Genomic DNA, 72,089 nt, shown 5'->3' on the forward strand with positions numbered 1-72,089 from the left:
TCGACAGCAAACTTATCAAAAACTTTTGTGCAAAATTCAAGATCAAGAATTATTTCTCAACACCAAGTTTTCCTCAAAGCAATGGGCAAGCAGAGGCATCCAACAAAGTAATCCTGGATGGAATAAAGAAGAGACTGCAGGCAGCAAAAGGAAAGTGGGTGGACGAACTGCCCAACGTACTTTGGGCATATCGGACTACGCCGAGAAGATCAACAGGAGAATCCCCCTTTGCCATGGCCTATGGCACAGAAGCAGTCATCCCATTGGAGATCGGCATCCCAGGGATCAGAACATAGGGAGTAGAGAATGGCACCAATGACATACTCTTAGCCCGAGACCTGGATTTATTGGAAGAACGAAGAGAGAAAGCTGCAATTCAGCTTGCAGTATACCAGCAACAGCTTGCCAGAGCTTACAACAAGAAGGTTAATCCAAGAGATTTTCAAGTTGGCGACCTAGTCCTAAGAAAAGTCGTCGGGAACAAGAAGGATCCCAGGGAGGGCAAGCTTGGCCCAAACTGGGAAGGACCCTACATAATTACTTCAGTATTAGGCAATGGAGCTTATCGGCTTGAGGACAATGAGGGCAAAGCATTGCCCAGACCTTGGAATACTTGTAATTTGAAATTTTTCTATCATTAGAGATACATCATTGTTTGGCCGATATCATCAATAAAGTCTTTTCAGAATCCTTTCAACATGTATGAATGATAAAGTTATGCATTGATGAGTATTGAAGACATAATTAATGTGAACCCAAGTCAAGCTCAGGCAAAGATAAACCGAGATTATTCCTTAATTCACTTGTTGAAATTTGTAGCAATTTACAAGTTGGAATTAAGCTGATTCCTTATCTTCACTTGTTGAAATTTGTAACAATTTACAAGTTGAAGTTAAGCCGAGATTATTCCTTAATTCACTTGTTGAAATTTGTAGCAATTTACAAGTTGGAATTAAGCTGATTCCTTATCTTCACTTGTTGAAATTTGTAGCAATTTACAAGTTGAAGTTAAGCCGAGATTATTCCTTAATTCGCTTGTTGAAATTTGTAGCAATTTACAAGTTAGAATTAAGCTGATTCCTTATCTTCACTTGTTGAAATTTGTAGCAATTTACAAGTTGAAGTTAAGCCGAGATTATTCCTTAATTCACTTGTTGAAATTTGTAGCAATTTACAAGTTGGAATTAAGCTGATTCCTTATCTTCACTTGTTGAAATTTGTAGCAATTTACAAGTTGAAGTTAAGCCGAGATTATTCCTTAATTCGCTTGTTGAAATTTGTAGCAATTTACAAGTTAGAATTAAGCTGATTCCTTATCTTCACTTGTTGAAATTTGTAGCAATTTACAAGTTGAAGTTAAGCCGAGATTATTCCTTAATTCACTTGTTGAAATTTGTAGCAATTTACAAGTTGGAATTAAGCTGATTCCTTATCTTCACTTGTTGAAATTTGTAGCAATTTACAAGTTGAAGATAAGCCGAGGTTATTGCTTAAGTTCTCATAGCAATATGTGGGTTGCTTAAACCCTAGGGCAGATGCTTAACACTTGTTGAAATTCGTAGCAATTTACAAGTTTATGTTAAGCCGACATATGATCAACCGCTGAGGTAAACAGAAAATTACAGGTTAAAGTAAAAGCTAAGTATATTGTTTTATACTTGTTAAAATTCATGAAAAGTTTGCAGGTCGGTATCTTGCCGAAGTTTAAGTTTTATAGTTATACCCAAGGTATGTAACCCCAAGAAGATTGCACAAAGGAAGCGACATGAAGAAGCATGCAAAGAACTTCTAAATACAAGACTATGCAGAAACCAGTCAACAGAACATCACAAGATTAAAACATCCGTAGAAAAGAACAGTTGCAATTACATATTGAAAAAACCACGTCGGCCATAAGAAGAAGTTTTGCATTGTCCAAAAATTAAGCGAGTACAAAAGTGCAAGGTACAGAAAAAGAAGGAAAAAGTACAAAAGATAATTCTCTCAAGATTCTTCACTGTTAGCCACTGCAGGGACTGGGACCTCGGACGATTCTGGTGGAACCTCGTCGGCCACTTTATCCGCTTGTATCTTGGCATCAATCTCTGCTAGTGATTCCTCAACACTTCTTTCTATCAAGAGAAGATTGGACGATAGATGCCCAGTGGTAGTTTCCTTGGTTGCCTCCTTGGCCTCATCACCCTCCTCATCCAAAGTTAAGTCCATAACCTGCTCAGTAGGAGGAGGGGGCTTGGCTACGACGGCATCCTTGGGTTTTCTCACCAAGGCTTCTTCATTGGTTTCCTTATCTTCATCCTCGGCGTCAGCATCAGATTCTGATTCACCTTCAGGTGGAGGTGGAGGAAATGGCAAAGGGATGGCATCAGCATTTCGAAGGGGCGAGTCAACAGGGAGATCAAGCTTCTTTATCAGGGACATCCAACCTAGGGAAAATCCCCTGTTGCATGCCTGCCTGACTTGAAGCTTATAATCTTCTGCGACGTCGGCCATACCTTGGGCGTAGGCTTTTTCATCGGCCTCTTTGACTTCGGCCTCTTTCGTGGCCAGAGCTTGCTGGAGTTCTTTCTCCGCTTGGGCCTTCTGAGCCTCGGCCTCTCTTTTCTCAGCCTCAGCAACTTTTCTAACGGCCTCAGCAGCTTCGGCCTTCTCAAGAGCTAAAGTTTGAACTTTAGTTGCAGCCTCGGCTTGATCCTCCAGTTTTTTCATTTTTGCTTCAAGGGACTTTATCTCTCTCTTCATGGAAGATGCTTCCCTTTTCATATCAACCAACCTTTGACGATTTTCAAAAGATTGCATTGAAAATGAATGAGCATGCTGAATGGCCTGCAGAAAAAACAGAAGTGTTAGGCAGCGCTCTCAGTAAAGAACGGAAGAAAAAATCACAAGTACAAACAGAAATACTTACTTGGACGGAGTGTTGGAGCATGAGAGCGTAATTCTCATACTCACTAAGCTTAGCATTTCGCTCCAAGTCATTCGGAAGGAGAAGAGCAGTGCTGAGGGCGACACCAACGTTAATGTCGTCAGCACTTTCACTAGCCATAATGGGCCTATCCTCCAGGGATATATCAGGGGCCCAGGGGACGTCGGGCTTCTTTGAAGCCGAGGTCGTCGCGGACGATGACCTTGGCCTCTTTGATTGTGTAGACCCTGAGGGTTGACCCTCAGCTAACCTCTTGGTGGAAACAGAGGTTGATTTTCTGCTTTCTGCCAGCTTTGAGATAGGCACAGCATCCTCAGCTTCGGCATCTGTAGCCTTGGCCTTAGGCTGAGCCTTTTTAACTCTCTTTGGTTTGGGTGGGAGCATTGATTGCGTTGGTGCGGCTTCGGCGTCAGTTGGAAGATCGACGAGAAGGTCTTGAACGACAGGCCTTGGACGAACCATCTCGGCAGTCTTTACAAGCCTTCGTCGACGTTTACGTTCAGGAATTGGTATTAAGTAGGGGGCCGAAGTTGATGGAAAATCGGCTGGGTCAGATGTGGACTCTTGATCTGTTCGAGATGTGGAAGCAGTTAAGGTTGTGGCTGTGGGTGGAGAAAGACTCTTCTTCCTTTTTCTTGGGACGTCGGGTAAAGTGGATTTGTATGTAGGGATGAAGTTTAGTAACAGTGGGGCTTTTCGTTTATGGATTGGAAGGTTAAGGAGTGTTTTTAGATCTGTTCCTGGGAAGAAGGATTGACGAAAATTTTTCGGTGGCTGACGAAGATCTGCAGGACAAAGAAACAGACGTCAGAAACAAAAAAAAAATATTAAAGACTTAAATAAAAACAACTAAGTGTTGACTCAGGGCTCTTACTCTTGCCCTCTGTAATTGTTCGAGGAAGAGGGTAGAGGTGGACATCTTCATCTGGGCCAAATTCCCAATTTCCAGAAGCAATGAGAAAATCATCTCCAGCCCCCTTGTTGGAGTCTGGGAGGTCGGCTACAATTTTGTACTGAGTAGATCTCGGCTTAAGGTAATAAACGAAACCCCTATCCTTCAGGTCAAGAGGGCACATGGTATAGCAGTATTGAAGGTCGGCCAGGGTAATTCTAAGGTTCTCTTGCCTAGCTAAGGCTATAATACCATTAATCACCCTATAAGAGTTGATAGTAAGTTGCATGGGGTTTAGCTTGTAGAAATAAAGAACTTCACGAAAGAGGGGATGAAGTGGAAGCCGAAGTCCACATTCGGTAAAAGCTACTATAGGGAAAGGCATCGTATGGTTTGTGGGCATGATGGTATCACTGTCCCCAACTAGTTTAAGATGAACATCGGCTGGGATAGAGAATTCCTGCCTAAAGTATTCAAGTTTTGTTGGGGTATTTACCCTATGCCTCCACATACCCATTATGTCAATTTAAAATATGTTTCAGAAGATGGGCGTTTTTAGGAAGGGTTACAAGAACCTCGGTAAAAATCTAAGAAATGGCTGATAAGGCTTATTTCAGTTTTCCCTAAATTTGAAGGTTCTACGCACAAATCCCAAACCTAAGAACTCTAAAGACCAAGATTGAAGGCACAGATCTGGGGCAGATACAAAAAAAGAGAAAAAAAAAAAGACGAAGTTTCAGATTCAAGAACAGAGGTATAGCTCTCAGAAACAATAGAGGTACAAAAGTAAAAAAAAAAAAAAAAAAAAAAATCAAGAACAGTGGCAAAGAGAATGGTGAAAAAGTATAGAAGTTCAAGGAATAGCCACAAATTCAAGATACAAATAAACCCAAGGCTTCGAACAAGATCAGTAATGGCAACAGGCAGACAAAAGCGCAGAAAGAGAAATTAACATTGAAGGGAATGAATCTTACCGGAACAAGTGAAGCCGGGGCAATGTTCGCCGAGCTCAGAAATTGGTTGCAACAGCAAAGAAGGCTTCGCAAGAATGAGGGATTAAGAGCAGTTCAAGAAGAGAGATCGAAGCAATGGCGGATTCGAAGAAGAAAGAGCTTTCAGAGAGAAAAAGAACAAGAAGACAGAATGAAAAAGTGAGGGAAAAATAGAGGCAAAGGAAAAGTTTTGTCAAAAACGTGAAACGGCAGCAAAAATAGGGCAATTATTGCGCCTAGAGCAACGCACGCGTCAGACGGCGCAGACGAACGAACAGACAGCTTTCAGGCGCGTCACAGACACGCTCCAATGAAAACAAAACACGTGAAAAGGAACAGTTAGAAATGCATGACAGCTCATGCGCGTGGAAAAATACGATCGAAACCTTGTTCTCCGAAGAGAACATGTCAGCTAGAAGAGGATTATCTCGGCTAAACAGTTTTTGAACCATTACTCAGAAAAGAAATATCGGAATAGGTTCCATCACCTCAGAATGCCGAGGTAATAGAACCTAGGGGGCAGTTGTGGGGATGTATTTTCTGAATACCAACACGTGGCATGGTGACGCCGACGTATCAGCCGAGGTGCCACGTGTCTTGGTAGTTAAGCCGAGATGATCTCGGAGTTGCCGAGGTTATCCCCGAAGATATCGGAATCCGAGATAAGCAGATAAGGGACAAGAGTCCTAAGGCAAAGAGGGGACTTAACCAAGATAAGGATAAAGCTCTTAGGGAGTTTTATCTTTATCTCTTATAGAGTCCAGAGTAAGCAGTAAATTGGAGTTCATAGAAGTCATACTTCTAGTGGGACTTGGATTGAGTATATTATAAAAGAGAGGCACCCCCGTGGGTCTAAGGTATGCAATTTATGTTTTAAGTATTCAGTTTAGCACTTGATTATCTTTGAGAGATATACTGACTTGATCGTCGGAGTGCTCCCGGGTGGAAGAAGCACCGCCGGAGCTTTTTCTTTCTGTTTCAGGTTGCTAAAGCCATCTATTCTGCCTGTGCTCTCCAGCTGATCACTAAACGGGCAGTGTGGTCAGATTTTCACCCACACAATTAAAAATAAAAATAGTCCCATCAAATTTACAAAACGCAAGTTACAAACTTGACGAGGGGCTTGGTTAAAACACAAATTTTCATTTTTATAACTTATTTTGAATTATATCATTTTTTTAATTTTTATACATTTTAAAAAAAATAAAAAATAAAAAAATCAATTTTTAACTAAGAAAAATGATTCGTAACTCGAAATGCGTCCAGTTCGAATGGTCCGAACTGCCCAAAACGACGGCGTTTTGGGCATTTTTTTTTTCTTTCCTTTTTATTCTTTCGAACACGAACACAGAGGGAAGAGAAGAGGAGAGAGAGAGAGAGAGAGAGAGAGAAGAGAAGAGCCGACAGAAAAGGAGAAAAGATGATCGACGGTGATGGTTGGTGATGGTGGCGGCGCCTGATCTCCTCTTTTAAACTTTGTTTTCTCTTCTTTTTTTTTTTTCTTTTTTTCTTTTTAAGTAGATTTGGATTTGGAAAAAAAAAATTATTGATGATGATGATGATGAAGATGTTGTTGATGAAGATGTTCCTCTGATCCTTTGAAACTCTGTTTTCTCTCTTTTTTTTTTTATTTTTTTTTTTTTCTAAGTAGATCTGGATCTGAAAAAATAAAAATAAAAATTGATGATGATGATGATGATGATGAAGATGTTGTTGATGAAGATGTTGATGAAGGTGTCTAGCTTCAGCTCTAGAAAAAACGAGAAGATGTTGTTGATGAAGATGCCAAAATGACCATGGCTGATCAGCACTCCAAGTGTTTCAGAAAAAATGTGAGAGAGAGAGAGAGAAAAAAAAAAATACACCAAAACCAAAACCAAAACGAAAACGCCACAATTTCGTACTCGGGCCATTCGAGCCACATATGTTTCGAGCTACAAAATGGGATTGTTTAACTAATTTCTCAAAACAATTCGAAATGTCTATTATTATACATTTTATTCAAGAAATATTGGTGCATATTAGAGACACAGAGACCATTTCTAATGATTCAACAAATAAATGATTAAATTTAAATTTGATAAAAAAATTTACATTTTATAACTCTAACCGTTTATCAAATAAATTATCAAATTTTTAATTTATTAAAATTTTCATCAAATTAAAGATATATGTATCTTTTAAGACAAAAATTAAGAAAAATTTGGCCGAACATCTAGATGATTTGATAATAAAAGAAATTTTTAATTCAAATTTAACGGAAAAAAAATGAACCGTTCAAGGTGCCTGAGAGATCTCCTTACAATTCCGTCACTCAAATATTTTTATGTTCCCCCAAACACTACCAAAACCCCAAACCAAAGCCCTACACCAGAGAGAGAGAGAGAGACAACACCAGAGAGATGCTGGCATCAAAACTCTCTCACCTCTCTTCCTCTCTCTCATCATTTCCAGAATTACCCAAATCCCTCCGCCACCCTCCTCCCCCTCCTTTCTCCGCCGCCACCTTCCCCACCAACACCACGAAGCGCCTCATCAAATCGTGTCTATCAACACAAGAAACAGTAGTAGTACATGACTCAATCCCAGCTCAGTTACGAGTCAACATCTACTCCGAATCCCTACCCTTCATCCAGAAGTTTCGCGGCAAGACCATCATCGTCAAATACGGCGGCGCCGCCATGAAATCCTCGTCCCTCCAATCCTCCGTCATCTCCGATCTCGTCCTCCTCTCCTGCGTCGGCATCCGCATCGTCTTCGTCCACGGCGGTGGCCCCGAGATCAACCAATGGCTGAGTCGACTCGGCATCCAACCCAACTTCCTCAACGGCCTCCGAGTCACTGACGCTTCCACCATGGAAATCGTCTCCATGGTCCTCGTCGGCAAAGTCAACAAACACCTCGTCTCTCTCATCAACCAAGCCGGTGCCACCGCCGTCGGCCTCTCCGGCATCGACGGCCGCCTCCTCACCGCGCGCCCTTCCCCCAAATCAGCCCAATTAGGGTTCGTCGGCGAAATCGCCACCATCGACTCCTCCGTCCTCCGCCCCCTCATCGAGAACAATCACATCCCGGTTATAGCTTCCGTGGCGGCGGACGAGACTGGGCAGCCTTATAACATCAACGCCGACACCGCCGCCGGTGAATTGGCGGCAGCGTTGGGGGCGGAGAAGCTGATTTTGTTGACGGACGTTGCGGGGATTTTGGAAAACAAGGACGATCCGAGGAGTTTGGTGAAGGAAATTGACCTCAGAGGGGTGAAGAAAATGATGGAAGATGGGAAGATTGCGGGCGGTATGATTCCCAAGGTGAATTGTTGCGTGAGGTCGATAGCGCAAGGGGTGAGAACCGCTAGCATCATCGATGGGAGGGTACCGCATTCACTTTTGCTCGAAATTCTCACTGATGAAGGAGCTGGTACAATGATTACTGGGTAATAAATAAAAAAAAAATGTTGTGCTTTGTTGTTGGTTTTTGAAACTGGCTTCGCTAATAATTGTATTGGATGCCAAACAAATTGATGCTCTGGTGCTCATGTTTTTATGTCATTACAACTCTGTGTCGGCTCTCTTTTTTGTAGTGAATAATAAATATGCAGTGTTTTATTGCACTTTTGTTGGTTGTCGGGATTTTGTTTTCATGTAAAAATCTCATCTTTTTTGCTACTCATGATAATATATTTCTGTCAAGTACTTTTTAAGGTGCATTATATTTTGAAAAAGAAGATTAGACAACAATTTGGTGGTTGTCATAGCATCAATGGCTGCATTCAAGTGAATATACAAATAGCAATAGATAGTTAACATTTTCTTACAAGTAGCCAAAAATAACATCTCATCTTTCCGATCATTTCACTGGTTTGCGGTAGTCTTATTGTTGTATGTATAATTCTCTCTATCCTTTTATTGTTTTTCTTGCTGAGTCATTCTTATGAAATAAACCCCACTATCATAAGCTCACCATAAAACCAATAAATAGAATGCAGACAAAATCCCTGCCAATGCAAAGAACCTCCTCCACATTCTACAATTTAATGTGCCCCTATGCCAGCATCTTAGACAAAAGAAAGATGCAACAGTGAATTTCAACATGAGTAGCACATAGTAAGTTAGGAGCCCATTTGTTTTTCTTAGGATTCAACTTCAACAGTTTTCCACAAACATCAAGATTGTAAACAGTCTATTTCCTCTTCTAGTAAACTGCATTTTTCTTCAGATAAGGTTTTCCTCTCCCTGATTGTGTCTCTTACAACTTTAGGATCGTTAACTCTTCTTCCTCCTCTTGCTTTTATATTTTCCACTCACTTTCTGATTGCTGTAATGAGCACTTGCCGGTTAATCTTCATTGCGGTTATGCGGTGAACAACCATTGTGAACTAGTGGGTATTTGTATGATTGCTATGATTACGTCATTAATGGTGGATTCTTTCTTTAAAACTTAGTCGAGAACCAGGGAGTGTGCTCTACTTGCAGCATTGTTATGTGCACTAAAGTGGTCTGAGAAGTATAATTGTATTCATGTTAATGTCTTTACTAACTCCAAATCTTTGTTTAGATAGCTGAAGGGAGATAGAGAGATTATGGGTAATGGAAAGTAGTAATCTTGTTAGTACAAGATCCTGTTTTATTTGTCTTTTTGTAAGTGGCGGTTTTGATTGTCTTCTTGTAGCAGTGCTGCATGGACTTGACAGTCTAATGAAGATGTTGGGAAAATAGCATAGACTGCCTGACCAGGTTAAAATTTTCTCCAGATAATATATTTTTGGCAGAACCAATAGTTGATTTTAATAAAGTTATATTTTTGTTGTTGAAACATAAATGTGCGAGTGATGGGTAACTCCATTCCATTATATGGAGCATGAGACGGGTATTTTGTCATTTCCTTATTTTATTTCAGAAGGTTTCAATTTAAGCAACAAGAATAGGGAAAATATATTATAACATAGAAACCATAAGCTTACCTTGCTTTAGTGCATGAGCACGCTTCATGTTACTTCTGTACTGGGGTGTGGAAATTTTTTTCTCTTGTACTACTAGAAAAGCATGATATGACTAAATTTCTTATAAATGTTGGACATTTTGAGACGACTATTAAACCTCTTTTTTTTTTTTTTTTATGTATAAGGCCTGACACAATCATATGAAAGAAGAAGAAAATTGTAGCTTGCACAAGTTATTCCACCTGAATTGGATTGAAAAATTATGTCTGTTTTCTTAATTCATGTATCTGTTTTCTGCTCTTTGCTGAATTTATTTCTGTAGAAATTAATGTGCCTGAAAACTCATTCTCTGTATGGGAAGATCTCTCTCTCTCTCTCTCAGTCTTCAGTTGAGAGGGGCGCTGAGTTGTTGCCTGGAAAAACTAGGCAAGTTGAATTCTGTGTCAAAGTGACCTCAACATACGTGATTTCTGTGATTGGTGATCCTCAGGAAGAGAACTAAGAAATGTCCATAGGGAGAATGGCACAGTTCTGATGTTTGAAGTGACAAAGCTGGAAAGTTGCATTGCCGTACATTTTTACTGTTTCGTAGATTGATTGATTGGCACATTTTTACAGTTTACTATTATTATTTTTTCTTTGGGGATGCCCGCTTGCAGGGAGGGGAAAGTGAAAATAATTAACTTGCAGTGTTATGCGCCACATCGGGGCTGAACCTTCTGTATCAGAGACATATTTATAAGGGCAAACTTCACTTTATCCCATCATGGTTTTACTCCTTGTGTAGTTACCCGTCATTTGGAAATATGAACATAATCCCCTATGGTTTGTTGACTAAAAAATGCATCGTCATACATTCTGTCCAAGTTAACAGCAAGTGTGAAACATGTGCCTAGACATGAAGTGGTTGCTCATATAATGGCAGGTGGTAAACTGCATGTGGAGTAAAGCATAAGCGCGTAAGGTGCATTTTGAGTCTTAAAAAAGTGATGAAAATGGTCATTTCCAGATGTCAAGGTAAACCGCACATGGAGTAAATCACGGGCAGATAAAATGAAGTTTTTCCTATTTCTAATTACTGAGGCAGCATTACAGACCTCAGAGAAGAAATGTTTGAACTGTGTTGTGGTCCTTGAAGTAAATAATATAACCTATACACATATCTACACATAATGTTATGTGTAGGTTACATATTTCTATATGGTATAGTGTGTGAAATTGCTTGCTCTCAGATCTTCTGTTCAATTTGTGGGCTGCTGCTGCTAAGTCAAGAGTGATTGCATAGCTATTGTATTACAATCTGGACAATAGCTTTTCCAGCTAAAAAGAAGCCCTTGTTTTCTCAAGGGAGATAAAAAGGTGTGATTTCTATATCATCAATGAAATTTTATATTTGCAAGAATTTTGTGTTGACTTTCTGCTATTGTTGAATTAATGTTTATGGCTTGGGTTTTGGTTCACTAACTTCTACTCTGATAACTCTTCCCTGCAGGTGGTTGTTATTCATATTTGTGCTATCCATTGGCTATCTGAAATCCGGAATCATTTTGTTTTGAGCAAGTTACTCCTCTTCAGATTCTTTTTAGCCAAAGATCTTGCCTCCTCTTCCTTCTGTCAAGGACTGGTCTATTTCCTCTTCTGTGAAGTGGCGGGTATTGATATGGTTACCATGACTAATTCATTAATGGTGGGTTCTTGCTTTAAAACTTGGTCGATAACAAGGGAGTGTGCTCTCCTTTCATCATTGTTTGTTTCGATAAAATGTGCTCTCCTTTCAGCATTGTTGTGTGCACTAAAGTGGGCTGAGAAGTATAATTATATGCATATTAATGTCTTTACTAATATGCATATTAGTAAAGAGATTTTGGACAATAGATAGTAGTAGTAATCTTATTGGTACAATTGGATATGCCAATATTAGATCCTGTTTTGTTTGTATTTTTGTTTAGCATCAGTTTTGATTGTCTTTTTGTAAGCTGTCTTGATATGTGGTGTTTTTGTTTTCTGTCACAATCTCTTTATGTACTGTTAAACCTTTCTAATTATCTATGAAATTATTTTTTTTTTGGCCAAAAAGAGTTTGTTTGCATTTTAATATGGGGGGCTTACACCCTCGGATCCAAAAATTTATGTTAGTTAATTAGTATGTCCTGTACATGGTGGGGCTTGGTGAAAGAGGTGTTGGTTCCCTAATCAAGAGTGATCTAACTTCTCATTCTTTTATTCGCTCTTACCAATTATGTCTATATAATATTTCATCTATGCATGTTAATCATGCAATCAAGTGTTCAATTGTGGTCGTAATTAGTCTTTTTTATTCAAAATTTGCTGGAGCTCAACTCGTTTGGCAAGTGACTCAAATTATTTATATTTTTAAGGTCTTTTAATAATTGAATCAAGCTTAAGTAAACTATGGCTCAGTTCAAGTAGATAGGGAAGGGAGTATAATGTCAAATTTGTGTACCCATGCTCACATACCTAATATTAGCGTCATATAGACTAATTTGAAAGATGTTGGTAAGTAGTAGTAGTAGTTAGACAATTCTAAATATCTGTTCACAACATGTTGATGATGCATCACAATTTTAGTACGTGAATTGGTCAGTCAAATTCAAAGAGCTGGAGATAAGTGAAGTGGAGCTCTTTTCGCAATAAATTACCTAACCAACCACCCTAATATGAACAAAGACAAGCCAAGTTCTTTCAGCATTACATTTGGCTCCGTTTATACAACAAATTACCTAATATCCCTAATATTATAAGAACAAGTCCAGCTCTTGTAGCATTACATTACATTACATGTGACTCCTTTCCAACAAACAAATTACCTAATATCCCTATACCTAATCCTGCAAGATTTAATAAAATTGGATTGATTGATGCATCTAAAACTAATTTTTTAAGTTTTAAATTTTTATTTTTATTATATCACTATCAGTGGAAACCAATTAACAAGAGACAAACTGAACTCTTTTAGCATTATTATATTTGACTCCTTTCCAACGATAAATCACCTAATAAAAACGGAAACAAGCCGAGCTCTTTTTTTTAACATTACATTTGGCTTCTTTCCAACAACAAATTACCTAATATCCCTAATAAGAATCGAAACAAGTTGATCTCTTTTAACATTACCTAATATCCCTAATAAGAATCGAAACAAGTTGAGCTCTTATAACATTACATGGGCACCCTCCCAAAAACAAATTTCATAATAACCCTAATCCTGCAGACATGACATCCAATCAAATAATAATCATGCATTAGAAACAGTCAGCTTTTTTTTAATTAAAAAAAAAAAAAAAAAAATCACCAGGAATCAAAATTTCCATTTAAATTATGGATTGAGGCAAAAAAAGACCAGCCCTAACAATGTATAACTTTACTCTAATGAGCTGTTTGGTACAAAGATCTGATGAAGTTTCCTCAACTTAAAAGAATCCTCTCCCTCTCTCTCTTCTCCCTAATAAAAACCCATAAACAGTAATTACATCATCCAAATTACTATAAATACACCCTTTTTTTTTCCTTCCCTCAAATGATTATTTTATATACCTTTTAAAAGCCAAAACCTCCAAAATTCTCTTCATCCCCACTACTCAGAGATTCCACCACCTGACTGTCATCATCATCTTCATCACCCTCTCCCACAATCTCCAATATTCCACCTCCTCCGTCAAAGTCGATACCATCCATGACAAAATCGCCATCTTCCTCATCATCATCATCATCTTCAAACTCGCTCACACTATCATCGTCATCGTTGCTCATATCATCAGCATCATCGCTGTCACCGTCCCCATCAATATCCAGTCCCAGTAATGGGTCCTCGTCACCATCCTCATCATCATCGTCTTCCTCTTCTTCACTATCAGCATCATCAGGATCAGAGTCATCATCAGTAGGCCTCCGACGACCGATTTCATATACCCTAGCCGAAGAATACATCTCTTCTTGATCATCCATTGTAACCAACCCGACAAAAGAATCAGTTGGCTCTGTTGCAAAATCTAGGACGCACCGGTCTACAGGAATCGTTGCTATGTCAGAATAGTTGACAGCATCCACTGTGCGGAAAGCAGAAAAAAGGGGGTGCTTGGCGCGGCGAGTATGAAATGATGAAGTAACATCCTCAAGATTTCTCCTCAGAATTGCATATATTACATCTCCACTAGCATTGAATGTGATTACCGTCTGGTCCAAGGAAGGTACACTTCGAAGGAGCTTGAACTTCCGCAGATCCCAGACTTCAGAATTTATAATCACCTGTTTGAAAGAAGAACAATTCTTAAAAAATGCCAATGGTGCAACGTTATTATCAAATTTTAGTAAGGGAGACTAGAGGCAAATGTAGTGGAATTAGTTCCACAAAACAGACCCAACAAACATTTTGCAAAGTTGCCCCATCCCCAAATTTTCTCGACCGGCTTCCCATTCAAAACATAAAACATCAAGCCTTTTTACATTTCAAACATCAGATGTGCCATAAACTAAGAATAAAATCACCAAGCTTTCTTACATTTAAAAAAATATTTTAAAAAAAATTGTAAAGACTGATGCTTCTAATTTTTTTATTTTGATTTATGTTATATGGACTTGGACACGAGTGTTGGGTGTAAGTGCATGTCCAAACATCGGATCTTCCTAAATCTAAATTTTAAATTATTGGGATATGTATGCAATAATTGTGTACGGCTATGGGGAAATGTCATAAACACTTGTGTATATATATTGCATAATGATATTGTAATATTTTTAGATAAGATGTTATACAGTGTGTTTGGTTTGAGTTTTTTGAATTAAGTTTTTTGAAAATTGAATTTTTTGGTTTTCGTGTTTTTTTGTTTTTAGTGAATATTTTTAAAATTTTAAACATTTTTTTTACGTTTTTAGATACACCTTACTTAGATGTATCTAAAAAGTAAAAAATTTGTGAAAAAATATTTTTAAAAATTAATAAATACATAAAAATACAAAAAATGTACCGAATTTTCGTATTTTTTTTTATATTTTTTGTATTTAGTAAATTTTTAAAAGGTTTTTTTCATTTTTTTTTTTTTTACCTTTTAGGTATATTTATATTAGATATGTCTAAAAATTAAAAAAATTGCTCAAAATATTAAAAAAATTCAGAAAAAACAAAAAAATACGGAAAATAAGAAAGTAGAATTTTCTGAAAAGTGTTTTTAAAAAATAGTAACCGAGCATTGTGATAATTATTTAGAACTGTATTTAAAAATAAATCAGATTTAGAACAACCGTAGAATTTATATCTTCTATTCGTTTAAGAAGTTAGGAATATTTCTTTACTAACAAATGTGAGTCGTCTTTTTCAAACATCATATAAAATCAGATAATCTAAGTGTCTAAATTGAGTACGGGTGTTGGACACATTCAATATCCTTCCCCTTATCATATCCGGTGAACAATGGATACAATGGGAGAAGTACAAAAGGCCATATAACACATTTTGGTTAGTGTAAATAATTGTTACAGAAGCTCAGCACACGTATAATCAAATCTATGATGGGTTGCATGGCAATGTTCAATATACTGATCACATAAACTAAATAATTGTTACAGCTTCAATGACTGGACTTTTTTCACATAGACTAAACTAACTATTCCATGATAGGGAAAGTTCTCCATACCTCATTTCCAGCGGGATGAAAGCCACCACCACCGTAGTCTGTAAACTGATCAAATCGATGGACAAGACCACAGCCCCGCCGATCCCATAACACTCCATTCCAAAGCAGCATCGTGTCTGAAGGGCTAAAGTGAACAGGGGAATAAACATGGCTCCGAGCCGAAGGAGTCACAGTTGTGTCTGTCAGTTTTAGATCCAAATGACATGACTGGATATCATATAAGAGAATCTCTCGTTGGGATTGCTCAGATGACAATGCTGCAAATATGGTCCCAGAATTGCTGAACCTTGCTGCCTTACAACTTTCAAATGAATGCCTTGGCCCAGCTGAAACTGAAGATGCATCCCACAATCGTACATCATGACCACTCGATGAGAGAACCAACTGGGTCTCTCCGGAAAGATACGACTGGACAAGTGTCAAAGGATACTGGTGGCTACTGCAGCTCTCCAGCACACTGTTGCTGTTTGAGTCAAAAATTTTGAGCTCTCCAGAATGGTTGCCTGCAGCAATTTGAGAGGAATCACCAAGAAAAGTAATGCATGTCAAAAGAGCAGCACCATCATCGCGGCAAGTTCGCCATGGTCTAAATCTGCTGTAGACAAATTGACGATCCCTACGATTTCCATGGACTCCACCATACATACTTCTAAATTCACGTGTACTGAGTCGGGCTGTTACATTTGATGGAGCATCAAAGCTTTGTCTTGGTTCCGGACAGACATGTGGGTGCAAGAGAGAGAGCGGTGGTAAAGTAGTAATAGGAACTGGGCACTGGCGGTGCTGGTGTTTCAGATACTGAACAACAAGAGATTCCAAGGTTAACCTTTCAGTGCCAGTAGGTTGTGGATCACTTGGAATTTCAAATTGGGAAGAAGGTGTCATCAGACCCACATGAGTGTTGTACTGGTTATCATCCAAATTCTCTGCCAGAGCGCTATTCAGTATTGATCGCCCTTGAAGATCTTTCACATTAGAACTTGGTGTGCAAAACACACTAGCATCAGTCAGTGCACTGCTTTTACGGGCAGCATAAGGCATCGAACAAACTGGAGACCGCAGTCCATGCTCACCAGTGTTGAGTCTTTTCACTGATAATGTCAACCCTAGTTCCTTTAAGTCTGTTAACTTCCGTTTCATCGGCAATGCAATTGGAGTTTTACACTGAGTATCAGTGTCCAAATTGGGCTTCACTGCAGATATTGATGGTGTTTCTGGTGTACTTCCTGATGCAGAAGACTTTTTTGACGTACTGGTGATTTTGCTGCTTGATGACTGTAAATTTAGTGATGATGAAAATGCCAACGATTTCTTCTTTGAAGAAGTCACATCTGAATCACACTTCATGCTGAAATCTTCATCTCGTGAAGCAAGTTTTGGTTTATCAGACAAAAATCCACCAGAAGCACGTCCAGATGGCCATTGGATTCGTATCGATGGTGTCTCATGCCCCAAGGATTGATGCACTAGCGATGATGGTGCTGCCAAAGAAGGCAAAGGAGTCAACTGAGCTTCTTTTAGAAGTGAGTCCGCAGTTGTAGACAAACCAGATGCTTGAAGGTGCTCGTGAATAAGAAGTAGAAGTTCCCTGAAATTTACAAAACCAAAAACAAAAAAGGAATGTAAAATGGAAAGAGTCAACATTGAAGAGTGGAATATGATTTCCCATGACAAGCATCAAGTACCTGGAATGGTAAGTAATAGGAGTGGCGGCAGCTATTGCAGCTCTCTCTATACGCCTCAAAGTGGGGATCGCTGCATCAGTAGTTGCCAATGTACTTGCACGCCCAGAATTAGTTACAATCTGCAACATACATAATATTGCAACATGAGCCACTTGTACTTCCTATAGATTCTGATGACCTTAATTAAAGGTCTCACTATAACAAAGTTTAATTGCTCTGTTCTAATGAATGTTACAAACTTGTATCCAACAGACTTCAACTACTGTAAAGTAAACACTTTATATTGGCAAGCAATCCATGACCATCCATGTTTCCCTTTTCTTTTGTTACTTAATCCCAACAAGAATTTTTGCACTCCTTTTGTTTATTTATTTATTTATATGACAAAAGAAATATGATCTGTGCAATTATGCAATTAGAACAGATGCCATATAAGCTTACGTAAGTAAACATAATGACGAGGGCTTCTTTTGTGTACTTAGAAGGGCATCTAAGAATACCAAATCATGCAGTAATTCCTGTCTTCCCAACCAACAGCACACAATCAGATACAACTTGTGTCCACCACAGGAATAGCAACAAATGCTATATAAATTATCCCCAAGAATCTAAACATTTGAAATGCATTAGTAGTGCATCCATACGGATACTCTCTACAACATACATAATATCAAAACGTTGCACTCTTGCAGAAGTACTATGTGCGCTACGTAAGTTACTTAAAAGCATGAGAATAAATGAAGTGACATGAACAACCAAAACAAAATTGAAGCTTGAATAGTACAATACAAGGAGTATTGTGCCTAATGCCTAAGAGTTGGCATGCCAGTGAATTTCATTGTCTGGCATCCATACCCCAACCCAAATTGTTTGGCCACCTTTGGAGCTTCAAATTTTTATCTACATTAAGCAGTCCTTTTCTAATGAAAAATCATCTTACGATAGAAACTGATCCTTACCGCGATTAGCTCAAATGCCACCTGGGCAAGTTCAGCCTGCCACCTGGCCTGCTCATTTCCAGAAGCCTGACTGCCTGAATCTCGAATTAGTTCTGATAGTTTTTTCCCAACCTAAAACAGCAAGTTCAATTCACAAATATGAGTTAATCAAATGCAATAATAACATTGTGTTCGCATTAAGCCAGACAGTAGGTAGAGCATTACAGAGATCATTTAAAGCAGCAAAATACAGGATGGCAAAATAATATTATCACAGAACTCATTCAACGAGTGGAAACATGGCAAACAGAATAAGATAATTGTGAGAACATTACACCAGAAGTAAGATTCTGCATAACTACATGGAAATCTTCAAAAATAAAAGTAATAAACAACTAAGCATCTACAAGCGACAAAGCATCACATATTTTAAAAACCTCATCTCAAACAATAAAGCAACAAGAATAAAAAGGAATTCACTTTAAAGCAATTCATATTTGCCATACGCTTGCTGCATTCAACAATCATATTCAGAAGGCAGCTTCTATATGAAAAGTACCATGTTACATTGTTCCAAATATGTGAAGTGCTTGTATCAAACACTCGACACTTGGGTAAGGTATGAAATATATGTCCCTACACTAATTGTTAATTTTTGAATATTAAAAAACGAAATCAAGTCAACGAGCCCAAAACTGATAACTCAAACCCATTCATCTTCATGGTATTAAATCAAACCTTAAAATCATAACAGTCATTTACCTGAAGCTTTGTCAATATGTGTGCAATTGTGTCATCTCTGGCTAAACCAAGAAGTACTCGACATGCAAGAGCACGAAGACAGTCAAGGGCAGCAGGAGGCGTAACTATACGCGGCTGGAGGAGCTGAAGAAGAACCTTTATACCATTGTTGGCACGGACAGCCTCTCTCGCTTGACGGTAGCCTTGTTCTAGTTGGGCAGCAAGGCCAGCACAACCTGCTCCGGCACCCAAAGATATTCTACGATCTCCGACTAATCCAGAGGTTAGAGGTGTTTGAGGAGTATTGCTAACAGATGGTGTACAAAGTGGTGCTGAGCTGCCTCGATCTACCACATTCGACTCCCCATTCCGCTCTCTGGGCTCATTCTGGCTGGGCAGGTTAACAGCTCGATCCGAGGTATTCCTTTCTGCATTTCTAGACTCCAATGCAGAACCATTTGAGTTTTGAACAGAAGCAGACGGCTGACCTTGTGTAATAAGAGGTGGTTTATTACTGATTGAAGGAGGAGGGCAAACAAGATTGACTAACACATTCAATGCCGGTTGAATTATCTGACAAAAGAAATACAAAGAATTACCAACCAAATATGAATTGTCATTATATTAGCCTCAAGGGTGCACTAGTGGCACACAAACAATAAAGAAAGATGTTACTTAAGAAGCTTTTACCTCCGGATCAACAAAACCGGCACCATTTGCTGCATCCAAAATGACTGCTATACCAACACGGTCATTGCTTAATGTGGCATTCACAATTGGTTTGCGACTGGAAGGTACCAGTGTAACAATGTGCAGAACACCCAATGCATATTGAAGCAAGTCATGCAAATAACGATCAATAGTTGGGGCCTACAGACAAAAAAAACTGTTCACGTCGCTGGGACAAGCAAGAAGTGAAAACTAGTAAACCATTGAAAAGTAGAAACACCAAACCTGACACAATTCCAACATGATTATATGCCCATTACAAGCTAAGAACTTGTCAACAGCAGGCCAACGAGCCCTTACAAATGCAGGGCCAAGCTTCCGATCCTTCTGCATCTGTCGAAATATTGTATCCATAGCCTCGTTACTTATATCAAGTGGCTTGTAGGCAGCCCTAGCATGTGGAATATTCCGGACTGCACTTCGGTTGTTTTTATTAGGACGAATTGAATCCACAAGCAGTAGCAGATGGGCTCTGAAATATTGTCGCAAAGCAACACAGGTGTGATAAGCTATCTGCTTCTCTGACGATGTCAGTACTTCAGCAGGAGATCGATCATTCCGAAGTGATCCTGAGCTAGTAGATCCCAATGCCCCAGAATTAACCCCAGATCTTACCAAGGCAGCATCATGCAACAGACTTAGTGATTTCTGTAGGCCATCCTGAGCATCGAAAGAATCGAGAACTGCTCTGAAGACAAATGCATTAGACAAAAATAAAGCTGAGTTTTTTCGGGCTTGATCCTGAGGGCACTCAAGCAATTGAAGAGCCAACTCAACCACCAGTTGTACAACATCCGAAGGAAGAGCACAAACACGTTCCATAATTCCCTGAAATTTTATTTTATGAAATCAAAACCAATGAAACAAATGCACCAGACGATAATTAGTAGTAAGATCATTAAAGGATCAGAACAAATGGGGAAAAAATTGAAGATGAAAGCTATTAATTACATAAATCAATTCAATAATAGCATCTCAACACAAAAGATAACATGCAATTACCTGAAGTGAACCAATAGCAAACAAGCATGAAGAAAGACCAAAGAAGGTCTGGGCAACTCTTGGCACAGCAAGCAATCTTTGCATGCCACCACGATCCACAAATAATGCAGCGAATTTCCGGTGAGCAGCCAAAGTACAGATCAGCTTCAACACATCAGGCAAGAGCATTGCAATCTTTGATGCCTCTTTATGTTTAGAACTTCGTTGCAATAAGGCAAGACAAACATCCACCCCCTTTTCATGCAGTACAGGCCCAAGAACCTCAACATATTCTCCTAGTGTCACAAGACACTGAATGCAGAATTTTTCTCTCAGTTTTGCAAGGGAGTCAGTATCAAGAATGAAAAATTCTTCAACTTCTTCATTTGGTTCTGGTTCAGGTTCTGGTTCAGTGCCCCTTGAATTCATTGAATCAGCATCAGCACCAATTGAACCCCTATCACCATCCCACATAACATGTTAGCAGACAGACCAAGTCAGTACAGTAAGTGCCTAGTGGGCTTAAACAACCAATCGTCATACTATATTATAATCACTCACTCTAAAACAACTCATACACAAGTAAAAAGACCAACCTTGAGACTTCAATCGCATTAGCAGCATCAACAACTGTAGATGCAGCTCTAGAAGCAGCCAAAACCGCAGCTTCTTCATCATTTGTCTTTTTAAATTCCTGAGAATGTATAGTGACAAACTTAGGACTGAAAGCTGAAGGCATGCAAAGATTTTAAAAGGGAGAAAGAGAGAGTACCAACCTCCAAAGCAGCACTTTTGACAACTTCAGCCGCATCATCACCAGCTGCTTTAACAGCTTCTGCCGGTGCATTGGCTGCTCTGGCTTCCGCTTCAGCTGCTCGGACTGCTTTCTTAACTAAATCAGAAATATCCTTGGTGCCAACTTTGCATTCTTGGAAACAGTCATCATTATCCTCTCTTTCCATCACAAAATCATCAGTGCCTATCCTCCTCAAACCCTTCTTAGGATCTGGGAATCTTTTAACATCTAAATTTCTGTTTTGACTCCTGTCCTTGAAGCTCCGCCCCTGAGCTCCTAATCTACTTCCAGAACCAGGAGAGGTCAAAATCTGTTCATTCTCTACATTGCCTTCATTAACTTTTCCCTTTCCTCTATTTCTTGCCCATCCACGGTTCACCCTGCGCCTTGAGGACTCATCCCTGACACTTTCATCAAAATCTTCCTCCCGTCCAGATCTAGCAGGACAATTTCTATCCCCGAGCTTTGTCCTTCCATCACGTAAATCTCGACCATGCCATCTGTCCTCACGATCTCCATCTACCTCTTCACATGTATCGAGACCTTCATCCAAACCATCAGGAGGTTCACCATCAACCCAACATTCATCCCCGCGTACTTGTCTTCTATCATGATCCTTTCCAGCACTTTGGTCATCTAAAGATCCTCCCTCTATTATTCTAGGTGCATCCGAATGAGAAGTTTCGGGAACTTGTCGAAACCTACTTCGACCTTCTTCTCTACCTCGTATGCAATTAGCAGAAGATGCATTTTTGCTCTCTGCTAAATAATGAGCATCTTTTTGACTTGTACTTGTCTCCCCTATAGACCGGATACGAAGATATCGCATAAGCTTGGCTGACAATCCAGCTGTTAACACATCTTCCACTAGTTGACCACCACTGCAATGATAAATCCAACAAACCAGAAATATTGCCAACCTATTAAATACATTAAAAAAATATGACCAAAGAAACAAATTATTGCTTTAAGAACATACCCTGACAAGCATACAGCAAGCAAGCCAGTGGAATAAGTCCTCAACATTTCAGAGTCTGAGGATTTCTTTCTCCCTAATTCATGTTTCCAGTTGTGATCTTCAACAGGTCTGGTTGTCTCATCCATTACCCAGCCTTTTAAGTTCTCTAAAACAGTTTCTTCAAAAACATGGGGATACTGTATCACATTCACATTGCAACAAATTAATCAACATAAACAAATTCAAAATCATACGAAGTAATTAATGTAAATGAAACAGTAACTTACCATCCAAGTAAGTGAACAGCTGAAAAGAAGCCTTGCTGAAGCTGCCTGAACAGATACCGGGTATCTGGCTTCGGATAGAAACCTTGAAGATATCAATTCGAAGAATTCATCATTCTCCTGAACAAAGAAGGGGGTAATTCAGACAGGAAACATAAACAAATGCAAGCAACATGCTCAAAAAAACTTGTCATCTTCGGTCAAAAATTTGATAGCAAGAGAACAAATATGGACAAATGAGATGATTAGAAATGAAGTGCAAAATCATTATCTCAACAAAGCTGTATAAGATTAATTACCCGAACCAAGTTCCCCAACCGTCCAACATTATGAGAAGCCCTGCCATTGTTCAAGGAAGAATGACCTGTCTCTTCCATGAATCTACAATTACAAAAACAAGGGAAATGGATAAATAGGCTAGAAACTATCATAAAAATAAGCAAAGAGGTATTAGGACAAGAAGTATAAAGTCATAATGGAACTACCAAAAAAGTATATAGAAATGGTCTGAAATTCTTTCTTTTTTTTTTTAGTCTTCTTCTTCTTCTAAGTATGAAAGCCACAACAATATAAACAACCTACCCTCACCTGCGCACCGCTTTGCCAACTAACCCAATGCCCATGGAAAAATGGTCCATGCCTTATTAGTATATAGCACAGTAGAAAATATCATCCAACATCATACCAAAAGACAGAATAAAAAACAACAGGCCTACATGTGAAAACAATATGAACCTTAAGCCTAGATTTGCGCTACAACCTCAAACAAACTTTACCTTGAAATTTAGCGAATGCGAATTTAAAAAATTAAAATAAAATAAAAAGGGAAATGTTCATTTAAGTTTCCTCTAGTTTCCTGCTATGAATTTTGGGTGCCACAAGGAGAAAGGGGCAGGGGCCTATATCTTTTTATTTGTTTTCCCTATATCTCTCTTAATTTTTTAAGTGCAAAATGGACTCAATCAATTTAACCTAGCAATTACAAAACCCGCAACAACAAAAGGTTGAGACTTTGGATATATGTTTTATGTTCAAAGTGAGAATATAAGATGCATGCTAACACCGTTACAATAGATTTTATTCACACACTGATAGAGCAGCTACATAAGTAAATTATACAAAGAAAAATTGCAATATCAGACACAATTCATTTTGGCCAAACAAAACAATTTACATAGCCTGAAACTTGTTCTAAATCGTGTTACTGGGGGATAATTCCTTTTGAATATGAACTCTCATCGTGGATGCCTTTTGTCTCATAAAATTTATAATAATAATAATAATAAAACGCCAAAGCTACTTGTATATATCAAACAATAATAATTAAACATATTCACAAACCCACATGAATAATTGAACACACGACACGTATATCTGAGAGCTGGTATTTGCATGCATAGAAATGAACGCATCACCAGAAATGAACAATTGAACTTCGAAATAGCTTCAGGAAAGCTATCCAAAAGCTTCGGATCAAACAAAAATTACCCAAACCCGAATTTTAATTCAAAACCCCCATCAACAATGTACTTACTTTCAAGTGATTCACAAACCCAATGATACCCTAATCCATATCGTTACTATTTAAAAACAAAAAAAACAAAAAACAAAAAAACCCTACGATGAGAGAAACCTTGATTCTTGGGTTTCGAGGATGGAGGAAAGGGCGTGGAGGACATTGGAGTTAGGGTTATCAGGAGAAGAAGTAATCTTGTCCATGAGTGTCTGAGCCTTGGACAGCAAGTTCTCCTCCTCGGTCGTTTCGTGCTCTTCTTCGTCCTCCACTCGTGCCGCCGCCGCCGCAGCCGATTGAGCTTGTTCATCGGTGGCCGCCTCCATATCTCAACAACAACTACAACTACAACCACACCAATTCTAGAGAGAGAAAGTGAGGGAAAACAATTTTTGTCCAAGAGAGAAAGAGTATGTTGGTTTGTGTTCTTTGGTGCGAGTTTTCACAGAACAACCCCTTTCCGCGTCCCTAATGCTTTTTGTGTTTTATAATTAGGGAATTTGCGTCTCGAATGATCTTACCCGAACCCGAACATCTTTTACTGGTCGAACCGGTTTGCATCCATTATACTAGGGCTGTTATTGCAATGTTAAATGGGCCGGTCTAGCCCTATATTTTAAGACCCAGTCCTAGATCATAGGGCCTGACCCAACCAACTTATGTTTTAAAAGTCCAGTACTTATCCGTGGGCCATGTATCTGATTTGGCCTTTAATCTGTTTTATATATGTTAAAGGCTCACAATGAGAACGCAAACGAGTCGAGTTTTACTGAGTTTGAACTCGATTTATTTATTTATCGACTTCATTTATTGAGCTTAAACTTGACTTGATAAGTAACTGGCTCAAGCTCGACTCAATTAAGATTTTTTTAATATTATTTAGGGATTTTTTGGGAAGTGCTAGATTAGTATATTTTTTGACTTTTTACGATAAAACGTGAAATATGAGTTGAGTTTGAAATGATATGGTAGAGAAGTGATATGACTTAAATAAGATTATTGTGACCTTAATAAGATAATGCTATTTTAGCAAATACCAAACAACCACTTATATTATTTAATACATAAATAGTGTATTTATACTATTATTTAATATACAAATAATATATTTATTATATCATTTAAATAAAGATAAATGAGTCAAACTTGACGAGCCGAGCTTGTTCGAGCTCGACTCATTGACTAAATGAGTTTAATATTCAAGTTTGAGCTTGACTCGTTCACTAAAAGAGCTGAGTCGAGCTGAGCCTGTTCGTGAACAGTTTGATTCGTTTGTAGCCTTACTCACAATTTGCATACAACGACATGAGAATGGAGTTCAATATATATGATCACTGCTAAAAAATGTATTTTTTGCGACTGCTACAAGCCATCGCAAGTAATAGAAATACAGCCGCAAAAGACCTTTAGTGACGGCCTATGTGACGGCAAATGAGAGTTGCGAATGTGAAAGTGACAAATACTTTTTACGACCGCAAAACAACAGTCACAAACTATTTTTCATCGCCTAACCTACTTATGGCGACTAATATTTTGTCGTTGCAAAAAAATAAAATAAAAAATTTCTACAATGTATTAGCAACCATCTTCTTACTATCGCACATAATTTTCAATTTATCACCTTATTTGTGACAATTTAAAAATCGGCACTTTGTTTGTCATGTCATCGTGGGTGTAATAGTAGGTCTTAATTTTTTTGTTTTAGTTATAATACATAATTTTGAAATGTATTACAACAATTAGAATTGTACTTTAAATCATGAAATATTTATAAAAAAGTTTAACTTTATTTATTGAAATATAAAATTACATCTCTAATCTCATTCAAATATAGCTCACTAGTTTTTTCAGTTTTAATCTTGTTATTTTACTAAAAATGCATATGTTAAAAAAAAACATGATGATGAAAACTATAAATATATATATTTACTCAGTTGCTTTGACGAAACGTAAGTTATATAAATAGATTTATACCTTGAGAATTATTGAGAATCGATTTGAGTAATTTGATTTTCATAATATATACAAAGTTTTTGAAACTCAAGACCAACTAAAAAAATGGAATTTTCATGCATATATATATATATTAGTAAAATAAGAAATATCTTTATTTATTTAATGATTAATTGTGACTGTATCTACACAAATTTGTTTATATAAAAACACTAAAATTTATAATTTTTTACTAGTACCATGCATATGTGATGCACACACTATGCACAAAATCACTTAAAATATTAAGTGATAAATCCAATTTTGAAATGTTGTCCTAGCAATTGAATCAATTATAATTGATTTTTTCATAATAATAATTTATAATATTGCATTTTTTTAAGCAGTTTCATTGGCATAAATTATAATTATTAAGTTAGAGAGAAATACTAATTATTATTGAAATAAATTTTAGATATTTTCAATGGATCACATTATTAATTTAATCAAAATTACTTTATAATATAATTGATTCAATGTAAATTTGGATCAACTTCACTTTAAAAAAAAAAAAATTCAAAAACTATATTATAATATCAACTACTTATCAACATTAATATTATAATAATATCAAAATTTAACTATATTTATAAGGTGCCAAAACTCACAATTCACGCAACACAACCATCAAAACAAGCATGAACACGACCAAAAACATATTAACATGCTTCACTAAACCCCCACCACTACCCTCCATCCCAGAACTATCTGTCTGAATCATGATTTTAAATTTGCAGTCTCCAATCGACGGATCAGTCGTCGTGACAACCGAAAGGTTCGGGAACAGGCATGCAGTCGCGAGCTGGTTTTGCTCCTGATAGTAGCTGTTGAATGCATACGAAATGTTCTCCCTCACGTCCAAATTCCCACACGTTGTCCCATACCCGAGGCTCGTGCAGTCAGCATGAGAACAAGCAAAGCTCACACTTGGCGCCACTTCAGAATCATCAAGGCTCGCTGTCGACGACATCACGCACCATTGTTGAGCCAGATACTGGACGTTGCGAGCTGCTACTAACCCTCCCGAGTTGCTCGAGTTTACGAGGGTAAGATTATATTTGGGCGTCCCGTCATAGTTAAATATCCCCCAATGGCGTTCGAAGTTCCCCGGCTGGATGCTCTTGGCATCCTCATCAATAAGGCTAAACAAGTAGGCATCAATGGCAACTGGTATCATTGGCGTCCCGGATGCAATGTGGGACATTAACCCTTGGTTGAACCTTTGGGCATACTTTGCATTCGCATTTCGGTCCCCATCAGTAGGCCACCCAATTTCTCCAACAATAATGGACATATTTGCATACCCATTTTTCTGTAAAGCCCACACAAGGGTATCGTGGTTTGCATCGAACACATTGTCATAAATTTTCCCGTTGTCATTGATGGGGGATGAATAGCCATCAAAGAAGGCGTAGTCAACGGGGAAATTGGAGTCCAAATAGAGGCTTATGAAGGGATAGATGTTGACGGTGAAAGGACCTCCATTGTCATTCAAGAACTTGACGATCTCTAACATGAGATCGTGAATGTCGGGTCGGAAGTCACCGCCAGAAGGGAGGGTTGTCGAAGTTTGGTACACATCAGCGTTAAGAGGGATGGTGACTTTCACCTGATTGCCCAAACCAGCTTTTATTAAGGCAGCCTGAATGTTTTGAAGTGCAGGAAAAGTTGTTCCGAGGAAGGTACCGTTGTATGTTGCTAGGAATGGTTCGTTCCCAACAGCAACGTACCTAGAAAAGAAAATTCAATAGTCAAGTGAGTTTAAGAGAAGGATCAAAACCGATTCATGCCACAGAAAACCAAAACATCAAGCATATGCTATGAGGCATCAAATGAAAACAAGCCCCATTTGGTTCTCAATTATAACTGTAGTTTATCATACAAAAACGGAGAAGCAACTATTGTTCTTGGTGATAAACAAACGAATAGGAATGACTCAAACAAATGAATAGGAATGCCTCAAAAACTAACACTAATTTAATATATAAAAAAAACACCACATTCTTAAGTTAACTCTTATTATATGTTTTTTTTTTTTTTTGGGATGATCGATTAATTATTTAAATTTAAGAAAAAAGTAACAAACATTCAAAAACTAGTTGGCATGTCATCGATGTGTCCCCAGCATGCCCCAGGCATGTCCCCTAAAAAACATTAATTAAATGAAGGGACACATCACACAGCGTGTCCTAGATATATCTAGTGTAAATGTCTCACATCATTCATGAAAAAATTGAACCAAAATTGACATGATGTTTCAATTGTGAAGCTAAAAAAAGAGGAGCCTGATTTACTCTCTATGATCTAGAGAGATCTTTCACACAATATCATTGACGACTTCACAGACTGAAGGCTAAAATCACGCTGATTTGAAAGTAGATAAATGTAACAATTTAGAAACTAGGAATTAAAAAATAAAATGATTTAGAAACTAGCACAATTCACAGAAATTTTTTTTTTCCCACACATAATGCAGTTTTATATTAAAACTTTATCGAAAACAAGAGGCACTCTACTGTAACAAGAAGGTCATGTACTTATATCGCTGTAGCTACAGTATAGTTCCACTGACTACTGTTTTATGCAGAGAAATAATTATATCCCGGATAGTTTTCATAGAAACTATTATGCAGTTCAATATGGTGCATATACATATATATTATGAAAAAGCTTCAGATGTTTTTCACAAGCTTGGAATCAGTGTTGTCCCATGAGCACCTGAGACACTTTCATTTCGATAGCAACAAAATGATATAAAAGAAGTAGTTAGGTTCAAATAGTTTTATGCTAGGAATCACCAAGAATTCATTGAAAATCAATGAGAACTATTGCCAACTGGGATGAGATACAGACATCTAAGTCAACTTTTCAACTCCAGTAGAACGATATCTAATCCCTTTCTGTATTAGCACTGCATCAGACCGGCAAGAAAGAATATTACAATGCCCAAGTTGTGACATTTTATTTGGCTTGTGAAATATTTTCATTCATTCTCAACTAGGACCAATAAAAATTTTCAATGCTTTGGAACCAAAAAGTGATGATGCCAAACTTAACATATAAATAAATCCCTGTGCGAGAGTTGAGATAATAGCACAGCTCAATATGAGTGGAAAAGGATTAGAGACAATGACAATTTATGCTAGTGACCATTTATCACATCAACATACAGACACAGTGGCACACTACAAAAATCACCCAAATCACAGATATCATTTAGATAAGTATCTGTGATGGATGAAAATATTTTAAGAGTATAGAATTGGTTGTTTGCCTCTGAGTTTAGACTTCACCAAACAACAATTTCCCAACAAACAGTGGTCTCCAGGGAATGCATCTCCACATAACAATCTTTTCCCACAGAGAAATCTTGTGTTGCTGTAAAATAGGCCTTCTGTTCAATACTCCTAGTGACCAGCTTCAGAGCACTATCCATCCTGAGGTCACATGGAATCATAATTCCATTTTTTTATTTTAGTGGTCATTGTCATAAAGAAGGTTGAAAATCCAACACAAAATTTAATCTGAAGGCATTCACTGCCAGCAAAATCTTCATTTCAATTGATAATTTCACACTTACAGATGCCTAGGATTTTTTTATTTTTTTATTTTTATTTTTTTTGTGTGGGATGTCTAGGACTTGACTAACAAACAAAAATTAAAGTAAAATTCCTTCTCTTTGTGGATTAAAACGCGATAATTCATCTAAACCACCATTTGCTTTTGTAAAGAAGAATATTGAACTTTCTTAGACTTTTCTCTCTTAAAGCAAACTTGTGGGATATAAGTCATTAAATTAAATAACAAGATTTGCGAGCCAAAAAGCCAATATTGGTCAAGAACTGTATTGAATATGAGTACTACGGAAAGTACGTGTAGTTTTACCGATAGTACTTAATTTGAAATCCCACTTCAAGGGAAGAAAAAATATTGTTGCCATTTGAAAATCCATTACCTAAAGGACTTACAACATTCTCGTAGTAATTCATATTTACTGTCTTTGGCTCTCTAGTTCTTGTTCATAAATTATCGGGCCAAACTATTTTCAAATAATCACCAATTTATTTTCCAAGCATGGTATTACCTCCACAAGCCAAAATTCATTTACAAGTCTTAATGCTAGCTGCTCAATAAGACCCTTCATCACAAAGACATACACTAGTGTGTGTTGACATACTACAACTACTCCGTCAAAACTTTCATTAAAAACGTTAATTTATGTTAAAATCCACCTACTCTCCACCTACTTCACCCACTTAAACCTACTCCACTAAACCTAACCCACTACACCACTACCACCTCACCTACTCCACTAAACCTAACCCACTACACCACTACCACCTCCACTTCACCTACTCCTTACCTACTACACACTCACCCTCTTCTATATATAGGAATCATGAATCATTGTAATACAACATATCAACAAATCAATCAATAATACATACAATTTATTTTCTATCTATCAATTTATTTCTTACATGGTATCAGAGCGAGGTTAAGACCTTAGTATTTCTCGTTTCACCGGCGGGCGGCAACCTCGCCTTGGCCGCCCGCTGGACCTCAACCTAGTCCGCTAGAATTTTCAACACATACCACAAACACATACCTGAAACTCTTCTTTCTTTGTTTCCTCATCTTCATCTTCACTAATTTCTTTCTCTGTGGTCTTCTCTATCCAGAGGTAGATTGGATAGCTAATGAGCTCAGAGTGCCTCTTCACAAGTTCCTTCAACTTGGACATACTCCCTGCATTGGGGTTGGCGGATGCATGATCATCCCCACCAAAATCATGAGAGAGAGTGTTGAGAAGCTCATTAGACTTCTTTCTCAGTCTCAACAACAACAACAGAGACAAGAGGGTCAATTATCAGCTAATTCAGAGCAGAGATTGACTATGGAGATAGAGATGGACTGTAGAGCAGTTGCTGATGTGGCTGTAACCAAGTTCAAGCGAGTCATTTCTCTTCTGGGTCGGACTAGAACCGGCCATGCCCGGTTCAGAGGAGCCCCTCTGGCGTTACCGGTTCAAAACCAGAACAGAGACTCCAAAGAAGTCTCTGAATCGACTAGAATCTATTGCCCGAGACCAATCCAACAAGTTCCTCTCGCTGTTCCTCACCCAAATTCTCACCACCACCATCTTCAATCTCAGCACGACCACCTCATGATCATGAAAAATGGGGTTATTGATCGGAAAGACTCGGCGTCGAAATCGATTAATTTCTCCTCATATTCGCCGGCGATTTCCGGCGCCACCACCTCGTTCATGTCATCTTTGACGGGAGACACCGACAGCAAGCAACTTTCGTCGTCATCGGCGTTTCAGATTTCGAATCTGTCGCAGGTTTCCTCCGCGGGAAAACCGCCCTTGTTGAAGAGAAAGTGCAGTTCGTCGGAAAACGCAGCCTCCGGCAAGTGCAGTGGCTCTTCCGGCCGCTGCCATTGTTCCAAGAGAAGAAAGCTGAGGCTGAAGAGGGTTTGTGATGTCGGCAGAGGAGCAGACATCATCATACACAAAAAAGAGAGAAATATCTTTTAAAATATTCTCCACTCAAAAACCATCATCACATTTTCCACCGCCCAACTTTTCTTTGAACCTCAACTTTTTATCTTTTATTTAAAACAAAAAAAAAATAAATAAAAAAATAAAAAAAAAATAATAATAATAATAAAATAAAATAAAAAAAAATTTACAAATTTTCACACCAAACCATATTTTATTCATCTCAGGTATCAACCCTGCTCCCACTTTTACACACAAAAAAAAAAAAAAAAAAAAAAAACAAACACACACAACCACACCCACAGTGAGATTTTTCTTTTCCCTTCTCTACTCAACTGCAGGTCTCTTCTTCTTACTTTTATCTTGGGTGTCCCGTGCCAGTCCGGTCTCCGTGCTTCCTAGACCACCAAGCAAGTTGCCTCCTCCCTGCTCCTCCACTACAGCATATGGTGGCCCTCCAAATCGGAACATCACGGTGGCCTTCCGCTTCAGCTCCTTGTTTTTTGTCTTTAGCACACTTATCTCTGCTCGCGCATCCTTATACATGCGTTGGAGCAGAGCCAGCTGGGAGTTTAACTGTTGCACCTCATTTGTCCTGCTCTGCAGCCGGTGCGACAAGTTTGTGACCGCAGTCATGGTTTCCACACATGACTTCAGAGTATACTGATTGGCCTCAATATCAGTTTGCACCGCCATTTTTTGCTCCACCGACCGCATCGGAAAGTTCAACGGAGCAAACACAGAGGTGTTTGGTTGAGGTTCACTGGCCACCGCACCAGTTCTCTCTCTTGTTGACTCATTGAGGTCGGGAAAGAGAGTGAGTAGACCACGGGATGAAGAGGCCATATTCTGGGTAGCTGCACGGGAAGAAGAGGCCATGTTTTTTGGGTTGCTGAGTGTTTCCGAGAAGGGTTGGATACAGAGTATTACAGAGTTTCTCTCTCAGCAAAGGAAGAGTTTTTTCAGAGGATTTTCAGAAGTTTTTTGTCTGCCTCAGCCTCAACATCAACCTTGGTTAAATAGCGAGGCAACCACGCGTATCGCGCGCCACTTGACGCCAGACGACAAACGGGCGCGCCAGCCAAGGCACTCACGTGCCTCGCCATCATGTCCGGCACATCTTTTTATGACTTGGGCTCACCTTTTGATGGCACGCCTTTTTATGGATTGGGCACGCCTTTTTATGGCACGCCTTTTGAAAGATTGGGCACACCTTTTGAGAGTGCGACTTTTTAAGGGTCCGACAAGACTCTGTAAACTGTCCCGACATTGATTCCGGTTAGCTCCTTCATGGGTCCGACAAGACTCTGTAAACTGTCCTGCTACAACGGTCCGACATGACCCCATAAACTGTCTTCTACAACGGTCTGACACGACCACACAGTGTCTGCTACAACGGTCCGACAAGACCCCGTAAACTGTCTTCTACAACGGTCCGACATGACCCCGTAAACTGTCCTGCTACAACGGTCCGACATGACCCCATAAACTGTCTTCTACATCGGTCTGACACCGCCATCCAGTGTCCTCTACACCGTTATGACACCACCATACAGTGTCCTCTACATGGTTATGACACCCCCATACAGTGTCCTCTACAACGTTATGACACCACCATCCAGTGTCTTCACCAATGGTTTGACACGACCATACAGTGTCTCTTATCCTCTTTTATTTTTATGTATTTTCTTGTTTTGTTACTCTCTCCAAACTCAAGTTGGTTAGTTCCTATCTCCCTTGAGTTTGCGGGGGCTGTTAAAATCCACCTACTCTCCACCTACTTCACCCACTTAAACCTACTCCACTAAACCTAACCCACTACACCACTACCACCTCCACTTCACCTACTCCTTACCTACTACACACTCACCCTCTTCTATATATAGGAATCATGAATCATTGTAATACAACATATCAACAAATCAATCAATAATACATACAATTTATTTTCTATCTATCAATTTATTTCTTACAATTTAAACACGCATGCAAATAAAATAAATAAAATGTGTTTTCACTTATCATGCAGTGGTGACGCATAGAAGGGAAATGGATGCCAGATGAGGTGGCAGGATAAGTGGTGTTGCAGCATCTTGAGGCAGTGACTATGACATTAGGGTTATGGCAGCAGCGGTTCTAGTAATTTTTTATTAAAGCACTTCATAACTATGTGCTCTACATTAGGATATCAATTTTAAGAACTAAGATTCAGTGTGGAACTAAGATTCAGTGTGTAAACAGTAAGAGCAATCATCATCCATGGATATATGTATATGGGTGTGTGTGTATATATGCATTTGGGCCATAGATTCAGACCTTTTGGGCTAAGATTTGACATGAATTCTAGGATCCACATCCACATTCAATGACAATACTTGACAGAACATGATTGGAGTATAGATTCATCCCATGTCCATTAAAACAACGAAGTACACATATATTAATATAATTGGACCATTTTTCTACTAACCCTAGAATATTGATAAAGTGTGGGACAGTAAGCACATATGAATGAAGCATAGGGGAAAATCCAATGGTTTAGATTTGGTACCATAGTGAAGCATAAAATCTGCGTAACATATGGAACTCTACAAGGAGAATGAAGCATGAACCAAATTTTAAATATGGTGTTTTGTTATGAATAGGACAGGGATGGTTCCTATCAGAACTAAATGGTTTCACCGCGGAGGTGATCTAGAAAAGAAGACCTAAGCCAGAATTGGTCAAAACATGTATAAAAAAAAAAATTAAAAAAAAAGTTCGGATGCAAACATGAAGAGAACACGGTGACATAAATGTAATGCAACAAATGTGATATACATGTATGAACAACCAAATGGTGAGATCATAATACACTTGTCAGTTGTCACACGCTTGTAACTTCACTCATTAATCATATTCAGAAACATATGAAGTTCCTATATTTTTAATGTGCCATAAACCTGTGGGCTTTTCTGCCCTAAAATAGAAAATACGAGATTTATTAAAGCTCTGGATAAGTACAGGGAGCCAACACGTGTCCAGGCCTGTTGAAGCCATGTTCATGACTACCATGTATATCCTTAACGGGATATAACCGTGTTGAGATAAAGTACACTACACGTTAAGCAAATAAAATGTGTTCGACATTCCCAATATAGATTCTAAACAGAGGAAGAAAATCAAGCCTGAGGATAGAATAAACCAAAACGGACAAATAAAACCTTTAATGGAAGTCATAAAAGCCAATTACAAAATTCATGTGGCTTTGAAGCTATTTATTATAACCTGTAAAGTTCTTAGTATCTGTGAATGCATGCAAAAAGTGTGACTGAAATTTTGTGGCAAAAAAAAAATAAAAAACAAAAATCAAATTGTAAATACCTTTTTCAATTTTCAATTGCAAAATTGGTTTATTACTAATTGAGAAAGGGTATATTTGTGTATAAATACAGTTTCTTTTTCAAGTGTTCGTCCTATAACTATCAATCCTAATCTCAAATATTTGTTTGTTGTGTTTTTCATACTGCTACCATAATTGTCTTGTGTTCCAACCAATGTCCTCTATAGTCTATATACTCTTTTTTGAGTCCTAGGCTAGTGTGTTATCTGGATGCAAAATTTGTAATCTAGTCTGGATGGAAAATTTATATCAAATTTAAATTTGGGTGAAAAACGTCTCAAAACACCCTTTACTCCTTGACCCATACTTACACCAAATTGAGTTTTACTCTAAATTATTACCCAAATCAAGGGCAACTCAAATGTTTATTCAAAATTTTCAAGACTATTTCGTGGCTCTCAAATTTGCCACTCTCCCATTAGTGAAGTTTTTACTTGATTTTATGCTTAAATATGAGTTTGTCCAGGTTCATATCAAATAAAGTTTTTACTCAAATTTGAGTAAAATTTTGAGTAAAGGCAGGAGATAGCCTACGGACATCTCCAATCCTTAGACTCAAACCTATATCAAACATAAATTTAGGTAAAAATCACTCAAAACACCTACACTCCTTGATCCAAACTTATACCAATTTGAATTTTACTCAATTTTTTGCCCAAATCAAGGGAGAATCAAATGTTTTCTCAAAAATTTCAAGGCTATTTTGTGGGTCTCAAATTTACCTAGTGAAGTTTTTACTCAAATTTATTCTTGAATCAGAGTTTATCCATTGAATAAGTTCATATCAAATAAGAGGTGAAAAGAGGCAGACAGAGAGAGGAATCAATTACCTGATGTCGACCTTATTGGATGAGACATGTACAGAGACATTCTTCTCCACCCATTTCTCAGCTGCAGCAACACTGTTGGCCAGAGTGTCAAGCATGTCATTGGGTATACCCACCATGACCTCAAGCCCAGAACCACTCAGAGCATTCAAAGTATTTGAATCAGCATCAAATAACTTCACCGTCTGAAACCCATTGTCTTTGAGCATCTGCACAACAGTGGAGTGAGGCAGAGGATGGGTTGCTTGTGTTCCCCAGTTAGCGCCAATCCCACTCACTGAACCCACCACCATAGCCAACAACAACAACAGCATGCTCACAGCAAACCCTCCATGGCTCATACCGAAAAAACCCATTAAAACCTTAATGTCTCTCTAATGAAACCAATACAAGTTTTAGATTGTTAGGGCTGAAAGATAGCTAGAACTCGAAAGGTTTCAAGATTAAAGGTTATTTAAAGCAAAAGACAGCTTTTTTCAATATGGGTTTTGAATTTTGAAACCGAAATTGGATTCTGACAGATAGGAAAGTTGTTTTCTTTGTTTCTTGGAAGCCAGCAAAAACCACCAAAGAACATTAAATTCAATAACAACTTCCCAAAAAGAAAGAACAATCTAGAGAACCCAAAGCGGACTGAAGAAAACTAAGGCACTTCTAGAATTGAAAATTGGAAATTATGAGATTATGTATATATATGTCTATTTACAAAGAAACCTATCAAACCCAGGTTGTCTTGAATTAGAAAGAATAATGAAATATGGAAGTAATAATAAATGATAATTCAAAAGTGCTACAGTTTACCCGCAAGAAAATAAAATGAACAGATTACTATAATAATTGAGAGAAAGCCCAGAAGAGAAAAATCATACGAAAAAAAAGAGTAGAGTTTGAGTTTTTATTGGTATGGTGATACGGTTTTTGCTCTCAGAAGAAGAAGAGACATGAACAGCACAGTCAATTCAGAGAAAAAAGCTAAGGTTCATATATCTGCATATGACTCATTTTACTTTATTTGGCCTGCTTTGGTTTGGTGGAGGTCTTAACAATGAGAATCAGAAAATAGTAAAAAAAAAATTCTCTCTTAATACACTAATATAAATTTTCATCGTGTAATATATATATTATTAAAAGTAATTATTGTGTTTGATTTGAGTTTTCTAGAATTTTTTGAAAATTAAATTTTTTGGTTTTCATATTTTTTTTATTTTTAGTGAATATTTTAAAAATTTTAAAATTTTTTTTTACTTTTTTAAATGCACCTTACTTAGATGTATTTAAAAACCAAAAAAATTGTGAAAAAATATTTTAAAAAATTAATAAATACATAAAAATACAAAAAATATACTGAATTGTTGTGTGTCTAAAAAGTAAAAAAATTGTTTAAAATATTAAAAAAATTTAGTAAAAACAAAAAAATACAAAAAATAAAAAAGTAGAATTTTCTAAAAAGCATTTTTGAAAAAATTGAACCAAGCAAGCTGAATATTTTTTCATTTCTTGCAACACATTATAACGGCTTATTTTTTAAAAAAAAAAAATTCTTATCAACATGCATTTCCATTTACATACTTAATTTCAATTATAATAATCAATTTTATATTGACTTTATTTGATAAATACTTATTTTATATATATTTTTCATCGTGTAATTTTATTATTGTTAGATTTCTATTATATAGTTGATATTTTAATTTAATTATTATGATATTTGAAAAAAAAATCTCGACATACAAATAAATAAATAAGATAGAATGTGTTTAATTATGTGCAGTGCACGGATCAAATTAATTTTTTTTCATTTTTTTTTTGTCTATCTTATTGATATCTTAGTATTATTTTATATTTAGTTTTTTTGTTTAACATGAAATTATTTATTACAAAATATTTATATTTAATTTAAATTTTATATATCTATATACAATATGTATGAATAATTCAAAAAGAACATTAAAAAAAAAAGCAATTCTTTACCTAATTAATTTATATATTTTATTCTTAATCCAATCACAACATATTTATATTTAATCTTTTAAATAAATTTTGTATAGTTCTAATTCTACATATTTTTATTTTCAAAAAAATAGAAAAATAAAATTAAAATTAAATAATTGAAATCACTTTTAGTTTTATATTACTAATTCTCTTTCTAATTAAATTTTTATTTTTAATATCAAAATGAGAGTTTATTTTATTATCTTATAATTTAATAATATCATATAAAATTATTATATGATAATTACCCTTTTATAGCATAATAAAACTAAAATTATTAAAATAAATAAATGATTTAACTAAATTTATTATATATAAGTATTCAAATAACACTTTTATAGAATAATAAGGTTAAAATTATTAAAATATATAATTAAAATTAAAATTATTCTTTTGTAACACATCATAATATAAATTATCATTACATTAATTAAAATTAATTCCATTATGATTTTATGTCAGACGTCATATTTTTATAAGTAATTTACATACACGCGTAGGGTTGTGCAAAATAGTACCCAATCCGCTAAAATCGCACCAATCAGTATCAATCCGTACCGCTTTACCCGCTAACCGTGGTTTAAACTTTAAAATTTATAATCCGCCAACCAAACCGTTCCACTCCACTATAGTTAATACATAAATATTTTTTTAACTTCCAATATCAATGTTAAAATGAATGTGAAAGATATTTAAGATATAAAATTTGTTACAAATTAGTGGTTATCTATATGAAACATATTATGTAAAATTATTTTGTGTTATATATCAAAAAAATATTATACAAATTAGTGTTATATATTATGCAAATATATGATAATTAGTTAGAATATTATTCAATCTGCAAATCTGTCAAAAACCGTCCAAACCGCAATTTGTCAATCCGCTAACTCGCCATGCGGTTTGTAATTTTGCTCTCAAATCGTCTAAACTGCACCGCGCACACCCTTACGTGTATTGTCCAATTTGATATTAATTGATTAAAATAATGAAACTTAATACTTTTTTTTGTTAAGTTTTTAGGAAAAAAATTGACAAATGTCAAATGACAAATAGTGTAAAGTATTATTTTAAAGTATAGTGATTCATCGAAAATGATTGTACATATTTAAGACACCCATTGATGTTTCTTGAATAGTTTTTAAATAAAAAATGAATTTATAATATTCTTGATAATGAACCTCCATGAACTTAGATATGCAACAAATATTTGGCAAGAATGAAAATTTTGTGATTATTATTATGTATAACATAATTAATCAGAACCCTTTTGAGAATTGAAATTATCAAAGTTATAGAGATTTTATGCCACCTTTTGATGACACTATTTATGATTTGAATTTCTAATTTTTTAAATCGTACTTTTGACTAAACCCACTGTAAGCACTTTTTTTACTGTAATAAACTACTTAACTATTGTCATATAAAAATATTGTAATAGATCATAATTAATCAGAACCCTTTTGAGAATTGAAATTATCAAAGTTATAGAGATTTTATGCCACCTTTTGACGACACTATTTATGATTTGAATTTCTAATTTTTTAAATCATACTTTTGAGTAAACCCACTGTAAGCACTTTTTTCACTGTAATAAACTACTTAACTATTGTCATATAAAAATATTGTAATAGATCATAATTAATCATCACTTGAAACATAATTAAAGACCCAATACACCATTTTAGACATAACAAAAAAATAAGAAATTAGCATTGACCTTTTCGATTAATAACTAAAATAATATACCATGAGTTATAATTAAGTCATAATTTGTATATTATATAATTTTTTGTACTTTTTATTTTTAAAAAAAAATATTTTGATACAAGTGGAATTCATGATTTTTGGTAAATTTGATTAACATAAATGATGATTTGATTGCAAATTGATAATACAATTTTTTTTAGGAATAAATTATTTTTATGAGCCTATTTTACATAGGATCACACACAGTGACAAAAATTTTCATTAACTATTAGCAAATCTGTTTATATTATTTGACTTTCAATTGTTAAATTTTTTTACACATAAAATATTAAGACTCAAAATTAATTTTTTATTTTAAAGATAATTTTTTATACAATACACAGATCACCTATTAATTTTAAAAATAAAAACTATAAATAAATAACTTGATAAATTACACAAAACCGAAACACGGTTTATATAAAGAAGAGTTTTGGATAGGAGGAAGAAAAGGAAACTAACATGAACTCCACCACTAATCCAATTCCACACAAAAGCTAATGCTCATAAATATAAATATATATATAATTTTTTTAAAATAATTGAATATAAAATAGCAAGAGAGTGAGAAAGAGATGATACTTGGTGAAAATGAGAGTTGTTTAATAATGGGTATCAATCAAAACACACGAAATCAAATCTCTTTTGTTTATAGATAGCCAGCCAAATCAAACTCTTCAACCTTTATGAAGACAATTATTACAATTTATTTATTTATGGAAATTTGCACTTGTATGTGTGTGTGTAATATTAAATTGATGGGAGGTGGGGTGTTTGACGAGTGAGGATGATGAGGACAATTGCTGGCTGTCTTTTTTATCCTTTCTTTTGTTTTACGTATACACGCTCCTATTTGCCCTCTGTCTTCGATTACGTGGTTGTTTGGAAAGATTATTTAAATAGTCATATAAAATAAAATAAAATAAATTATTTTAATTAAATATAATAAAATATTATATTCAATTTATAATTATTCTTTTTTTTTCTTTTACAAAAGTCAAAAAAATTATCTAATACGAGATTTTTTACTCCAGATTAAAATAATCAAAAAAATTAAAAAATTAAAAAATCAAAAAATCAACTCACATCTCAAATGATACTGATGATGAAATGCCGTCAATGACTTTTTTTTTAATTAAATTAAGATTGGAGCAATTGCTTTTCAACTTTATAATTTAAATAGTAAAGTATCAGTCGGTCTTATCTTTTTAGATTTATTATATTAAGATCTATAAATAATTTTATTAAGTGATAAATTTATTAATTACTTATTTTTATCAATTAAGACCTCTAGATAAATAAGTCTAATCTAATTAATAAGCTTGATTGGTAAGCATGGCCTAATATAAAGTGATTTGGTTTGTTTAATATGAGTTATTCTAGGAAATGGGGTGGTTGTTGTGTCCCAGGCACAGGCACAGTAGTCACTGTTGTATTCCTATATGGGCTCATTTCGGGACTTGTTCCGATAATTTAAACCATTCACTTTTTAGAATATATTTGTAAAAAATTAAATTGATCGGACATTATTAACCTTTTTATCAACGCACATTTGTATTCAGTTTCATATTTCAAATCATATTTGTCATTTATTTTTGTAGATATCCCGATCAGGCAGTCTCACCATTCGTTGCTTGTGCAAGCCTTCACCACCCAGAGCACAGCAATTCATCCACAGGACCCATTTACTCTCTACATTGCGGAATTGAGTCTGCACATTTGGAGCTGTCTGTGGGAAACCTAACTTTACCACGTGGATCTACATGTGTTGGGGGGCTAACGTGGTTCGTCCCACATCAGTTCGTTAAGAACTATTGACTTACCTTATAAGTGTATCATACCCACAAATCTTCAAGAGATTTTTTCTAGTAAAGGAAGAACAAAACTGTGCATGTCCCGTGGTACAAAGCGGATAACATCTTGATGTGTGTTACGGTAGTGAGATGGTCCGCACAACCTATAATAGAATTAAATGATTATTTCATTAGTATACCCAATTCCATGTTCGGTCCAAAAATATATACATATATATATATATATATAGAAAAGTTTTGTTAACGATTATCCTAAGAACATTGGTTAATAATATTTAAATTGATTGAACATTACACATATTGCACGCATTCTCATATATTATATATAAGTGTTTTAAACTTCTTATCAAGTATCCTAAGGATACTCATTAACAAAATCCATAAATAAAATTGTACATTTTAAACAAAATCACCATTTACCAATTTAAGAAAATAATAATTATATTTTAACGTCAACAAATAATATTTTCAATAATGTTGAAAATTATTCAATCAAACTAAACATTATTTCAAAGTAACAATTAATTCTTAGTTGAGTAATGCTAGTGAACTCAAAAATTCTATCAAAATTTATACTAAATGTCTCGTATGAGTGTGAGACCCATACCATACGAGTCCCACAGACATTTAGTAAAACTTTTGACATCTCTAACATTTTTGTTCTTAGTGAAATCTAAACTACCAGTAATTTCAAACTTTCTATTTGGATTTTGCTCTAAATTTGAGAGAATAATTTCAAACTTTCTTTTTGGACTTAGCTCTAAATTTGAGAGAATAATTTCAAACTTTATTTTTGGCGTTAGGATCTCCTAGAGTGATCTCCTATAGTGAAAGAGAGGAGCCTGACACGTGTCTCAGTCAGCCTTTAAGAGCTAAGATTAGGGTGCGTTTAGTTTGTGTTTGTAGAGTTGTTTTTTAGATAAAAGGTACGAAAACTTGTTTGGTTTGTCTTTTATCAGAAATGATTTTGAAAAATTGTTTTGAGAAGAGAGTTTTAAAAAAAGTAATTGGTTTGATGTGTATGAGAGAGAGAAAGTGATTTTAGAAAGTAGGTAACCAAACAAAATTTTGAGATTTTTTTTGAAAAAAATTGTTTGTTTTTTTCTTGAAAATTTGTTTGTAGAGAATTTTTCCCAAATTTTTTTTTGAAAACAAACCAAACAAGCCCTTAAATTCACCAAAACGGCGTCGTTTTGGTGAGGAAATTAAAAAATATTAATAATTCAAAGGTTGATGTTAAATCCCTATGTAACAACAATGGCAGCAACATCTCCATCTTTGGTGGGTGGAGAAAATAAGCAATATTGCTGGCTTAGCAACAGAAAGGTATTTCAAACACCTTGAGGATCATCATCATCATGTGAGTAAATTGAAAAAAATAAGAAATAAAAAAAAAAATTCAAAGGTTGATGTTAGATCCTTGTGCAACAACAATGGCAGCAATATCTCCATCTTTGGCGGGTGGAGAAAAGAAGCAATATCTGTGGCTTAGCAACAGAAAGGTATTTCAAGCACATTGATGATGATGATGATGATCAAATCATTACATTTCGTTTTGTGATTTGCATTCAATCCCTAACATTTATGTTTTTTTACAAAGAACGTCATTGAATCGTCAGAGATGAAGAAGGGAACGAGCTTTGAGTTTGAGATCGAGCTCCAAGCGAGGGATTTGCTATAGGACTACATTCCAAGCATCAAAATCGCCTCCAACGACTCGTCGTCTTCTATCTTTTCCGATAACTCTTCTCAGCAGCTTTTGAAAGAGAAACTTCTCTCGCCGAAGAGTGATCATCCATCTTTCAAGTGCTTCTCTGTCTCCGATTTGAAGTACTTCTTTGTTATGGCCAACCTCTGTAAAAAAGCAACCAAGAAGGGCAATGGAGGTACAAGCGGACTGTGAAGGAAATTTGATTTTTGATTGTTTGTTTACAATTTATTCATCAAAACGATGTGGTTTTGGTGAGTTTAAATCTCAGCCCTTGAAGGTTAAGCGAGACACGTGTTGGGCTCCTCTCCTCTACTATAGGAGGTCACTCTAAGGGAATTACTCTAGAGGACCCTAATGCTTATTTTTGGACTTGGCTCTAAATTTGAGAGAATTTAAGAATATGTGGAATTTAGAAGGATTTTATTTTGATAATTTAAATCGTTCATTTTATAATATTTTCCATGTATATTATTGATAAAAATTAGATTGATTTGATAATTGTAAAATTTTAATTTTATTTTATGTCTTAAGGAAAATGAATGATTTATTTTCAAAAAATATATTTATGGTCTATTTTTTTAAGACAAACGTGATAAAATGATGTAAAACAAGTATAACGCAGCGGGTAAAAAATTTAGATTATACCTTTAGGTGATAGAACCTGAAGCAAAAAGTCTCGTGGGTAAATCACGTACTTCTAAAAATGCGAACAACGAACACCTAGCAGTGGAGTGATACCACAATATGAGTATCACCCACACAAGTCACAGTCCAAAGGCTGGATCGTTCTCTTCATGGGAGAGAGTGAGAGAGAGAGTCTGGGAAAAAAATGTTATGGGTAAAAACCACATAAGGTGTCTGATATCAATATATTATTTAAATATATAATCAGATATATAACCATATATATCAATCTATCCATATTAGTTGATATGATAGATATAGATATCATGAGTGATTATCCAAATAAGTTTTGAATTCAAATTATGATAGATATAGATATCATGAGTGATTATCCAAATAAGTTTTGAATTCAAATTCAAACTTACATGAATAAGGTTCAAACGGTTCTTGGGTCATGCCGCTGTTGGACAATCTTCACTGTATTTAAAAGGATTTAATTCTGTTGTGTACAAAACAACAACAAGAATAAAAGAAATAGATAAAAGGAGAGAATATGTTTGATTACAAAAATCAAACTCGAAATAAAAAAAAAAAATAAAAACAGATTTTATTTTGTTACAAAAACAAAATTAAAATCTGAATAAATAAACAAATAAAAAACAACACTGAAAGTAATTAAATAACTTACTTGATTTAATTTCTTCGAATTATATTTCTGATCAAGTCCAGTGTTTAACACTGTGTCCTTAAGACAGATTCGTCCTCTCCACGGTGCTTTCAGAATTCGGACGTCTATCTCCCAGGATGAAATGATCTTCCACAAACAATAGCAGCACTACTAATTGTTTGCCTTACGAACACACTAAGTGTTTACACTCTTTCTTTTGAAAATAAAATGCAGCAAGATGAATAATAGAAAACAGAAGTGAAATACGAAATTTCTGAATGCAAACATCAAATGAGGGTGGTCCTATTTATAGATGTGAAGGTGGCTCTTCATTTTGAATTAAACAGGTATGTAGCTCTTGGTTTTGAATTGAACAGGTATCATACCTGTTGGGTTTTGAATTCAAACAGATTTGAATCAATTCAAACAGATAGTAAAACGGGAAGGGCCCTGTTTGGGTGTGCATTAATTCCAAAACAGTTTATTTCTGTTTGAAACCGGGAAGGGCCCTGTTTGGGTGTGCACTAATTCCAAAACAGTTTATTTCTGTTTGAAACCGGGAAGGGCCCTGTTTGGATGAACAAATAATCCAAACCAATTTAATTTGAATTATGGATTTTATTTTAAAAAAATAAAATTAAATTCAAATGTTTTTGGCCCAAAAAGATTAGAAGCCCAACCCAACCACGCACCCGCGCCCAAGCCCAGCCCGCCCGACCGACCGGACGGACGGCGGCGGCGGCGCGCGCGCGCGTGTGGTGATTTTTGGGTCCAATGGGTCTAGCCCATTTTGCCCATAACCTCTCCCTCTAAAACACTTGGGTACCCCTTGGGGCACACCCCAAGTATCTCACCCTAAGCCTTATAAACCCTTTCAAAACCTCCCACCAAAACAATGTGGGACAAGCCAATTTACAACCTTAAGGAATTTCCTCCAAAACTCCATTTCCATGGAGCACACTTTGGCTTCAATTTCCTATTCACTCGGTAATGGTTTTGAGCAACCAAATATACCACGTGAATCACAACGCGGCATAGAACGCGTTACCACTTTGACCCGAGTAAATCGACACTCGGGGCCCACCTAAAAAATAGACCGAACTTAGGAAAAATTCTGGTTTTATCCAGAATTTTATAACCATTCCAACAATCCCCCACATGAATGGAATTTGATGACAACGGAAATGCAACAAAATGCAGACTTTAACGAAAGAGTATAAGTCGAAAATATCTTGCATCAGGATAGGTAGTTTTCGGCTTTGAACCTTCCCTAGTGATAACCTATCGGACTTACTGGCTAACCAATGGACGCGATGCCTTGAATTGTTCAGCCGTTTGTGTAAGCCAAGACAATAGATTTCACACAAAATATCTTCTAACACATCGTGGTTCTCACTGTTGTGTTCATTTTGGCCTTGAACGCGCCTGGTTTTCATAAGTGTTTCTAGAGAATTTAGCCTTTGCATTCTCAGAGAACCGGCCCCAGTTCAACACTCATATAGGTGATTCTTATTGTGAGTATCTCTTTATACTCGTCTTGATTTTATGCCTTAATCAAGATATAAGTAATCATTAAAAGCAAAGCTTATCCTTATACCCTGCAGACAACATATGTTGCAGATATCACTCTCACCATAGGAATGGGTAGGAATTTTAATCCCTTGGTGATTTCTGGCGAGCCATACATAACTTAGTTGTCCCTTTGAACTTAGTTCTTGGGATCTCCAGTCATATAAGTAGGGTTACCATTATGACGACTCTTATGTAATAGGCTTTAATCCCATCCCCTTCGATGAACTATACACTAGCTCTTTTGTCAAACCTTTTGTTAACGGATCCGCAATATTCTCTTTAGATTTTATATAATCTATTGAGATTATTCCGTTTGACAACAATTGCCTTACGGTATTATGTCGACGACGAATATGTCGTGACTTACCATTATACATATGATTCTGTGCCCTGCCTATTGCAGATTGACTATCACAATGAATGCAAATAGCTGGCACTGGTTTTGGCCACATTGGAATGTCTTCTAAGAAGTGACGAAGCCATTCTGCTTCTTCACCTGCTTTGTCTAAAGCAATGAACTCAGATTCCATTGTGGATCGTGCGATGCACGTTTGTTTCGTGGACTTCCAAGAAACAGCAGCGCCTCCTAGAGTAAAGACATATCCACTAGTGGATTTTGAATCTTTAGTATCCGATATCCAATTGGCATCACAATAACCTTCGAGTACTGCTGGATATCGAGTAAAGTTCAAACCATGATCACGAGTAAATCTTAGATATCTAAGAACTCGAATGATCGCTTTCCAATGGTCTTCTCCAGGGTTACTAGTGTACCTACTCAATTTACTTATAGCATAAGCTATATCAGGACGAGTACAATTCATTAGGTACATTAGGCTTCCAATGATTTGGGAGTATTTTAACTGAGACACTGCATCACCTTTATTTTTCGATAAATAAAGACTGATGTCTACAGGTGTTCTAGCTAAATTCAAATCATCCTTGATAAATTTATCAAGAATTTTCTCAATATAATGAGATTGAGATAATGCATATCCGTCAGATGTTTTAGTAATTTTCATTCCTAATATAACATCTGCGACCCCCATATCTTTCATATCAAATCTTTTACTAAGCATCTGCTTAGTTGATTTGATCATGTTTTGACTGCTTCCAATGATAAGCATGTCATCCACATAAAGACAAACTATGACATATCCTTGGTCAGTGTTTTTAACATAGACGCATTTGTCACATTCGTTTATCTTAAACCCATTAGTAAGCATTGCATGATCAAATTTTTCATGCCATTGCTTAGGTGCTTGTTTTAATCCATAAAGGGATTTTACAAGTCGACAAACTTTCTTTTCTTGCCCTGATACTACAAACCCTTCGGGTTGTTCCATATAGATCTCTTCATTTAGATCACCGTTTAAGAAAGCTGTCTTAACATCCATCTGATGTATTTCTAAATTAAACAACGCTGCTATAGAAATAAGCATGCGAATGGATGTTATTCTTGTCACAGGGGAATATGTGTCAAAATAGTCCAGACCTTCTTTTTGTCTGTAACCTTTAACAACAAGTCTTGCTTTATACTTATCAATTGAACCATCTGCCTTCATTTTTCTCTTGAATATCCATTTATATCCAAGAGGTTTAGATCCTGGTGGAAGATCCACCAATTCCCAAGTATGATTTTGCATAATGGATTCAATTTCATTATTAACAGCCTCTTTCCACAAAGGTGCTTCAGGACCTGTCATTGCTGCCTTAAAGCTTTGAGGTTCATTTTCTAACAAGTATGTCAAAAAATCTGGACCAAAGGATTTTGATGTTCTCGCTCTTTTACTGCGTCTTGGTTCATCATTAGTTAAATCCTGTTGGTCGAAACTATTACTAGTCTCTTGTGTTTGATTGTCATTAGTCTCTTGACTTTGTGTACAATCATAAGTTCTTTTCTGTGAACTTAATTCCTGTCCTTTCTTGTAAGGAAAGACATGTTCAAAAAACACAGCATTCCTTGACTCGATAATAGTGTTCACATTTATATCAGGTATATCTGATTTATAAGTCAGAAACCGATATGCACTACTATTCTGAGCATAACCAATAAACACACAGTCTATTGTTTTTGGTCCAATCTTAGTCTTTTTAGGAACAGGTACTTCAACTTTTGCCAAACACCCCCACACTTTTAAGTATTTGTAGGAAGGTGGTCGACCTTTCCACAATTCATAAGGAATGCTTTTGGTTTTCTTGTGGGGTATTCTATTAAGAACATAATTAGCAGACAATATTGCTTCCCCCCACAAGTTCTGTGGTAAGCCTGAACTTAGTAACATGGCATTCATCATTTCTTTTAGAGTTCTATTCTTCCTTTCAGCAATTCCATTTTGCTGTGGAGAATAAGGGGCTGTAGTTTGGTGAATAATGCCATGTTGTGCACAAAATTCATTTAATGGTGCATCATATTCACCACCTCTATCACTTCTAACCATTTTAATGGTTTTACCAAGTTGATTTTCAAATTCTGTTTTGTAGAGTTTAAACATTTCTAAGGCTTCATCTTTACTTCTAAGTAAATAAACATAACAATATCTTGTGCAATCATCGATAAATGTTATGAAATACTTTTTGCCACCTCTAGTTTGAATAAACTTTAAATCACATACATCAGTGTGAATTAATTCTAGAGGTTCGGTTTTTCTTTCAACCGATTTAAATGGAGTCTTAGTTAGTTTCGCTTCTACACAAATTTCACATTTATGATTAGGATTAATTTCAAACTTTGGTATATAATCTAAACCAATTAATCTACGCAAAGCATCAAAATTCACATGTCCTAATCTACCATGCCATAAATTTGACTCAAGAATATAAACAAAAGATGTGTTATTCTTATTCATAGCAACTTTTGGTACAACTGTCATTACATTTAACTTAAAGAGACCATCACTCATGTATCCCTTACCAACATACATACCACTCTTTGTTAATACAAACTTATCAGACTCAAATACAAGCCTAAAACCATTTTTACTTAACAAAGACCCAGAAACTAAATTCTTCCGGATATCAGGTACATGTAGTACGTTGTTGAGGGTCAGTTCTTTCCCTGATGTCATCTTCAAGATTACTTTCCCTTGTCCAGCCACAGCAGAAGTAGAAGAATTTCCCATGAAAAGTTGTTCACCATTTGCAGCCTCATTGTAGGTAGTGAACATCTTCTTGTCCGCACATATGTGACGAGTTGCTCCAGTGTCAACCCACCACTCTTTGGGATTTCCAACCAAGTTAGCCTCAGACACCACAGCAGAAAGGTTGATGTCATTCACTCCGTCAGAGATGTAATCCAATTCTGTTACATTGGCCTGATTGGTGGTCTTCTTACTTGTACTTCCATGATTCTTTTTAGGGCGGCGGCAGTCAGAAGCTCGATGTCCAGTTTTGCTACAGTTATAGCATTTTCCTTTGAACTTCTTGCTACTATCGCCTTGTTTAGGACCATCTCCAGTAAACTTTCTCTTTTTGTTATGTGGTTTATGAACTTGTTCAACCACATTTGCCTTGGACTCAATGGGATTTTTCCCATTCCTCTTTTCAGCCTTTCGGTTATCTTCTTCAATTCTTAACCTTACAATCAATTCATCCATAGTCATCTCTTTGCGTTTATGTTTTAAATAATTTTTGAAATCTTTCCAAGCCGGTGGTAACTTTTCCACTAAAGCTGCGACTTGGAATGACTCGCTAAGAGACATACCTTCGGAATGAATATCATGCAAAATTATTTGAAAACTTTGAACTTGAGATATTACCGTTTGGGAGTCTACCATAACAAAGTCCAGAAATTTACCGACGACAAATTTCTTCGTGCCGGCATCTTCTGTCTTGTATTTCTTCTCCAAAGAATCCCACAATTCTTTTGCTGTTTTCAGAGGACTGTATACATTATACAGCATATTGTCAAGGCCATTTAGGATGTAGTTTCTGCACAGGAAATCTGAATGTTTCCAAGCATCTACAGCGGCAACAACTTGCCGATCACTTTCACCCTCTTTAAGTGCTGGAGCCTCTTCATGGAGAAACCGTGCCAAATTAAGAGTTGTAAGATAGAACAGCATCTTCTGCTGCCATCTCTTAAACTCGGTACCATTAAATTTTTCCGGTTTTTCTCCATGATTGATTGGTACATGAACATGGTTCTGGATAGGGACCGATGTAGGTGTAACAATAGGAGTACCACTGCCAGATGCAGTTTCAGTTGTAGTAGCCATAATCTCTGATTACAAAAATCAGAAAATATTAAAACACAAATTAATTTTCTAGTTACTAAAACCAGAAAATAATTATAACAACAAAATAATTTTATTTTCCTTGTTACTAAAACTTGAAAAATAAAATATCACAAGAATTTCCTGTAATACCAAATAATATTCTGAATTGTTAATGACACCAGTATCGTACTACTAGTAGTTGTCAAAGAAAAGAGACAGTATATTACTACTATCTGTCAAATAGCATAAATCACTATTTGTTTTTCCAACCAGAATATTAATTTGAAAACACAGAAAATTAAATACAATGAAGATACCCAAAAAGGATTCTGTCTTAAGATTGTTGGACAATCTTCACTGTATTTAAAAGGATTTAATTCTGTTGTGTACAAAACAACAACAAGAATAAAAGAAATAGATAAAAGGAGAGAATATGTTTGATTACAAAAATCAAACTCGAAATAAAAATAAATAAATAAAAACAGATTTTATTTTGTTACAAAAACAAAATTAAAATCTGAATAAATAAACAAATAAAAAACAACACTGAAAGTAATTAAATAACTTACTTGATTTAATTTCTTCGAATTATATTTCTGATCAAGTCCAGTGTTTAACACTGTGTCCTTAAGACAGATTCGTCCTCTCCACGGTGCTTTCAGAATTCGGACGTCTATCTCCCAGGATGAAATGATCTTCCACAAACAATAGCAGCACTACTAATTGTTTGCCTTACGAACACACTAAGTGTTTACACTCTTTCTTTTGAAAATAAAATGCAGCAAGATGAAGAATAGAAAACAGAAGTGAAATACGAAATTTCTGAATGCAAACATCAAATGAGGGTGGTCCTATTTATAGATGTGAAGGTGGCTCTTCATTTTGAATTAAACAGGTATGTAGCTCTTGGTTTTGAATTGAACAGGTATCATACCTGTTGGGTTTTGAATTCAAACAGATTTGAATCAATTCAAACAGATAGTAAAACGGGAAGGGCCCTGTTTGGGTGTGCATTAATTCCAAAACAGTTTATTTCTGTTTGAAACCGGGAAGGGCCCTGTTTGGGTGTGCACTAATTCCAAAACAGTTTATTTCTGTTTGAAACCGGGAAGGGCCCTGTTTGGATGAACAAATAATCCAAACCAATTTAATTTGAATTATGGATTTTATTTTAAAAAAATAAAATTAAATTCAAATGTTTTTGGCCCAACCCAACCACACACCCGCCCGACCGGACGGGCGGGCGGCGGTGCGCGCGTGTGGTGATTTTTGGGTTCAATGGGTCTAGCCCATTTTGCCCATAACCTCTCCCTCTAAAACACTTGGGTACCCCTTGGGGCACACCCCAAGTATCTCACCCTAAGCCTTATAAACCCTTTCAAAACCTCCCACCAAAACAATGTGGGACAAGCCAATTTACAACCTTAAGGAATTTCCTCCAAAACTCCATTTCCATGGAGCACACTTTGGCTTCAATTTCCTATTCACTCGGTAATGGTTTTGAGCAACCAAATATACCACGTGAATCACAACGCGGCATAGAACGCGTTACCACTTTGACCCGAGTAAATCGACACTCGGGGCCCACCTAAAAAATAGACCGAACTTAGGAAAAATTCTGGTTTTATCCAGAATTTTATAACCATTCCAACAGCCGCATGGGCGCCTAATTTCTAACAAATGAAAATATTACGATTATCAAATCAATTTAATTGTTTTTTATGGATAATATACAATAAAAATCTAACAAAATAAATTGTTTAAATCTTTAAAATGAGACTTATAATAAGTTCTACCAACTCTTCAAATTTTTCTATATTCAAATTTAAATGTAAAAGAAGCCAAAAAAAAATATATATATATATATATATCCCCTTAAGACCATATCAATTTTTTTAATTTGAAGAGCGAAGTGTGGGGCTGGCTATTAGGCAATGCTCTGCCTTTTGGATATAATCTAATCCCTTTAAACTATCTCCACATTTCGTGATTAACGCACTGTATTCTCCACAACACACATAATCAAGTGTTTTGAATGGGCCACGGCCATATTTTTGTAGGGCCTCTGTGTGGCAACATAGGGCTTTGTTTTAAGGTAATTTGAAGAATAGCTGGACTCTCTATTTTTTGGGCCACGTAGGGCCTTTACTTTTGCGGCAATTTGAAGAACATTCAACTCAGTATTTTTTGGGCCATAAAACGCCATATTTCTGGGTTTTGGGCCACGTAGGGATTTACTATTTGTGGGATATACGGCCGGCCATATAGACCCAACAAGTTATGCTTCAAATTGATAAGCTGATGTTTCTAATTTTATCCTTATAATTTCACCCGCTAAACTTAGGCTCTGTTTGGTTGTGAATTTAAATCAATTTTCAACACGTGAGCTCGCGCATGACGTTTGGATATAATGTTCAAAAGTTGATTCCGCGTGTTAATTCAAATTACAATTTGAAAATCCGTTTGGCATCTCGTAGTTCAGTTCTCCGCTTTCAACGTGTCTGTCTTCTTCCTCTTTTTCTCTTAATCTGGTAAATAAATTCTTCATCTATTATGTGCAAATGATTTCAGACGAGTCGAAATCTGTTCTCAAATCTTTTGTGAGAAGTGTAGCCGACTATTTTTTTTTTTGTTTCAGATGTTTTCTGATTTTCCCGAACTGTTTCAACCTTTTCGCCACTAATATAGTAAATCAATCTTCATCTGTTATGTATAAATGATTTCCCAAATGATTTTTGAGAATTTGTAGACGAGTTTTTTTCATTTCAGATTTGTTGGTATTTTAAACTTCGAACTGTTCGAACCTTTGCACGAAGAAAACCTGAGGCGCAGTACCTGGGACACTCGGCCGGTCGTCCCCCGGGTCATCCGGCCGGTCATCCCCTAGGTCATCCCTTCCTGCCAACTTCTCTACTTTGAACTGTTTGATATTATGCACGAAGAGAACTGTTTGAACCTTTATTTTAAAATGGAAAATTATTATGAAAAAATAATTATTCAAAAAAAATACTAAAAAAAATTAATTGACAAAAAAAATCAATTTTTAATTTCAGTATTTTAAAAATAGTTTGGTTATTATTGTTGATAAAAAAATATGGATATCGATATATGAGTTGTGTGTTTGATGATAAATTATTGGTTGAATTAAGTTTTGAAAACTATTTTCAAAACATATCACCAAACAAATTTTCACATTTCACATGTCACATCAAACTTTTAAAACTTAATTCAAAAAACATCTTTCAAAACACAATTCAACACTCTATTTAAAAATCATAACCAAACAAATTTTCTACACTCAAATTATAATTCTACAACCTACAAACTCAAAATACAACTCATACTCTCAAATTATATTTACAAAATACAACCAAACGCAGACTTATATTCTCAACTCATGCTGATTTTCACAATGATTTCACTCCGTTTCACTAATTATTTTTTGTTAATCAATAGAAAAGTAATTATAAATATAAAAAATATTTATATCATCAAATAGACTACTAATTCACAATAATTATGATTCATTTATCACAACTAACCCATTCCTTTTCAACTATTCTCAAAATAATAATAATAATAATAATAATAATAATAAATTCAAAACTAATACATCCATAAAAACCTCAAGGAGATGAATAATTATTCAGTCTTCCAAAAATTTTAAGTTAATTGTATCCAATCAATAATAAAGAGTTAAATAAATATATAATCATAACAATAAATAAATGATAATATTTCATTAATTGGACAAATAAAAACATGTTCTTCCTCACCTATTAAATTATTTGTGCAACAAAAATGTTAGAAATTTAAAAAATTCTATCAAAAATCTCACATAAGTGTAGAATCTACGTGAGACTGACATTATATAAAGGGAAGTGATTCATCCCCCGAAAGGGGGACCCCCGAATCCCCCGAAAATCCATTTTAAGTAAAAAAAAAAAAAAAAAAAGAAAAAAAGAAAAGAAAAAGAAAACAGTTTCCAGAAAAGGAAATTAGGGGGATTAGGGGGAGGGATTTTAGGGCTCTAAATCATTTCCCCTTCTATACCCATATAAGCCTCTGCTTGGGAAGTGGGTTGACTTTTTGACTTTTTAATTTTTTTTGCCTATTTTAGTCTGGGTTAAAAAGTTTGGTTTGGGAAGAATTTTTTGACTTTTTTATTTTTTTGACTTTTTTTATGAGAGAAGAGTGTAATGATTATGAATTGAATGCGATATTTTATTTATTGTGACTAAAATAACGTATTTTATGTTTTGTGACTAAGGCTAAGTTTGGGAAGTTCAAAATAATCCATCTTTTTATCTTTTTTTCCATCACATCACATCTCTACTTTTCTATATATTTTTTCATAAAAAAATAAAAAATACACTTATTTAGATCATTCCAAATAACCTCTAAAATAGCCACATATCAACTTGCCAAAAATTTTAAGACTTCTAACCTTATTCTTTGTGCAATAGGAAAGTGGAGACGGTTTTGCCAGTTGTTTCCAATTGAGATTACACAAAGGGAATGGGCTGTTAATTACACAAAGAAAGGACTATTAATGACTTACGAAGTCAACACACCTAAATTCTATGCAAGATTGTCCAGATTCAATGAACCTATTCATTACTTACTTACTAGTATTACCAATGTCAATATGTATTATAGTAGTGTTATTTGTACTAATTAATGTACATATTAATGTATCAATTAGTATTATGTCATTATTATTAACTTTACTTATTATATAAATTATAAATATTTAAAATATTTAAAATTATATCATATAATCAATTAATACTAATTAATACATATAATATTATTTTATGTATTTTTTTAGGGATTTTTATTGATAAGTCCAATTTAGAAGTGTTTTAACCCAAAAAGTCCATGAAGGAATTTTTTAACCCATTTAGTCCCATGTATGTATAGTTTTATTCCATAAAGTCCATTTTCTTGATTTACACTATTTTCTTGGACACTTATGCCCTTATATTTAATTTTGATACCCTTATAAATATTTTTTGAACGATTAGCAATTTAATGATGTGAACATTCATATTTTAAAATTCACATTAGTAGGAATGTAAAATTGGCCCGTGGGCGGCCCGAAACCCGGCCGCGAGCCGGGGTGGGCCCAGGCCGTTGACAATGTGAATATTCACATTGACATATTAACATTCACATTAATAGAAGTGTAAAATTGACCCTCGTCCTGTGGCGGCGCGAAACCCGCCCGCGACCCATGGCCGGCCCGGGGCGGTCCTGGTCCGGCCCGTCGACAATGTGAATATTCACATTGACATGTTAACATTCACATTGATAAGAGCATAAAATTGGGTCGCGGCCCATGGGCGGCCAAAAGCCCGCCCGCGGCCCGGAGCGGGCCCGGCCCGGCCCGTTGACAACGTGAATATTCACATTGACATGTTAACATTCACATTGATAGGAGTATAAAATTAGCCCGCGCCTCATGGCTGCCCAAAACCCGCCCACGGCCCGTGGGCGGGCCCGGCCTGGCCTGTTGACAATGTGAATGTTCACATTGACATGTTAACATTCACATTGATAAGAGTATAAAACTGGACAGCAGCCCAGGGCGGGCCCGACCCGGCCCGGCCCGGCCCGGCCCGTTGACAATGTGAATATTCACATTGACATGTTAACATTCACATTAATAGGAGTATAAAATTGGCCCCCGTCCCGTGACGGTGCGAAACTCGCCCGCGGTCCATGAGCGGCCCGGGGCGGGCCCGGTCCGGCCCATTGACAATGTGAATATTCACATTGACATGTTAACATTCACATTGATAAGAGTATAAAATTGGGCCGCGGCCCATGGGCGGCCAAAAGCCAACCCGAGGCCCGGGGCGGGCCCGGCTCGGCCCGTTGTCAATGTGAATATTCACATTGACATGTTAACATTCACATTAATAGGAGTGTAAAATTGGCCCCCGTCCCGTGGTGGCGCGAAACCCGCCCGCAGCCCATGGGCGGCCCAGGGCGGGCCCGGTCCGGCCCGTTGACAATGTGAATATTCACATTGACATGTTAACATTCACATTGATAAGAATATAAAATTGGCCCGCGGCCCATGGACGGCCAAAAGCCCGCCCGCTGCCCGGAGCGGGCCCGACCCAGCCCGGCCTGTTGACAATGTGAATATTCATATTGACATGTTAACATTCACATTGATAAGAGTGTAAAATTGGCACATAGCCTGTGGGCGGCCCGAAGCCTGACCGCAGCCCGAGACGGGCTTGGCCCGACTCGTGACAATGTAAATATTCATATTGACATGTTAACATGCACATTGATAGGAGTGTAAAATTAGCCTGCGCCCCGTGGCTGCCCGAAACCTGCCCAGGGCCCGTGGATGGCCCCGGGGGGGCCCGGCACGGCCTGTTGACAATGTGAATATTCACATTGACATGTTAACATTCACATTGATAAGTGTGTACAATTGGCCCGTGACCCGTGTGCAGCCCGAAGCCTGACCTAAGGCCGGGGCGGGCCCGGCTCGTTGGCAATGTGAATATTCACATTGACATGTTAACATTCACATTGATAGGAGTGTAAAATTGGCCCGCAGCCGGTGGGCGGCTCGAAGCCTGATCGCAGCCCGAGGCGGGCTTGGCCCGACCCGTGACAATATGAATATTCACATTGACATGTTACCATTAATATTGATAGGAGTGTAAAATTTGTCCGCCGCCCGAAGCTCGCCCGCGGCCTGGGGTAGGCCCGGACCCAAACCCGGGCTGCCCACGGGCTTCAGGCCGCCCGTGGGACGCGAGTCAATTTTACACTCTTATCAATGTGAATGTTAACATGTCAATGTGAATATTCACATTGTCAACAGGCCGGGCCGGGCCCGCATCGGGCCGCCCACGGGCCGTGGGCGTATTTCGGGCAGCCACGGGGCACGGGCTAATGTTACACTCTTATCAATATGAATGTTAATATGTCAATGTGAATATTCACGTTGTCAACGGGCCGGGCCCGCCCGGCCCGGGGCCGGGCTTCGGGCTGCTCACGGGTCACGGGCCAATTTTACACTCTTATCAATGTTAATGTTAATATGTCAATGTGAATATTCACATTGTCAACGAGCCGGGCCGAGCCCGCCCTGGGCAGCGGGCGGGTTTCGGGCCACCCACGGGCCACGGGCCAATTTTACACTCCTATCAATGTGAATGTTAATATGTCAATGTGAATATTCACATTGTCAACAGGCCGGACCGGGCTCGCCCCGCGCGGTCCACGGGCTTCGTGCCGCCCATGGGACGCGAGTCAATTTTACACTCTTATCAATGTGAATGTTAACATGTCAATGTGAATATTCACATTGTCAACAGGCCGGGCCGAGCCCATCCCGGGCTGCCCACGGGCCGTGGGCTAGTTTCGAGCACCCACGGGGCGCGGGCTAATTTTATACTCTTATCAATGTGAATGTTAACATGTCAATGTGAATATTCACATTATCAACGGGTCGGGCCGGGCCCGCCCAGGGCAGCCCACGAGTCGCGGGCGGGTTTCGGGCCGGCCACATGCCGCGGGCTAATTTTACGCTCCTATCAATGTGAATGTTAACATATCAATGTGAATATTCACATTGTCAACAGGCCGGGCCGGGCCGGGCCCGCCCTGACCCGGGTCCGGGCTTCGGGCTGCCCACGGGTCATGGGCCAATTTTACACTCTTTTCAATGTTATTGTTAATGTTAATATGTCAATGTGAATATTCACATTGTGAACGGGCCGGTCCGGGCCCGCCCCGAGCGGCGGGCTGGTTTCGGGCCGCCCACGGGCCGCAGGCCAATTTTACACTCCTATCAATGTGAATGTTAACTTGTCAATGTAAATATTCATATTATCAACAGGCCGAGCCGGGCCTATTTTTTTGGCCTGTGGGCCGGCCCGGCCCGACTCGAATTTTTCCGGGCACCCACGAGGATCGACATGGGCCGGGCCCCTACACATTGACGATATGAACATTTACGTTGACGGTGTGAACATTCACATTAAGGGTATTTTGGTAATTATGTCACCCATAGGACTTATTGAAATATAAGAAAATAATGTGAACTAAATGGAACATAAGTAGATGAAAAGGGTATTTTGGTCTTCTTATCTCAAATTGGACCTAATAGAATAGTCAAAAAGAATATGGATTGGATGGAATAAAGCTCTTAGAAAATGGATTTATCAAAAAAGGTATTATTTTACTTTTTTATGAGCCTTTTACAGTTTTTATTTGACTCATTATTAAATTAAAATACTAGTAAGATTTCAACGCGGAAAACCGCTTCAATGCGGAATTAGTCCAGATTCAATGTATCTGGACGGTTTTTTTTATTACTTCTGTTGACGTACCTAGACACTTCATGATTTACCATACATCATCATCATCATGTACATCCATGCATGGATGTAGTCATTTGTAATTACTTTTTGGCTATATATTTTTCCATTTTTTAAAGCAATTAACCAGTGGACTTTGATTTTAAATAAATTTTAAAATAAATATAAAAATAATAATAAATATAAACTATTTATTTATTATCATTGAGCTTTACCCAAACAAGGAGTATGAATAGGAAAAGGAGATCTCAAGACTCGAATTAAGCCCCGCATATATAAGATTGTTTTGAAAAATGTTTGATTTATTGACTATTTTAATTTATGATGAGTCATTTTAACCTATCTCAAACACTTCCTAAGTACTTGAGAAATCATTGCAAATTAAAAGTTTTGAAATTAAATTTCATGTAAAAGTATGAATTATTTGTAATGCAAGTGAACACTCATTACTTTTCAAAACAAGGATAATATTATACAATGCTAGAGACAAATGTTGGGTTGTTTGGAATGATTTAACATCTCCTCTATGTAACTCGAAAGCATGAGGCTCAAGTGGCCAGAATTTGATTTTCTATCTGCTGTGGGCGTGTGCTGAACTCAACTCCTATACCCATACATTTCATTTGATGAAAAAAAAAAAAAAAAAAAAAAAACATAACACCTAACTCTCCATGACCTATCTCCAATGGTCCTTCAATCACTGTCTCACACAGATGTTCCTGTGGGTGTTTTCTGCGAGCAGTGATCGACTCAGTGACCATGGCCAAAACATGGCTCAAAACCCATGTTTTAGCCCACTACCCAGCCACCAAAATCACCACCGTTGTTGTCGAACACACCGTCCTCTGCAACACAAATCAACAACACCACATGGGTTTGATTCATCCTATCTGTGAAGAACATTTATCACTCTTTAACTAGGTGGGGTTTGATTCGTCCTATCTGCAACTCCTCCTTCCTGAGTTGCTTCGCACTTCGATACTTGCCTTCAGTCTCTCCAACTCTCTCTCTCTCTCTCTCTCTCTCTCTCTCTCTCTCTCTCACACACACACACACACATACACACACACACACATATATATATATATCGACATATAGAGAACAATAGAGCTTCAATCAACTCTGCTACTCATCAAAATGTTGAAGATGGTGTGGCTCTCTATCCTCTTCTTCCTCTCTTCTTTGCATTGTGTTGCTAGTAATCAAACCTCAACCCAAATCTCTTTTCTACTTTCACTTTCTTTTCTTTTCAACATAGAGGAGAGAGAGAAAATATGACATAAATATATTTGACTGAGTTTTTGGGCCACTCGAGCCAAAAAGTTTCGATCTACCAAGTTTTCTCATGATTTAAATAAGTGCACTTTTGACTTTTTATGAACAGATGTGTAAAAAAGTAGAGAAGTAATGTGACCCAAAAAAGATAAAAAAGTGTATTTATATAGCACACCCCCAACAATTTTGGAAAGTATGTTAAAAATTAGTTTGTTTTTTTTTGATTTTTTTTTAATGTGTAAAAAAATAGAGAAGTGATGTGATCTAAAAAAGTCAAAATAAAAAAAATTAACTTTTAACTAACTTGCCAAAATAGCCCAATATGGGAATCAATTGTGCAAGGTTTTTGTGAGACTAGAAATACTGAGTTAATCAACTTTTGAATTCAAATTTTGACTTTATAATTTGATTTTTTTTTTTTTTAGAATGAAACAGCCGCATAATATTAATATTGCTACATGGAAACAGTTACAAAATTTACCAGTTTATGCGCTAGGTGGACTATATTTCTGCCTACTTTAGTAATACAAATGTAGTTTAAGTGCTTAATTAGCATAGTTTATAAAATCATGCAAAATAGTAGCAATCTGCTAATCGACTTCCCTTCTTTTCGTCTGGAGCATCCTCACCAAGACCAGGCAATCGGTTTGCACTGAGATGCGTGTCATTTTCTGTTGCACTGCCCATGTAATCACATCCAGGCATGCATTTGCTTCAGCCAATAACTGATTGTGTAGGAATGTCTTTGCATGAGCTTGGTGTTTAATCGGTTGCATGTCGTAATCCAAACAAATCCATGCTATTCCGACATTTCCTGTAGCTGCTTTCCATGATCCGTCAATGATGAATATCCATGACATCGTGTCGTTACTGTTGCCTCCTTCAGTCTGCAAAATGCACGAATTAGATGTGTTATTCGATATATGGCATATAGTATCAAAACATTGACCAGGCCCACATCTAGGACTATTGGAAACCAAATCAAATAGCGACCTTGTTTCCCTATTATGCTTTCAATGGTGGAACAAGTTTGATTGAAAACCAATTTATTCCTGTGTAACCATAGTGTCCATAAAATTGTTACCGATTGAACTATAATATGTTTATCTTTGACTTGTTCTATCAAATCTGTGAACCATTGAAAAAAGGATAGTGGCTCGTCTATACTGAAATTCAAACCCAACGCTGATCATCTCCACACCCTTTGCGCCCATTCACATTCAAAAAACACATGTTCTAAGGTTTCATCACTGTTATTACAACAAGCACAACAAGTGGTAATAGCCATACCATGGCTCTTCAATTCCCATTGGACTGAAAAAATTTGATGAAGGCATTTCCAAATGAACAAAGCCCATTTAAGAGGTAAGCCTAAATTACACAACTTTTTCCAGACCCCTTGTGTAGTGGTATGTTAGTGAAACATTTTAAAAGTTCGAATCAAGGCTTTTTTATAACCGGATTTAACTAAATATACTCCATTTGCAGGGCTCCAAATTAGTTTATCATCACATGAATAATTTGGAATGTGGATCCCTGTAATAGCTCTAATGCATTATGCTGGGAAAAACAATCTAAGTAAATTCTGTCTCCAACAAACCTGCTCCCAATCAATGAAATGTTCTACCCTTATTCCTAGAAGAAGGTTACTAATTTTCCTTCCTTGTAATGGGATTGGCATAGATGGTATCCATTGATCTTCAAAAGGCATAATTTGATTACCATTCCCCACTGCCCAATAAAGACCTGACTATAATAGTTCCCTACCCTATAAAATACTTCGCCAGCCCCAAGAAGCATTAGAGCCCAATTTGACACTTAGGAATGGTTGCTTATTACAATACTTGCTCATTAGAACCCTAGTCAACAAACCATTGGGATTATTGATCAATCTCTATGCCTGTTTGGCTAGCAAAGCTTGATTAAAACATTTTAAATCCTTGAAACCCAATCCCCCCCATTCTTTTGGAAAGCACAAATGCTTCCACTTTTTCCAGTATATACCTCTAGCTCCATTGAAATGCCAAAGAAAATTCCTGATTATAGTTGTAGTTTTTGCCAAAAAAGAATTTGGGATTTGAAATACGGACATTAAATAAACCGATATTGAGTGGAGCGCATGTCTAACCAATACTCCTCCACCTGCAAAATTCAACATCTTACATTTCCAACTTTGTAATTTATTTTGAAGTTTGTCTAAAATTTTCCCAAAGAGTACCCCTTTGGATTTACCCAAAAAACCCAAGTTCGCCCCTAAATAAATTCTAGAAGTAGTCACCACCTTAATGTTCATAAGTGATTGAAGCCATTGTTTATCAGTTGTAGACATATTTGGGCTAGGAAATAGTTCAAATTTTTTATAATTAATACATAGCCCAGTTTGAGAGCAAAAAACATTCAAAAAACCATTGTAAACACCAAATTTGCAACATCTCAAAATTCTGAAATATGAAACAGTCATCTGCAAATAATAAGTGATTGATAGATGGAGCTTGTCTAGAATTTGTTATTCCTTTGTAAATACCTTGTTGGGCCAGATGATCAAAGCCCTCAGATAAAGTTTGTATCACTAGTAAAAACAAGTAGGGAGATAATGGATCACCTTGTCGAAGACCAGTGGATTGGTGAAATGTCTCAAATTGACTTCCATTAACCAATATTGAAAAGGAAATTGTAGTTATGCATTGTTCAATTAACAAAAGCTAGTGTGTAGGAAACCCCATTTTCTCGATTACTGCTAATACCAAACCCTAACTAACCCTGTCATAAGCTTTGTTCATGTCTAATTTGAGTTCGAACATTGATTTTCGACCTCCTCTTCTTTTCTTAATATATTCAATTAGTTCATGGGCCAATAAAACATTGTCGGAAATCAAAAGCCTTTTTAAAAAAGCACTCTGGTTAAATGAAATCAAGTCCGGTAAAACTTCTCTAAGTGTGTTGGCTAACACTTTGGCTCCTATTTTATACACCACATTACACAGACTAATCGGTCTATAATCATTGATAGTGAGGGAATGTTTCTTTTTTGGAATTAAACATAGAAACGTGAAATTGATGGGCTTAAGCAAGATTCCCGAATTTAGAAATCTAAGCACAAATTCACCTACTGATTGCCCCACCTCTACCCAATAAGTTTGATAAAATCTCGCAATAAAACCATCGAAATCGGGGCTTTTAAGTTTTCCATTTGGAAAACGGCCCGTTTAACTTATTTCAATGAAAAAGGTTAAACAAGCATGTCCATATGTGAAGAAGTTAAATGACAATGTGCATCATTTAACATATTAAAATGAGTAGGAAAGGAACTTGGATCCAAATAGTCCCGAGCTGGCATAAATAGGTGCTGAAAATGTTGCACAAAACTTTGTTGAATTGCAAGGGGTTCCGTAACTAAATTACCGTGGTCATCCTTGATGCAAGAAATGTGATTCCTCATTCTTCTCCAAGACGTCATTTGGTGAAAAAATCTATTGTTGCGATCTCCTAGTTGTAGCCATACTTGCTTTGATCGTTGAGCCCAATACAATTCTTGTTGACTCAAGAGGTGATCCACTGTTGTCTCAATTCCATGCTTGTCCACTTTGATCAAGATGTGCTTGTACCTATTGGAGTCTATTGTGAACATCATTGATCTAGCCTTGTATGCTTCTGAAGGATAGAGAATTCCAATTCTTTAGATGCTTCATCAAAAATTCTTGCTGACTCAAAATATTAAATTGAGTACCATGCCACATTTTTTTGAGAATATGCTTTATTTTCTCATCTTTTAACCAAATGGCTTTAAATCTGCACCATTTTGGCCCATGCATTTTAGAGTATTCCGTATACAGCAAAAGAGGGCTGTGATCGAAACATTGAATTGGAAAAGTAATCAATGAACTTTGATTAAATTTGGTCACCCAAGTCATTGAAGCTAACACTCTATCCAATCGTTCATACACTGCTGCCTTATGTTTTCGATTATTGCTCTATGTATAGCGAACACCTTTGCTTGGAAGATTGTAGACACCCCATTTTTGACCAACCTTAAGACTCAGACGTCACCGACTGAGCGCTGAGTGATGTTGCATATTGTGCTCATTCTGAGGTTTCAAAGTTTCGGCTGCGAGCCTTGCCTCCAGACTTCGGGGCTCTTGCGTGCTTTGCCTCGGTTCGCGAACCAGGCTCGGTTTTCTCTGTTTCTCTTCCAGAATGGAGAGAGAGGTCTCGTAGATCATCTCTCAGTGGCCGTAGGCTACGTTTCGTGATCGTAGGCCATTTTGCTCGTTTGGAGTTCGATTTCCGATTTTTCGGAGCCGTTAGCCGTGTGCCTCGGTTCGGGATCGCTTAACCACCTCTGTTTGCTCTGGTTTTTGGCATGCATCTTATTTACTCCCTTTTGAAGGACACTGCATTCTGAAAAACCAACTTCGTGGTTGAACACCACTTCCGGTGCCTAACAGTCAGTTTTCGGGGCCTCGGGCTGCGCGTTTCGGCCCCCGAACCTCCATTTTGCATCGATTTGAGTTCATTTTTGGCAGGGACCTCTGTTTCATTGTTAGGAAGGTCATAAAAGGGTGGGATGCCAACAATTGTTCTGACGACCACGTTTTATTCCTCCATCGCCCTCCATCGCCCGTTTTTTTCACTTGAAAGCCAATGTTGACCACCCTAAGGCCACTTTTTCTTGCCCCAAACCACATATTTGTGTTATACACACCTGGGAGGCCACCAATATCATATGGCCGGCCAGTAATTGTGTGTGACCCTTTTGAACCCCTCCTAAAAGCCTTTTCTCTCTCCTGGTTCATTCTCTCCAGTTTTTGACCACATGGTTGTGTTGTGCACACATAAGAGGCCCTCTTTTTGGCATGACCGACCATTAACCTTCATTGACCCTTTTGACCCTTGGCCGACCAGCCATGGGGAAGGCCGATCGGCCACCTAAACCCTAGGAAATCGGCCGGCCATGATCCTCTCTCCAGGTACTTTACAAAAATGCCCTTTGTTTCCCCCCAGATTTTGTATCCGGGGGGGCCAACTTTTGGGGGGAAATTTGAATTCCATTCCCCCCATTTTTTCCCCCTCTTTTGCCTATATATCCAGGCCCTCCAACTCCCATTGGAGGGGTTAGAAAATCTTGTCTAAGCCTCCTACATTGTATCTCTCTCTCTCTACACTCCAACCCTCAAAACCCCTCAAATCCCACACCCCTTTTCTACACCACCACATAGCACCACACCACCACCATCCTTTCCAACACTTGGATTTGGTTTTCCAGAGCTTAGGAGCACCTTTTCTCAAGCCAAGAGCAGCTGAAGCTTGGTCTACAAGGGTGAGTCTTCATTCTCCCTCTTTTGTGCTTTATTTTGTTCTATATCTAAGCCATACTTGCTTACATTTTTGGGCTCCGATCCTAACTGAAAATAGTCATTTTTTGATGTCTTTTTCATGATTGATTAAGGGTACTTCCATGTTTAAGGTCTCTAGCTACCACTTGCTTCTTTACCTCTCTTGTATGCCTTTTTCTTGCATAGTATTTTAGGCTCATTTGTAAACTGTTTTGAGCTTGGTCATAAACTGAAAAGTGGCTTATTTTGAGCCCTTCTTCAACATTGTTGAAGGGATCTTCACTGTTTGAGGCTTCCTTTTGTCACTTGCCTCTTCATCCCTCTTTTGGCCTTACTTTTACATGTTTTGTTAGCCCCTTGTTCTTGTGTTTTTGGGCTCTGGTCCAAACTGTAAATAGCCTTATTTTGACCCCCTCTTCATGTTTGATCAAGGGACTTTTACTGTTTGAAGCTCCCTTTTTGCTCTTTGTGTTTAAACCTCTCTTTATGCCTTATTTTGCATACTATTTTAAGCTTGCATGTGCACTGTTTTGGATTTGGTCACTAATTGTAAAATACCATGTTTTGATCTCCTCTTCAACTTTGTTGAAGGGATCTTGGCCATTCAGGGCCAGCAGCTGCTACTTGCTTCATTATCTCTCTTTTGGGGCCATTTTTGCATGTTAGCTTAGCCCTATTTTTGTTCACTTTTTGGCCTTGATTAAAACTGTAAATATGCTTGTTTTAGGACTGTCTTGATTCTGTCTTCACACTTCACATTCGAATAATACATGCTTTGCATAGCCATAGGTCATTCCATGTACCTAATTTCATGTTTCGGGTCTCATTCTATGTATCGGGTGCCATGTTTCCATGTTCTGGGGCCGTTTTGCATCATATTTCAGCACTGAAATTTGCATGTTTGCATACCATGTTTCATGCCTTTCCATGCCTTGTTAGTGTTGCATGCTATGCCTTGGGTTCGGTCCTCGGTTTGCGTGCATGTGTGCCCTGTAGACGTCCCCGAACGCCCCGGGAGGGTTAAGTCTCGTTCTGTTCATTTGGGGTCACTACAGCTCAGGACTCTAAAATTGTCACGGTTCTAAGTCTGAACCAAAGAGTCCAAATCCGGCACATTGTTTTAAGAAAACAGATTTTTGAAAGAAGTGCCAAACATGGACTGCTTTGCCAGATACAGAGTCGCCACCTAAATATTTTATTTTGGGAAATTTAGGAAACCCTGACTCGGTGCCAAAAGGCCACGTGTCCGTCATCACCAAAGTTGCCTCGGCTCGAGAACTTGGGTACGATTGGGGAAGGTCACTTCGTGAGCACCCCCGCTCGCCCGGTCATAGACCGGCCTCTACTAACCATGATATCAATTTTTGAAAACATTGCGAGTTCTTATTCCGGTTTATTAGCCTAGGTTACTATGTGATGCGCACAGCATACAAATATAGACCGGGTCGCCTGAATTGGAACGAAACATTTCATGTTTGTTTTTGAAAATGGTTTGCTACCCGCAGGTAGGCTTGAAACATTCGATGATTTATTCCAATTCAGATAACCCAACCTTCACCCACAGGCATTCAGGCAGATATATCAGATAAGCACATAGCCTCATGGTAAGCATGCTATCATGGCATTCACTCACACGCATGCAAGGATGCTAAAGCATAAAACTTACCGAGTACTCCAAGCCAAAAACAGAAACTACATTAGAAATCATGCATGAATCCTAAGTATACAAAAATGCCTAATGCAACACAGGCAAAATGCAACTATAGCAGGCTCGGCTATTCTAAGATGGCATATGGAATGTTACAACTAACATGTATTCAATTTGGAATTGAAAGTACAATGCAATTAGTATGATGCGCCGAGCCCGGTGCATGCAAAACAGATGAATGATGCAAACATGCCGTCATACTGTATGTTAATTGAAATATGCCCTAATCTAACCATCATAAGCGGATAAATAAAAAGGAGAAAGGCGTGGGGTTGGAAGACATACATCACACTCACGCACACTTATTACAGTTGTGCCCTCGCGCAGAGGGTTCGAATAAATATACAGTCCAAATATTACAGTCCCGAATAAAAGAATATTACAGTCCAAAATATTACAAAATCCTAATTAATTAATGAATTAATTAAGAAAGCAAATAAAAACTGGCGTGCAAGCCAGGGACTGCCTTGCTTCTGATGGATGATGCATGTCCGGGTTGCCTTGCGTAGGAATCCACCGGAATGCCCCAATTAGCCTCTGTTTACACCTGTTCTTGAAATGCGTGCCAAGCCCCAAAAAGTTCCTAATTCCTGATTTTGCTGCAACAGAGAGCAGGAAAGGGGCATAGCAATGTATTTGCACAGATATATGCATGTCTCGAACCTCGTGCCACCAATCACACATACCGAGGCATGATGGTCGAGGAGTCGAAATGCACAACTCAATATAGGATGAATGCGCATGAAACTACAGCTAAAACCTAACTCCATCATGGATAATCCGGAGTGTCGGTGACTGGGGAATTGAGACACATTCCGTCACTCGGAGTACGAAATGTACCTCGTTTCCCGTGCCCAGGCTAACTCTTATTCCGGACATGATGCAATATGCATGATATGCATGAAATGCAACTAAGATACAATCCTAACATATACAATGCTATGGAAATGAAATGCCTCGAAATGCGTGCACACGGGCACGCAAACCGAGAAAATACAGAACGCGATCTAAAATACAACCTAGTATGCACTATGATGTGAAAATGAGATGCCTCGAAATGCGTGCACACGGGCACGCAAATCGAGAAAATGACAGAATGCACTAAAAATGAGACGCTTTGAAATGCGTGCGCACGAGCACGCAAATCGAGACGATGGCAGAATGCAATGAAAATGAGACGCCTTGAAATGCATGTGCACGGGCACGCAAACCGAGGCGATGACAGAATGCAATGAAAATGAGACGCCTTGAAATGCGTGCGCACGGGCACGCAAACCGAGGCGATGACAGAATGCAATGAAAATGAGATGCCTCGAAATGCGTGCACACGGGCACGCAAACCGAGGCGATGACAGAATGCAATGAAAATGAGATGCCTTGAAATGCGTGCACACGGGCACGCAAACCGAGGCAATGGCAAAATGCGATGCAATGTCATGGAAACATGATATGGGCTTATACCAACATGAGTGAGCCTCAGCCGCACTCACATAGGATGCCGGCGGATAAAAATGGAGTGCCTCGAAATGCGTGCACACGGGCACGCAAACCGAGGCAATGACAAAATGCGATGCAATGTCATGGAAATATGATATGGGCTTATACCAACATGAGTGAGCCTCAGCCGCACTCACATAGGATGCCGGCGGATAAAAATGGGGTGCCTCGAAATGCGTGCACACGGGCACGCAAACCGAGACAATGGAAAAATGCGATGCAATGTCATGGAAACATGATATGGGCTTATACCAACATGAGTGAGCCTCAGCCGCACTCACATAGGATGCCGGCGGATAAAAATGGGGTGCCTCGAAATGCGTGCACACGGGCACGCAAACCGAGGCAATGGCAAAATGCGATGTAATGACATGGAATGGATAGCAATCATTCTAATGGAATTTCAGCACTAAAATATGGGGGAAAACAGTCCCGAAATGAGGCGAAATGACATGAAATGCATGGAATTGTCCCGAAATGCGAATTTAGGCGCCCGAAATGGCCTATAGCTATGCCAAACATGCACAACATGAACATGCAATGCAAAGACAGAAGCTAGACAGTCCCAAAAAAGGCACTTTCACAGTTATAAACATGGCCAAACAGCAAGCATAGGTATGGCAAAAATGGCATGCAAGAATAGGGGCCAAAAGAGGGGTAATGAAGCAAGTGATATAAGAAAAATCCAAAATGAAAAATTTCCTTCTACAACATTGAAGAGGGACCAAAAATATGAATATTTACAGTATATGGCAAACCTCAAATCAGTATAAAAACATGATAGAAATGTGATGCAAAATGAGGCTCAAAAGTGGCTATAACATGAGGTATGCGAAATATTCGCCAAACAGCCAAAGACCCTTAATAAAGCATGTAGAATGGGCCAAAATAGGACTATTTCCAGAACTGTAAAATGGCCAAAAACAAAAGCATGGTAGGCTAACTAAACATGCAAGAATGGGGAATAAAAGAGAGATATAACATGAAGTGACCTATGGAGGCCCCAAACCATGAAAGGACCTAAATGAAACATGAAGAATGGACCAAAATAAGCACTTTTTCAGAACTGTAAAATGGCCAAAAACAAAAGCATGGTAGGCTGCCATTGCATGCAAGAATGGGGAAGAAAAAGAGGAGTATAAAGGTAGGTACAACATGGAAGTCCCAAATGGTGTTGAGCCCTTCTTCAATGTTGAAGAAAGGCTCAAAATAAGCCTAATATCAGTTTACAACATGCTCAAAAACAGATTACTCATGGGTCGAAAATAGCATGCAAGATTATGACATATAAGATGATCAATGAAGCAAGTGCATCATGGAGGGCTCAAACAGGGTTAAGCCCTTAATGAAAAGTGAAGATGAGCTCAAAAGAGGGCCCTTTTCAGTTAGGGCCGGAGCTTGAAACAAAAAGCATAGGGGGCTTACCAATGGATCAAGAAAAAGGGTCAAAGTGAAGAAAAGCTACTCACCCTTGAAGACTAAGACTTTTGTTGCTTCTTGGACCAATTTGCAACTTCTTTGGCCTTTGAGAAACCTTCCTTGTTGCTGGAAATGAGGTGGTGGTGGTAGAGCTTGGTGGTGTAGAAGGAATGGAGCTTAGGGACTTAGAGATTTTCAAAGAAATGAGAAGGATAAAGATGGAGTTGTGTATGGAGGCTTGAAGGTGAAGTTTTCTAACCCCAACAAAGGATATATCTTGCTTGCTATATAGGCCAACAAGGGGGTGTAAAGGTGGGGGAAAAGGAGACAAACTTTCCCCCACAAAATATCCCCCGAATAAAGATCTTTTCTGGGGGATAAAGCCCCACAGCTGTAAAGTGCACAGTGCCAAGATTTCGGCCGGCCAGTTACTTTTGCTGCAGGTGGCCGGCCGGCCACACCCCCTAGCCGGCCGGCTAGGGGTCAAAAGGGTCAATCAGATTTTCTGGCCGGCCACCAACTGATGGTGTCCTCCTATCTGTGTACAACACAACCCTGTGGTTAAAAGTCCAAGAAAGTGGGTCTAAGGGGTTCAACATTAGCTCGGAAAGAGGGGTTCAAAAGGTTCAGGTGGAATTACTGGCCGGCCACCAACTTTTAGGGTCCTCTCATGTGTGTACATCACAAATATGTGGTTTAAAGTTTGAGAAAATGGGCCCAAGGGGTTCAACATTAGCTCGGAAAGAGGGGTTCAAAAGGGTCAAGTGGAATTACTGGCCGGCCATGAACTTTTAGGGTCCTCTCATGTGTGTACATCACAAATATGTGGTTCAAAGTTCGAGAAAATGGGCCCAAGGGGTTCAACATTGGCCCGGAAGTGCGAAAAACGGGCGCCGGAGGGCGTCGGAGGATGTATAACTGGTTGCTGCAACAATTGCTGGCCTCCCACCCTTCAGTGACCTCTCTAGTGATAAAACAGAGGTACCTGCCAAAAATGAACGAAAACCGTTGCAAAACAAATGCTCGGGGACCAAAACGCGCAGTTCGAGGTCCCGAAAATGGGCTGTTAAGCACCGAAAGTGGCGTTCGGCCACGAAGTGGGTTTCTCAGCCCTCAGTGTCCCTCAAAAGGGATTAAATAAGATGTATGCCAAAAATTGGAGCAATAGGAGATGGTTAAGCGGTCCCGAACCGAGGCACACGGCCTGACGGCTCCGAAAACCGGAAACCGGACTCCGAAATGGGCAAAATGGCCTACGGCCACCAAATGTAGCCTACGGACATTGAGAGATGGTCTACGGGACCTCTCCCCTCCCTCAATAAAAGAAACAGAGAAAACCGAGTCTGGTTCGCAAACCGAGGCAAGGTACAAAAGAGGGTTCGGAAGTCCGGAGGCAGGGCTCACAGCCGCGACTCTGAAACTTCTGAACGAGCACATTATGCAACATCACCAAGCGCTCAATCGGTGACGTCTGAGTCTTAAGGTCGGTCAAAAATGGGGTGTCTACATGCCCGCATTTCGAGTGTCTCATTTTTCATCTCATGGCCTCCTATGTGAGTGCGGCTGAGGTCCACTCATGTTGGTGAAAGCCCATATTGCATTGTGTATGCCATTTCATTTCATAGCATTGTGTATGCCAGCTCATATTGCATTGTGTATGCCATGTTATCTTGTGCATCGTGTATGTCATTTCCTAGCATTGTGCATGATAGGTTGTATCTTAGTTGCATTTTCATGCATGTCATGCATATTGCATCGTGTTGGGGATAGGAGTTAGCCCAAGCACGGGAAACGAGGGGCGTTTCGTACTCCGAGTGACGGAACGTGTCTCAATTCTTCGGTCGCCGACACTCCGGATTATCCATGATGGAGTCTAGGCCTTGTTGTGTCCATATGTGCATTCATTTCATATTGAGTCGTGCACTTCGACTCCTCGGCCATCATGCATCGAGATGCGTGATTGGTGGCACGAGGATCGAGGACTACACTCCCTGAAGGGTAGTCATGCATACATATGTGAAAATACTTTGCCATGTCCCTTTCTTACTCTCTGTTACAGCAAATCAAGAATCAGCAGCCTTCCGAAGCTTGGCACGCATCCCGAGAACAATTGCAAACAGAGGCTAATTGGGGCATCGCAGTGGATTTCTGCACAAGGCAACCCGAGCATGCATCATTCATCACCCGGAGCAGATTTGAGGCAGTCCCTGGCTTGCATGCCAATTTATTGCTTTCCTAATTTAATTTGTTAATTAATTAGGGTTTTGTACATATTTGGACTGTAATTATTCATTTGGGACTGTATATTATTTATTCGGACCCTCTGCGCGAGGGCACAACTGTAATAAGTGTGCATGTGTGTGATGTATGTCTTCCAACCCCACGTCTTTCTCCCTTTTATTTACCCGCTTATGATGGTTAGATTAGG

The 72,089-nt window shown here is 37.6% G+C and overlaps 4 protein-coding genes and 1 long non-coding RNA gene across 6 annotated transcripts; 3 read left to right on the plus strand and 2 right to left on the minus strand.

Moving 5' to 3' along the window:
* The first annotated feature begins 7,030 nt into the window (after positions 1–7,030).
* On the plus strand, positions 7,031–8,417 carry NAGK (N-acetyl-l-glutamate kinase). The gene has a single exon (XM_028257348.2). The coding sequence runs from the start codon at positions 7,210–7,212 to the stop codon at positions 8,242–8,244; it is 1,035 nt and encodes a 344-aa protein (XP_028113149.1). The 5' UTR covers positions 7,031–7,209; the 3' UTR covers positions 8,245–8,417.
* Positions 8,418–9,474: 1,057 nt separating this feature from the next.
* On the plus strand, positions 9,475–11,822 carry LOC145806298 (uncharacterized). Its single transcript, XR_014349239.1, has 3 exons — positions 9,475–9,540; positions 10,979–11,105; positions 11,239–11,822. It is a non-coding gene; the product is annotated as an uncharacterized LOC145806298 (long non-coding RNA).
* A 1,239-nt stretch (positions 11,823–13,061) lies between these two features.
* DCAF1 (DDB1-CUL4 associated factor 1) lies at positions 13,062–24,531 on the minus strand. 2 transcript variants are annotated; one of them, XM_028257347.2, is made up of 14 exons: positions 24,143–24,531; positions 22,809–22,890; positions 22,513–22,629; positions 22,247–22,422; positions 21,248–22,148; positions 21,068–21,165; positions 20,493–20,928; positions 19,716–20,318; positions 19,452–19,631; positions 18,783–19,334; positions 18,042–18,152; positions 17,083–17,201; positions 15,398–16,985; positions 13,062–14,012 (listed from the first exon to the last, which is right to left on the minus strand). In XM_028257347.2, the coding sequence occupies exons 1-14, from the start codon at positions 24,346–24,348 to the stop codon at positions 13,305–13,307; spliced, it is 5,877 nt and encodes a 1,958-aa protein (XP_028113148.2). In that variant the 5' UTR covers positions 24,349–24,531; the 3' UTR covers positions 13,062–13,304. The 2 variants fall into 2 exon arrangements, with proteins under 2 accessions (XP_028113148.2, XP_028113147.2); XM_028257346.2 differs by having other exon boundaries at positions 24,131–24,481.
* A 2,042-nt stretch (positions 24,532–26,573) lies between these two features.
* On the minus strand, positions 26,574–36,817 carry LOC114311237 (glucan endo-1,3-beta-glucosidase 5). Its single transcript, XM_028257345.2, has 2 exons — positions 35,733–36,817; positions 26,574–27,744 (listed from the first exon to the last, which is right to left on the minus strand). The coding sequence occupies exons 1-2, from the start codon at positions 36,083–36,085 to the stop codon at positions 26,619–26,621; spliced, it is 1,479 nt and encodes a 492-aa protein (XP_028113146.2). The 5' UTR covers positions 36,086–36,817; the 3' UTR covers positions 26,574–26,618.
* On the plus strand, positions 29,613–31,714 carry LOC145806297 (putative WRKY transcription factor 7). Its single transcript, XM_082902852.1, has one exon. The coding sequence runs from the start codon at positions 30,786–30,788 to the stop codon at positions 31,554–31,556; it is 771 nt and encodes a 256-aa protein (XP_082758978.1). The 5' UTR covers positions 29,613–30,785; the 3' UTR covers positions 31,557–31,714.
* Positions 36,818–72,089: the final 35,272 nt, after the last annotated feature.

This window comes from Camellia sinensis, chromosome 13, assembly GCF_055761805.1.
Source record: "Camellia sinensis isolate YWXY chromosome 13, ASM5576180v1, whole genome shotgun sequence".
In the NCBI taxonomy this organism is placed as follows: Eukaryota; Viridiplantae; Streptophyta; class Magnoliopsida; order Ericales; family Theaceae; genus Camellia; species Camellia sinensis.

Bases quoted from the DNA above. Each gene is read 5' to 3' on its own strand.
- DCAF1 (XM_028257346.2), bottom strand. From the start codon at position 24,348: ATGGAGGCGGCCACCGATGAACAAGCTCAATCGGCTGCGGCGGCGGCG. The intron at 22,423-22,512 runs GTAAGTTACTGT...AATGTGATACAG, and splicing joins GCTGTTCACTTACTTGGATG to TATCCCCATGTTTTTGAAGA. The intron at 17,202-18,041 runs GTAAGGATCAGT...TGTATGTTGCAG, and splicing joins TGGCATTTGAGCTAATCGCG to ATTGTAACTAATTCTGGGCG.
- LOC114311237 (XM_028257345.2), bottom strand. From the start codon at position 36,085: ATGGGTTTTTTCGGTATGAGCCATGGAGGGTTTGCTGTGAGCATGCTG. The intron at 27,745-35,732 runs GTAATTGATTCC...TTTCTTTTCTAG, and splicing joins TCCAATAAGGTCGACATCAG to GTACGTTGCTGTTGGGAACG.
- LOC145806297 (XM_082902852.1), top strand. From the start codon at position 30,786: ATGATCATCCCCACCAAAATCATGAGAGAGAGTGTTGAGAAGCTCATT.
- NAGK (XM_028257348.2), top strand. From the start codon at position 7,210: ATGCTGGCATCAAAACTCTCTCACCTCTCTTCCTCTCTCTCATCATTT.